The 72,089-nt window shown below is 32.7% G+C and overlaps 3 protein-coding genes across 3 annotated transcripts; 1 reads left to right on the top strand and 2 right to left on the bottom strand.

The window, feature by feature from the left end:
* Positions 1-31,179: 31,179 nt before the first annotated feature.
* Positions 31,180-32,336, top strand: LOC139518577 (acanthoscurrin-1-like). Its single transcript, XM_071310059.1, has 2 exons — positions 31,180-31,769; positions 32,199-32,336. The coding sequence occupies exons 1-2, from the start codon at positions 31,185-31,187 to the stop codon at positions 32,205-32,207; spliced, it is 594 nt and encodes a 197-aa protein (XP_071166160.1). The 5' UTR covers positions 31,180-31,184; the 3' UTR covers positions 32,208-32,336.
* A 6,347-nt stretch (positions 32,337-38,683) lies between these two features.
* On the bottom strand, positions 38,684-50,314 carry LOC139521181 (neuropeptide F receptor-like). Its single transcript, XM_071314500.1, has 2 exons — positions 50,191-50,314; positions 38,684-39,946 (listed from the first exon to the last, which is right to left on the bottom strand). The coding sequence occupies exon 2, from the start codon at positions 39,935-39,937 to the stop codon at positions 38,840-38,842; it is 1,098 nt and encodes a 365-aa protein (XP_071170601.1). The 5' UTR covers positions 39,938-39,946; positions 50,191-50,314; the 3' UTR covers positions 38,684-38,839.
* A 7,783-nt stretch (positions 50,315-58,097) lies between these two features.
* On the bottom strand, positions 58,098-59,127 carry LOC139521635 (uncharacterized). The gene is made up of 2 exons (XM_071315116.1): positions 58,921-59,127; positions 58,098-58,520 (listed from the first exon to the last, which is right to left on the bottom strand). The coding sequence occupies exons 1-2, from the start codon at positions 59,125-59,127 to the stop codon at positions 58,098-58,100; spliced, it is 630 nt and encodes a 209-aa protein (XP_071171217.1).
* Positions 59,128-72,089: the final 12,962 nt, after the last annotated feature.

The following is a 72,089-nucleotide window of genomic DNA, read 5'->3' as shown; positions in this document are numbered from 1 at the left end:
CGGAACTGTTAGACAAGAAACTTTATTAATTTAATCTATCGGCACCAGTTTGCTTAATCGAATCTTCAGACTTGATATATGAATTCACTCAAAAAATCTATATACCAAACTTTATAACGTACATTTCTACTTTCCGTTCACTTTGAGTAGTTTTTTTCCTAAAATCTGACATATGGAGTTAATATAAATTTATTTCCTTTGAAGAACAATTTTTACATTTTAATAAAAACTGTATTTTTATTCGTGTAAATTCTTAAATTCTGCATAGATTTCGATACAAAAAAGGGTCGAAAGATACCAGAGGGACATTGAAATTCTTAAATCAATCGAAAGATAATCTGACAACACCAAAAAAGAAAAAGACAAACAGACAAACAATAGTAGACAAAACACAACATAGAAAAATAAAGACTATGAAACACGAACCCCATCTACAAGTTCTTGAAATATTTTACAAACTTTTACCCCATTTATAGGAAGTATGAATCTATTGATACCAATTTAAATACAAATATCGATACTTTCCTGATAATAATCTGCTTAAAGGGCATACGAAAAAAAATTGTTAGGTTACAGTTATACCAGTACTAACAGAAAGTATGTAATCAAATATCAAAATCTCAAACACATCAAACGACTGTTATATTGTTATATTCCTGACTTGATCTTAAAAAAAGATACATTTAGTGCTTATAAAAAAGAAGATGTGGTATGATTGCCAATGAGACAACTATCCACAAAAGACCAAAATGACACAGACATTAACAACTATAGGTCACCGTACGGCCTTCAACAATGATCAAAGCCCTACCGCATAGTCAGCTATAAAAGGCCCCGATAAGACAATGTAAAACAATTCAAACGAGAAAACTTACGGCCTTATTTATGTAAAAAAATGAACGAAAAACAAATATGTAACACATAAACAAACGACAACCACTGAATATACAGCTTGTTTTGTTTTCTGTCTTAAATACATATCTTTTTATTCTGTTGTTTCATTCATATATAACCTATAAATTTACAAAGGTTATAAAGGAAGTGTTTTACATATGTTAACAAGACAATTAACTGTCACCTTATAGTGAATATGTACACAAACTATATTTGATCTTTCACCTTTATATTATCTCTTGCTCTATGTCATTAAACTTTTTCTTTACAACACGCTACAAAATCTTTAAAATGGTATTAACATATATATTCTAATGAATAATAGTTTTTTTTTGTAACACGATTCCTGTTTAAATTATTTTGATGTGTGTGGTGTATCCTTTTGTGTAGGAAAAGTATATTTATAATATTAAGTTTATGTATTATTTGACCTTTTTGTCAATAATGTCAGTTATAACTTTTTTGTATTGTAAAAGTGACATTGCACATTTCATTTCTTCAATAAAAGTACAGAATAGAATCTTACTTGCTATTTATTGTTTGAAAAAAAGTTGTAGTGGATTTGTTTTTTTTCTCTCATAAAAACAGACAGAATGTTTCAATCAGGAGGCAATTTAAACCTTAAGCCAAAGAAAACACACAAAATATCATTCAAAAGAATAAACGGTGAGGTAACAAAAAAGTTCATCAAATACTACACAGAAAAAACTCATTATTGACCAGCATGAATCTAACCATGCATGCCTACTGGTAAATTCGGGTGATCCGGATGGGTAAGCAGTTTCTGCCACCCTCCCCCTCTCCCGTGTCATTCGTCAAATTGCTCAAAGCAAGCAAATTTTTTAGTGATAAACATGTTACAATGGAGGAAAAAAGGACGGAGTTGTGGCTATAACAATTAGTAAAGTTTAATCGAAAAGTAAATCATGATGCCGTCCGTCTACCTCTGGAAGATAATGTTTTTTTTCATGACAGTTTTGTTTCTATAGGTCTTCAAAGGTTCTTATACATCCTTGGCTTTCGAATATTCGGCTAAGAGAGTTCCTGATGAAGATATATCCAGAAAAGAGTCGCATGCAATTTATAACGGGTTGTTTTTTCTTCATTTTTTAATGCAATAGCTTACTTGTACGCAGCGACATTTCATCAATGAAATTTTGAAAGAAAATGCATGATCTAGAATATTGTTTCAAAATATCAAACTCATTTCAAACTCATACGCAAGCGCTTCTAAAATGTTGCCTCTGAGAAAAGGAAAAGTTACAATTTGCAATTTGAATTCCTTCATTTTTGTCGAAACAGCAAAAATAAAGAAAGGCAAATTGTAGATTAATTTGGTAATACACTGTAGATAAACAAATGTAACAAAAACCAAAAAACTGAATTCGCATTTTGCATCATTATCTATTAATCAAATAAAAAAAAAAACACAATGGCCTTGAAAAACTATTATAGATTTGAAAAAAACCAGTCAGCGTATTGGTTTTTAGAAATGATTACATAGTTTGAATGGCTAAGCATAACCATTTAGTATAATTGAGATGGATAAAAACGAAAAACAAACCAATTAATTTCTTCTTTCATTTTATATGAAATAATCAGTAGTAATTATGACAATGTTTAATAACGCCCAGTAGGATAATACACATTCGTCAAGTAATTACACTATTAACATGACAAACAGTTCATCAATAGAAAAAAGTAATATCACAATAATACTGAACTCAAAACGGAAAGTCCCTAATCAAATGACAAAATCAAAAGTTCAAACACATCAAACGAATGGATAACAACTTATTTTAAGAAGGGATATAGTAACGATACTGTTGCCAGGTCATTAAAGATTGCATATTTTGGCTTTAATATTGATTCACTTATAGGGTTTTTGCATCGGAATTAAACACATTTGTTCTAAACCAGTTGTTGGCATGACACGGGTTATGTTCTTCTCATATATTTCATGATGGTATAATACTAAACCCCTAACAGGAGGGGTTATGCCTGATGTTCATATAATGAAGACATAATCTTTCAATCAGTTTAATTGAGGTCTGGAGCTGGCATGTCAGTAACTGCTAGTAATCATTGTTATTTATGTATTATTGTGATTTTGTTTATTTCTTTTGTTTCATATTCTGACATCGGACTCGGACTTCTCTTAAACTGAGTTTTACTGTGCGTATTGTTGTGCGTTTATTTTTTTCTACATTGGCAAGAGGTATAGGGAGTTGAGATCTAAAAAAATATGTTTAACCCCGCCACAATTTTGCGCCTGTCCCAGGTCAGGAGCCTCTGGTCTTTGTAATCCTTGTATGCTATTTAATTCTAGTTTCTTGTGTACAATTCAGAGTTAAGTATGACGTTCATTATAACTGAACTAGTATACATACTTGTTTAGGGGCCAGCTGAAGTACGCCTCCGGGTGCGGGAGTTTCTCGCTCCAGTAAAGACCCATTGGTGGCCTTCGGCTGGTGTCTGTTTTTATGGTCGGGTTGTTGTCGCTTTGACACATTCCCCATTTCCGTTCTCAATTTTATAATAGATTAACATGTCAAAAATAGCAGTCAACATTGTGTTATAATCTTAATCACTAAAACAAAACATTAAAAATGTAACAAAGAAGCACAACATGACATATAGACAAAGCAACATTATCGACTTTTAAGTATCTTTACAATATGTCAATCTACATAAGAGAAACACTTAGCATTTGACTCAATTTCATAAAGCGTCTCCTTTTGGGCTTAAAAAAATTACTCATTTCATGCGTCCGTAGCGCTTTTATTGATGAACGTTCATCAGAAACGCTCCCACTCAAATATATGAAAGCAAAGGATCACACATTAAAATACAGGAAAGGGTACTTGACACTTCATGTTAATCGATTTGACTCAATTTCAAATTCTCATATTTGATTTATAACAATGTAAAAGGTAAAATAAACGGAAAGTCCCTAATCAAATGGCAAAATCAAAAGCTCAAACACATCAAACGAATGGATAACAACTGTCATATTCCTGACTTGGAATAAGCATTTTCTTACGTAGAAAATGGTGGGTTGAACCTTGTTTTATAGCTAGCTAAACCTCTCACTTGTATGACAGTCGCACCAAATTCCATTATATTGACAACGATGCGTGAACAAGACAAACAGACATAATAGGTAAATAGGTCAAAAATAGGAGAAAAGCATTCAACATTGTAATTATAATCTTAATCAACAAACAACTCATATTAATCAAACAGCATAAAATGTCACTTTGTTTTGTTTAAGTTTTAAAATATTGAGAAAAGCAAAAAACTTTTTTCATATTAACAACTTTTGACTCCGGATTATATAATTTTTCGACAGGTTGCCTCACCTGTTGTTGGACATCCTAGTACTCGGTCAAGTAGGAGTGACCCCAAAAAAGCAAAATTAAACATATAATCTGTGCAATTTTGTGGGAAATTTTACTGTCTTACGATATAATTGTCATGGAATAAAAACATTAAACAATTAATATTCCCCCAAATTGTATTAATTGAAAGCTTGATTTTACTTCATTATGTGATTCTTTCTTTACTGAGTACCGTGATCTCCTACCAAACTGAAGGTAAACTGTCGAAAAAATATAAACTCCGGAATCAAAAGTCGGTAATATAAAAAATATTTTATAATTGCTGTAAATTAATAAAGGATCTCTTTTATTCGAAATATTCATAAGATATTTATTTTTTGTGTCCATTTTAGTTATGATGTTATTTTGTACACTTTTTATAAACGTTTTTCTTCCTTTTTCTAGCAGATAATTACATACGAACTTCGACTTGTTTGATCAATACAGAATTTTGTACTATATTTATTGTGAACCCATTAATACTTTTGCTTCGATGAAGTCTCCGATCTGTTAATTTATATTTATTGTTATATATATAGCAGCTGTAAATTATTGCTCCTGGTATCTTCTTCATTGAAGAGGATATAATATCGATGATGACGAAAGCATCAATCTATTTTCTTCCTTTCTCTCGATTTGATCCAGTTTTCAATTTAGTTCATGATTTTCAAATGCTTAATTTTAACAAGCTAGATATTTACATCAAAATCAGAAACCAGGTCGAAAAGAATACATTTGACAGTAAAAACAAATAATCTCTAACTGCCTATAAGTTCATTTACTTGTGTCATGGCGTCGCATCAATGACATCAATCAATATGAATTATAAAATGATGACATTCGAATTGGCCTTGAAATATCTAATATATACATTGTAGTGACTAATTCATGGAAATATCTCTCCTGAATTCGTTCCCTTACTAAATTCATAAATCATTTATGATTTATAATGAAAAATATCCACTTCAAATTAATGAGATGTAATTTTTCAGTTAGTAGTACAAAGAGATTTATTTAATCAAAATGACCGATGTCAAGTCTCAGTTGCAACGACAAAGTTCACAGTTTGAGTGATTTCACGAGAAGATAAAGAGTCAATTTGATATTCGAATGTCAAAATGTTTGAGTTATCATATAGATGTTTATATTTGAAAAAAAAAGAATTTAACATACAGAAATAAAATATTATGCTACCCTTGACTATAATTTCAACTGTTTTTCTGCAGAAAAAATTCTGTTCAGCAGAATCATACACAGGAGAGAAATTTCATATCGTGACCACTGCCAATAAAGTACTTTGCGTAAAAATACCATTAGCAGTAAGAACATAAAAGCTTTAAGTGAACTGTCTCAATAAAAATTGTTATTGTTTTTCTGTTTTGCTAAAAACAAATATCATGCGGTCATTTTGTAAGCAGTTTATTTTAAAAGTTAGGTTCTCCGGCTATAGTAACTCAAAGAGAGAATATCATCAAAACATTGTGTCCAAGGATAAATGATATTAATTTCACCATTTGCATATGCATATTTTGATAAAGAAAGACGAAAGTTACCACGGGATATTCATAAGTCGAAAAAGTCCAAGATATGTGACGTCATAGAAAACAGAAGACAGAAAAAATACAATCTCTTGAATATAGATCGAACTGGGAGATACATATTCCATATGAAGACGTCGCTGCATAGAAATATAAAATTCACAGTTTAAAAGCGGCAACCATCATTTTCAAATATAGAGTTTTATTCTCAACCGACCCTCATTGTCAATTTCTAGATATATAGGTCAAGACAGACTCGCCTGTATATTTCGTATCCTTTACGTCAAGTTCTATTGTTATTATGAATGATAAGTGAGTATATTTGTTTTGTTTGACCCCTGTAGTTATACTATTTTCATCTTCTGCTATTTCAATAAGTGCATGATAGAATATATGCCGCAAGTAATAGCGGCGGGGACCGTTTCTTACTGAAATAACGATTTGTACGAGAGCATCTGTCTAATCTTTTTTTAAATAATTTCGTGTTCAATTCTAGTTTCAAAAATTAATACTAATTAAATTTTGTGCGAACCAGATATTTACAATCGAAACATAGGAATAATGAAACAACCTACTTAAGGCTATCAGAGTTACGATTTGGTAGACATGAAAACACATACAAATGCCAGGTTTATACACCAGGAACACGTTTTGCTACACAAGACGCATAAGAGGCGCTCGAAACAAAACAATATGAATGACAAACAAAAGCTAACAATTTGATTCGTAAGTGACGATAGTCCTCCCTTTAAGACTCATCATTGAGTTCAAATAAAAACAGGCCGTCAAAATAAATAAAATGAAAATAATAAACAGTAAATGTACGATATAAAGATGTATAGGTAAAGAAAAACAAAATATTTAATAAATTTTTATTGCATTGATATGTCACAAATCTTTATCAATCAATTTGAATATAAAAAAAAATTACATGAGCTTGAATGATCAAATGTATGTAGTAACGCTGACTCGCTGAAAATTGCAATACAAGAATATTTTCGAAATTAGTTCACATACAAAATACATTTATCATTTTTGGTTTATTATGAGCGATAACCTCTTCAAGTTCAAGTTGGTGAAATATTACAATACCTTTCTCCTAGTTACAATATAAACTCGGTGACTATATTGAATACATCTACTGTGGTTTTATTATTAGTAATTGGATACCAATTTGCGATGATTTCGTTTTTTTCAGGGGACCTATGAATTTTAAAGTTCAACAAATTGCAGATTTTGTCAAAACAACGACAACAATTCCAATGAAAATGCAAACTTTCCTCAATCCACGAAAAAAAAATGATTCCACAGAATCACACACACTACAAGATGCAACAGCTGATAGGCTTAGTTTGTCACATCAATTATTGTGATACAGTCACAACCCGACGAATTCCCTTACATAAAGACTGAGAAGCTCAAACTTCATTAAAAAAAAACAGGGGGAAAAGGGGTGCACTCAGTTGCTAAGAAGGGTAAGTAGTTTTGGCTCCTCATATGGCGCTCGTCGTTTTGGTCATGCAAGTGAAATTCCTGTGACTAGTATATATAATTTGATGTCAATCAACTTTCGAAAACTATCCAAAATAAATTTCAACTGCTCAGTTCCTTGACGGAATAAACGCCTTGTAAGCTTCATTAAGGAAATCATAATAGAAAACACAAACTCTGGATTGTCTTATGAACTTAGAGAAATAATATGAAATAACACTTTTTCGAATTTGTCGGATCTTAAGAGCTTAACATTTTCTGGCGTCACCTTAATATGGAAATCTCAAACCCAAACATTCAAAAGCCAGGATTGTACTTAGTTCAATGCTTTAAACATAGCATATTGTTACAGTAAATTTCAATAAATAGTCATGCCTGAAATAAAATAAAATGAGATAATAAACGTAAATTGAACTTTCATTCTTGTTACTTCACTGAAAAACAGATGATATTTCAGAAGTCTAGATTAAACATAAAGATGCAACTGATAATTAAGGTTTCAATTATGTTCTATAATGGCTCCCAAATTATGCATATAGTCTGACAATTTTGTATTTAAGTATGCTCATCTACACATAATTATGTTAAATTGTCTCGTTGTTTTACAATTGATAAGTAATATGCTTTATCTTATTGCGATATAGTCTATGATATAAGCAGTATTTACAAGTTCAGATGGTTCAACAATCTTAGATAACTGTCATGGTGCCTGCAATTTTTATAAATTTTAAAAATGCTATCGAATTCCTCGTTAAAGAGGGTGTGTCTCATGTATGCTTTCATGTACATCTTTATTCTGAAACTGGAAAAGATTACAGAAACAATATGTGTACAGAGGTAGAATAGGTACGGATGTAGTTCAATACATCCTTGTCAATAACGTTTTACTAACGTGTAGTACCTCATCCGTCAAACGGATATTCCTTATTATGCCCGCGTCACACTGTCCCGATTTTTACGCCGATGGCAACATGATAATGGAAATTTTCTAAATCGGTACTGATCGTATCCAGATCGGGCTATTCGTAGTGCCATCTTTAACCATCGTAGATCCATCGGCCACTTTTTCTAGCCTTCGGGGACAACTTCGGGAAGGGTTCTAAATTTTTTAACATGTTAAAAAATCCCCGAAGGTGCGTCCGATGTTGAGGGTTCGTATTGAGTTCGTATCACGATCCTGACAATCGTAATGTCATCGGGAATGCATCTTTTCACATCGTATTGCATTCGTATTTCCATCGTTTTCATCGGGCAGTTTTGACATTACGATGTTTACACGAATGAATCACGAAGATACCCGAAGGTCTTACGATGGCAACACGACTTCGTGAAGACCTCGTAATCCCGTCGTGTTGCCATCGAATAAAAGTACGAAGGCGACAAGATGGAACTACGACGGCAATAAATCCAGCTAAATGTAAGTTAATTTTCGCGCTAAAATACATTTAAAGTGCTATACGCGATATGCACTGGTCAGTCTAATACGACAGTTAAGGAAGACGTTCACAAAACATGGAGCTCATATCATATGATTCTATGAGAACAAGAAAGGCGACAACTTTGTTTCTATAAATTCAAATGGAACAAGAGCAGCTATTACAGGCTCAGGATTTACTTTTACAAGTAAAATATTATTTTTTGTCAATTTTTCATATCAAGTAACATAATGAAAATCATAAACGCGCCTCGTACACCAACACTGCAGGTACACGTATATAGGGAAACCAACTTTTTCTTCATTATTCTGATTTTTTATGTATCGTCTGAGTTGTTGTCGCACGAATGTTTATTCCATAACCATTTTGTTTTCTATATGTCATATTTTGCCGCATTTGTTGCTTTCCCCACATCCTTCCTTTTATCTATATTATTATGATATTCTCCTGGAAAGAGCTCTTTTTGAACGAACCCATTACCTTACCTTAAGATAGATCAGTAAACATGGGCATAATTATGTGTGATTATTCAGACTAGTGCACACATTTTACAGTTCAAACAAGGCAATGCCGAGCGTGGCATCCCCTCGTATGTAACATATTGTATATCACACATGCAGAAAATGGTAAATTGAATATGCATATTTGATACATAAACTATTAGAAATCAACCAAAACATTCAGTAACTGGAAATACCTTTAATATTGTCTTTAGAACCAGCAGGTAAAAAAATGAGCAACCAATATCATGTGTATTATGCTATTTCAAGGAGAAAAAACAAGTCCATCTGCATGACCTTGACCTTTGGCCTTGAACGTAAAAAATGTCAGATCATTACAAGGAGGAACAATATACCAAATGTGGTAAAAATCTTTTGAAGCATATTGGTTTTAGAGTGTCCACAAGGGTGATATTGCCTTGTATTGCAACTGCCACTGTGACCTTGACCTTTGAACTTTAAAGTCAATAGTGCTTAAGATATTCTTAAAGAGTAACACCATACCAAGTTTTGAGCATTTTGGTTCTAGACTGTCCATAACAATTTCATCTACACGCAACTTACATGTAGTAGGTGAGGGGATAATAAACTTAAGTTTTATAAGAATTAGACAAAAAGATCGATTTCCCGCCATCCATGGCAGACTTGTACAGAAACGATATGTTGTCGACATTCTGTCCGTATCTTTGAGACATCGTATGGCCATCGCGCCATCATCGCAATCTATCGTGTAACCTTCGTAATCCATCGTGTAGCCTTCGTGATCCATCGTGTAGGCTTCGGCTGAGATATGAAGCTTAAATACCCGTCTTCGGTTAACCTTCGGATGTCCATCTTTTGCTATCGTATATAATTTCGGCACCATCGTATAGACTTCGTTATTCATCGTACTTGCTTCGATCACTTTTTGGTATTATAACGAGACCGGGACCAACTTCGTACGAACTTACAATTTTCGCATTCGGGTGTCCATCGTATATAAAAATCGGGACAGTGTGACGCGGGCATTATGAAGGTCAATACCAGTAAATGTGAAATATTTAAATTTGAGCGATACCTATTAATCGCATGATCTTTGTATTTAAATCTTGTAACTATTGTTAACTCAAGAAATGAATTTGTAAAATGTGCCTAAATCCGGATATATATGATTCTTAAAAGAAAATTATAAGGCATGTTTTTACATACACATGATCCCTGCATTGTGAAAAGCAGGATACAAAGACCCTTGGTATTGGTAACAACCTAGATTTTGAACCTCCCATGAGTCTGCGTTTCCTGGTTTGCTGATTACAGATTATTTAAGTGAAAGCATATTCAGGACAGAACGAGTCTTATGTGGTCTTAGCTTCCCTTTGGATATTTATTTTCTGGTATTTGCTTGTGTATTTGGTATATAAATCCTACTACAGGTTTGGAAATACTGAAATAGATTTGTTTTAAAAGTCTGTTATATTTGTGGTGTCGTACTTGAAACGACCACACTGGTTGGGTCGGGCTATTTACATTTGGTCCGTCTGTCTGTCTGTCTGCCCTTTTATTATTTGTTTACCTTTAGGTTTATGGGAAATGTTTTAGTTTTACTCCAACCCATACAGATCTATAATATAGAATTAGTGTAGGACGGTACTTCACACTTGAGCAATAAAAATACCTAGACATATTTTTAGAGGTGCAGTATATTACTCGGCTACTACCCTAACTGTAGTGTTAGGACTGATTTCTCTGGTAAACTGATATTGCCAGATCCTATATTTGGTAACAGTCCAGATTGTCATTTCAGTTGTTCACCAAGTTCTACACTAGGATAGCATGACTGCGGTCAAGGTCAAAGGTTAGGATCTGGTTGGCCCTCTGGGTAGCCTAGATCTAATTCTTCCTTGTTTACCTTTGGTAATAGAATCCAGAAGTCACACTTAACTGAGACTTGGAGAGTACTGAACATCAGAGACATCTTGTTCCAGAACACATATTTAAATGAATTATAAACTGGTGGCATAGACCGGTAAAAATTATACCTAATAAAACTCTTTAATATATTCTAGTCGGGCATCACTATAATAGAAGTCCTAGAGCGAAAGCATAGGCCGAACCTACCCTCGAGATAGATTAAATGAAAAGTTGGGTTGCTGTCTAGTTTATAGAAAGTATAGGTTAAGGTCGCATAGACAGTACCCCAGTTTCGTTTCAATACCTTAACAAACAACATATATAATGGTCAAAATGCAGTCTTAAAAAATAGATAGGTGTCTATTATATTCACTATGTCAAGCTCCGAATTGTAACAAGTCTTCAAAATTTAAATGGATTAAACAGGGTTGTCAACAGAAATGCTTCAAATAAAAAATAAAGAATATTTGATTTACAGTACATGTCAAACAACCTCTGACTAGGATTTTGGCCTATGACCATAACGACAGGGACATGAATATGTGGTAGGGTTAGCTAACCTTGTTAATTTATACAAGAGAATAAAATACAGAAATTATGTTGTTTTGTTGCATATATCACACAAAGACTAATTAAAATGAGAAATGAGAATATGATCACATTGGTGATGAAGTAAGATCTTGTTGGTAGACTTTTTGTATCAAAACTTGCTAAGTATATTTTCCAGTTTATTCCAAAATTTCTTTTTTTTTTTGTTTAATGAATCTGTTGACCTAGGCTACATACATTAAAAATACAAGTAGATACAAACATTGTAATGTTACACTATCTGCTAAGTTATAAACGATATTTCATGTTTATCATTTGTGAACAAAAAAGTTTTTATACATTTGTGTTGAAATGCAAACACAAAAAGACGTTTCTTCAAATTTGCGATTTCTTACTCTCACGGAAACTAACTTTTTACCCTATACTTTATAGTGAGTAACAACTTGAAATAGTGTAAAAGAGGGACGAAAGATACCAAAGGGACAGTCAAACTCATAAATCTAAAACAAACTGACAACGCCATGGCTAAAAATAAAAAAGACAAACAGAAAAACAATAGTACACACGACACAACATAGAAAACTAAAGAATAAACAACACGAACCCCACCAAAAACTAGGGGTGATCTCAGGTGCTCCGGAAGGGTAAGCAGATCCTGCTCCACATGTGGCACCCGTCGTGTTGCTTAAGTGATTACAAATCCGGTAAATAGTCTAATTCGGTAGGTCATATTCATGAAAGGGAAGGGGATTGTAGTTACGACGTAAGGAACATATCCGATATCATTTGTGAAACGGTTATTCCATAACATTACAATGTTTATATGTACTTTTATTTTTAATGTATGTAGCCTAGGTCAACAGATTCATTAAACAAACAAAAAAGGAATTTTCAGACTTGGAATAAACTGGAAAATATACTTAGCAAGTTTTGATACATAACTTATGTTTCATATATCATAAAATTTCACCCCCTTTTAATAATAAAATAGTTTTATCATCGGGAAACAATTGTTAATAGCATATGATACTTATATGTAAACTTTTTTCTTATCAAATTTTAACCAGAGAAATGCTTCTCAAAGATTTAATACAAAACATTTATTGTCGAAATTACTACTTAAACCTTTTATTTTAAAAAGCAAAATCACAAAAATACTGAACTCCGAGGAAAATTTAAAACGGAAAAAGCATATTCAAATGGTAACATCGAAAGCTCAAACATTTCATTTTTGAAGTATTAAGGCGTTTCTACCTCGGAAATAGATTACCTTTGGCAAAACTTTAGGAATATTTAGTCCTAAATGCTCTTCAACTTCGTATTTTATTTTGCCTTTTTAACACTTTTTGTTTGAACGTCACTGATGAGTCTGTTATAGACAAAACGAGCAACTGACGCAAAAATAAATTTTCAATCCGGGTATCTATGATGAGTTTATTATCAAACGAATGGATAACAAATATCATATTACTGACATGGTACAGGTAATTTTGTATGTAGAAATCGGTGGATTAAACCTGCTTTTATAGCTAGCTAATCCTCTCACTTTTGTGACATTCATATCAAATTCCATTACTTGTAGTATATTGACAACGATGTGTGAACAAAACAAACAGACATAAAAGGTAAAAATGTCAAAAAGGGGTACAACAGTCAACATTGTATTATAATATTAATCACTATTAAAACAAACAAATATGTAACAAAGAAGCACAAAAAGGCATAAACAAAAACCGAGAGAGTAACAGTGTGCATAAATATTTAGAGAATTTAGAAATCTTGCATGGTTAATGGCAAGACATAAAAGTGTTGACGGAATGACAAACATTGTTAACACTAAAGGAGACCTGGAAACTAGTCAACAGGGCCTTTAAATCCTTGGTGTATTGCAAGTTTTTGACATGAATATTGAGAATGCATACGGTTAAGGGGTGGGTACATGAATAAAGAAAGGCAATAGTAGTTTACTGGTGTTCAATATGCACAAATCGATTTAACTGAAACAATCTTGGTAACACACCAAAATTTAGGGAAACACACCAACTATTTGTTAATCAATTAATTATTTAAAAAAAAAGATCGAAGGCAAATCATCTTATAAGTTATATTAAATTAGATGTTGCTCTCATTTGCCAATCATCAAAATGAAAATCATGTAACAGACAGAAAATGTGAAAAAAAATCAAGTATTTTTACCTATAGGTCAAAGGTTAGTCTTGTAGTAAAAAGTAAAATCACAAAAATACTGAACTCCGAGAAAAATTCAAAACGGAAAGTTTCTAATCAAATAACCTTCACATCAAATGTTATAAACCGGTGTCAAATGATAAAACAAAATTCACTCGGACATGATTGTATAAAATAACTCTCTCTTTCTTTGTCTGAAGCGAGAAAGAATTACACAAATTGATTGATAAGGGATTTTCCGTTTTGAATTTTTCTCGCAGCTTTTTGGTGTTGTTGTTTTACTTTTAAGATAGCGTAAACATATATATATAGGCGTAAAAAAATAATTATCACATGTGCAGATATATAAATTCATTAAATAAAATAATAAAATAAGTATAAAGTTTACAGTTCCATTCTATCGATTTCATCCTTCCATTGGGACTCTTCAGGATAACTGATGTAGTGTCGCTATAGGCGACGTCGTTAAGGAGGTTTATGACGTTCCGTCATTGTTCGTTATTAAAAGTTCTCTGGATTTAATTTTGATCGGAACGTTGTTATGAAATAACGTTCCATCTCTTTTCTATATGCTTCATCCCGTCTACATTTAAAAATAGGCATTATTTGAAAATGCTTTTTACCACAAATGTCAAGATGGGCACTAATTGGCGAATATCTGTATTGTGGGTGTTTTATTTGTTCTTTGTGAACTCGCACCCGTTCACAGAGGCTATTCCCGGTCTGTCCAATATAATTTTCGTTACAACCAGGACATGTGACGCAGTAAATAAGGTTTGTTGTCTTACAAGTCATATTGGCGTTCACATGAAATTTTTTGCCATCTTTAAATGATTTCATTTTACCCGTTTACTAAATATTTCGTATCTTGGCCACAAACACCGCATCTTGAATCTCCGCAAGACTTTATTTCAAAGTCATTAACCCTCGGTTCGAACCGAGCTCTGGTTAAGTGTTTCTTTAAGTTTTTAGTTGTCTTCGGCTGTAGATTAAGTTTTCTTCCGGTATCAATTTTTTTATAGTTTCACTTTCGTGTAGAATCGGAAGGTTTGATTTAATTGTATAAAAAACGTTTGGTAAATACGGGTCATGTGTACTAACAAACGGTATTTTCTTTAAGGTTTCGTCCGTGTCTTTCGTTCGTAATTCTTGAAGTGTCAAGAGTTTAGATTTTCGAATTCCACTTTCGATTAAACCCTCTGGGTATAGCTGTTGTGTTAAATAGCCTTTTAATTCCTTCAAACGTACTTCTCGGATGTTATGGTCAGATACTATAGCACAAATCCGTCTGGCCATACAGTAAGGTATATTTCGTTTTGTATGGGACGGATGACACGAATGAAAATTTAAGTATTGATGGGTGTCTGTGGATTTATAATAAATATCTGTTGTTATATGTCTGCCTGTTTTTAAGATGAGGATATCCAAAAGTGGTAGTTTTGTGTCACTGGTTTCCATGGTGAATTTAATCGACGGATGTAAGGAGTTGATAAGATCTTTAAATTTATATAAATCTTTTTCTGATCTGCTCCAAAATATTATACAGTCATCTAAATATCTTTTCCAAAATTTAATGACATAATCACAGAAGTTTTGATCGAATTGGACAGATATTTGTCGATACATCTGTTGCTCTAAGTATCCCATCACTAAATTTGCGTATGTGGGGGCAACTTTAGTTCCCATGGCTGTACCTTTAATTTGTCTGTATTTTTTTCCGTCGAAATAAAATGTATTTACTTCCGGAACTATTTTGGTAGCTTCTAGTATGACGTTTGTTTCAAATCTACTGTCAATTTCATCCCGTTTTTCTTCGATCCAGTATTTTACGGCTGTAAGACCTAGATCATGGGGAATATTTGTGTATAGACTTGTAACATCAAAGCTTGTTAATAGTGTTTCTTCCGGAACTATGGCAGGAAAGTGATTTAAAAATTCCATATCATCTTCGATATAACTTGGAATTGACGGACATAGATGTTTGATAACAAGGTCGATAAAATGACTTAGTCTTTGAGTTAATGATTCTGGTCCGGCTATAATTGGTCTTAATTTCAAATCGGCGGGACGGAATGTTTCAACGTAAATATTGTTTTGATCTCGAACAGTATTTTGTATTTGTGCACTTTTATGTTCTTTTGGAAGTCCATAAAAATTACTCTCTTTCGGATCAAAGTCACACAAGTACGCTATTTCCTTATCGGTTAAACATTGATTGTAGTCTTTTATCAGTTTCTATATTTTATCAGTCACCTATAGCGACACTACATCAGTTATCCTGAAGAGTCCCAATGGAAGGATGAAATCGATAGAATGGAACTGTAAACTTTTTACTTATTTTATTTTATTATTTTATTTAATGAATATATATATATATATTTATCGCTATTTTGTGCATTTTTCTTTTGATCTTTATTTGTGATAATTTTCATATCATGCTTCTCGCTTGAGATGGAAAAATTATCGCTAGAAACTAAGGAGGCCACGTGGCGTTGCTAACGAAATTGACATGAAATTGACAACGTCCTCATAGGTAAAATAGCGATAAACAGATTATCATTGGTCATCTCAACTCGATTGCTTTTCTCACTTTCGCTGTACCAGCTCAAGCGAGAAAATCAATCTCGTTGAGATGACCAACGATAATCTATAAATATATATATATATATATATGAGTCTGAAAGATATATATATAAACTGAATAATAGCCAACGATCTTCCACATGTCAAGATAAGATTCATTTTACATCTGACTTAAGAAGGATATCTAACATTTGTTAAAAGTCCGTAAAATAGACAAAATATAACAATTTGTATTATCGACGTGTTAGGGATGAGAACAAACGTATAACGGATGGGAACAGTCAATGGTAATATACGTCAGTTAAAAGTAAAATAACAAATATACAGAACTTTAAAACATCCTTTTAGGCATTCGTTATTTAACCCATGCAGTATGAAAAATACATTTTATTTTTGTTCATATTTCATGGTTATTTCTTGGAAGAAAAATGTATATATTCTCGAACAGCGGTATACTACTGTTTCCTTATTTATAGCCATCTTTTCAAAACGAAATAGACGCCATTTTGTTAATTACGATTTAATCGGCTACATAACACTTACCCAGCTTTTGATAATAGAATAAAGAGATTGGTTGTAAAAGTGCACACTTTTTATTCTTTTTCAGACTAAATATTTCATATTCTTGCTCGTCAGAAAACATGAATTTCTTATCACAACAAAAAGTACAGCCATTTTTAAACAACGTCAGAAAAAACGTTTAGATTATGATGGTTTTATGTTCCAGTTTAATCCCATTAAAGTATGAAATAGATGAATTCTTTTTTAGGTCGATTGTATGACAAAAAAGAATATAATAGATCAAGTATTTAAAAAAAAAAAGATCAATGAGACTTTTAGAGAGAACACTATCATTCAATGATATTAATTAAGAGTTTCGTGTGAAAAATACGAAGACACGTTTTATGCTTCAAAGAGACAGAAACTTGAAAGAATAACGTGCGCAACGTCAAAACATCATAACAAATCATAAATACTCATTTTTGCCATAACATAGCTATTGGTATTACAGATGGGCCTAGCTGTGTCATACTCTGTAATGCATAGCAATTCAGTTTTCACCAAACACTCCCTTAATTAATATAGTGTTTCACGATATATTGCTTCTTAGCTAAGTAGTCGATTGTTCGTCGTTAATCTAGACTCATCACGTACACTGTTATACAGTTTTTGATAAAACTTAAAAACTACTAACAAAAATTCGAGGCAAAAAAAGATCTACCCCTGGCAAGGTTTACCATAGCTGAGTTTGGCATAAATGTACGGAATTGTCGGTTTGTCCGAACTTGTCTCTGATCGGATCTTCTCACTGTGTTGATTTGAGGTCCACTGATCAGTCTTTCGTTGACGATTCGCGTATCGGACGTACCAGATTAAAACCAAGTATATTTGATGAATTATTACAACCACTTGGTCGATACTGCTGACGTTTCGTCCCCGGGGTATCACAATCCCAGTAGTCAGCACTTTTTTGATGACATAAAATACCATTGATATGTTTATTTTCCTCTTAGACACACTTAGATTTGTCTAACCCAAGACATAGATTGCTTTAGTGGAGCATGCCACAAATTGTAGAAATGTTCGTGTTTAATTATCGTCAACTTCGTATTCGATTTTGTTAACTTATTGTTTTGATGAGAGCGCCAACAATGAGGAGCAGGTTGACCAAATGCAATTCTGGTATACCGTAGAAAATCATAAGCCTAATATCTTTGACGAGTTATTCCACTGGTAATGATGATGTGATGTAAAAATGTTTATATACCATTTAGTATATATTTATAGTGAATCTAAATCTAAAATTACATACAAAATTAAAATATTTCGTTAGTTTTACTGTCATTTAGTGACATTTTGATTGGCTATGTTTCCAATATTTTAAGTCAAATGTATGAAATATCAAAAGAAACTGTCACAACTAAATTGTTGTTGTTAGAAGATTGATTAAAACAAACGTCTCACTATATCGTCGTGTATGTCTTACTAAATCATCGTTTAAGACTTTTGTTATTCACCAATGATGAATATACGATATCTTTATCTGTTCATTTTTATACATGGCGTTTAAAACAATGGTGGAAAGCAATTTATTAGCATTTATTGAAACTCAAATGTATAATACCATTTATAATTTCCAAGGTTTTATAAATTGCAATCTTACATCTACACATGTAGCTTTAATTAGTAATAACAGTATTGTTTGAATTGACAGGTTTGTGATCGCTTCTGCGCCTATCTCAATTAAGTCTCCGACATGCAAATATGTACATATATTGAAGCTGCATTCTATAGTTGCGGGTATCTTTCTTGTCGACGGAAATTATATCGGTGAATGCGATGGCTTCAGTCCAAAATATTTGGATAGACTCATATTTTTTTTAAACAATTATAAAAGCTTAATCATTCGTCAAACTTAATTTTTACAATCAAGACTTAAAATAAGTTTGGAATAATTTAAATAGTTTTCAGGAAAAAATCATAGAATCTGTTCTTTTAACAGATCTATTATCAATCAATATGAAGTTCTAAAATGATAACCTTTAAATTTCTAAATTAAACATTGTAGCAATAAATGTCTTTCCAATATTCATACACATACTACATTTATATATACTAATCTTTATAATGAACAATAACCTTTACAAAATAATGAGGTGTCAATTATCAATACCAATTATAACCGCATGAATTTCATACAGAAGATCTCTTGAAGTCAATATACCAATGACGCATTAGAAAAATTATCGAATCAGAGCCTCCGCAGAAACAAAGAACAGTTAAAATTAAGCTAGTTAGATTTTTCTCATTTTTAACAGTACGATTTCTTGACGGAATGTGTGTGCTTCTCTTTTCTATCAAGTCTTAGTAAATAATGATGAGTTTTGTCATTCTCTAGGTCAATGTGTCATTTTCTAGGTCAATGTGACTTAGGGACTTTCCGTTTTGAATTTTCTTCGGAGTTCAGAATTTTTGTGATTTTATTTTTATGGTGAACGTTTCGTTTTTAAGGATATAACAATCTCCGACGTATTCATCATGTTTTGCCATGGCGTTGTCAGTTTCTTTTGGTTTATGAATTTGAATATTCCTTTGATATCTTTTTTCTCTCGTTTTGTTTAGCGGATTTTGTTTCGCTTAATCGATTTATGACTATCGAACAGCGGTATACTACTGATGTCTTTATTTAGCAATATCATTCCACAGATATATTCCAAAATAATTGCCAAAATATGTTTGTGTAGTAAATTAGCTATAACAATAACCAAAAAAAAACCCGCATAAACAACAAGTTGAGAATCTGGAATAAAAGTTGTGTAAAAGCCAAATGTTTGATACTTTTAGAAAGAAAATAGACTTTGATTGCATGTACTCTAACGAGTGTATGAAATATATTTGTTGCACCTCCCATCGAGTAGGTAGTTTCATTGTAAAATTACTATACAACTATGTTTACAACAAACATAATTCTAACTACGAAATGTGACTTAAACGGTCACCAATATCTGAATGCGGAGTATATTTGAAAGCATCAGAACTTCACCAAAAAAAAAATCCAATTAATATCAAGCTTTCCCTGTGACATGTATTTCTTACTTGTCAGGGTAACCCACAGTTATATACATTAATTTCCTTTATGGCTTAACTTATCCATAGTTTTGACACATTTATATACATATACGTAGTAGAGATGTCCTTGAATATTAACGTAACAATATTTAGGTCCAATTGATCACAGACTTGGATTGATGTTTGATGTGTTTAAAAGCTTTTGATTTTGCCATTTGATACAGGATTTTCCGGAGCAATTTGTTTTGCTCTTGAATGGGCATTCGTGTCTTATTTATATGCAATGTCATTACGAAACACATATCCTGACAAATCGACGATACATCTAAATAAAACTTGTAACTATTGTTTTTAATTTTATGTAACGGAACACATTAATCCAAAACAATATCGGACCTATTAGATCGTTGGCGAACAGTTATGTTAAAGAGTCGAGGCATGGAAGATAATGTCCAGCTTTTGATAAGTTCTCTAGGGGCTTATAATTTTGAAAATAAGGTTGAGTGTTAACAACTGTTTTGAGCAGCGTAACCTTATACAAAAAGTCTTGAGTTTAGCTATGTTTATTGGTTGAGGGAACTCTTTGTTTATACAATTTGTATCCCTTCTATGATATTTTTTAAAAAATGCGCATTTAAAAAGTCAGAATGCGAATATATATGTTCACTCTTTTAGGTCATATTTTAGTACTAACAAAAAAAGAACTATGTTAATTGAACCTGCTTTGATACTATTTCTGCCCTGGATTTTTTAATAGATTATATATTTGTTCGTTTTGGAAATCTCGTATATCGTAAAGTTATCGGATTTTCAATGGGGAATTACTGTGCATTTTTTATTCCGGACCTGTTTTTGTATTGTTATGAGTTACAATTTATGACTAAAATCATCAAGGACCCATCAAATAAAACATATGATACAAAAATTTAAGAATACTTTTAGATATGTGGTGGATATATTGGCTCTCAATAATGACAACTATGTACACTAAAAAATTGTTATCCTGTTAGTCCATCAGCTAGTTTTCAAAAGCGCTCTAGTTAAGGAGTTTGTGTTACACCCCAGGGTACCGCGATTTTTTTTGATAGAATTCAACTTCATTATCTTATTGATAAAATACAAGGTGTTAGACTAAAAAAAAGTGTCCAAAAGAAGTTTGAAAACGTCCCTTTCAATGGTCCCCTCATTTAGCAATCACGATTAAGTAATTTTGGTTTAAAATTTTTAATATAAAGCGATTAAAAAAAATTAAAGTGTAGGTATAAACAACTAAAACAGATATAAAACTATCCTATTTAATGTAACACTGAAGATTTTTTGTTTAAAAAAAAATGTTTATTTACATTACAAACAATCCGATTTTTTGGGTTAAAATTAATGCATATTTTCTCATTTCATAAGAAATTCGTAATACAATTACCCGAATTCGTGAATAAAACTTTAGAATAGACCAGTATGCAATGTTTAAACTATTTGCAGTATTTATATATCGTCTAAGATATGAATTATTCAATAAAACATATGTACGTCCAAATACTCGTAAAGTACCGGAAATCATAACATTACCGTCTTCGATTCAGTCGACAATATATTCATACCTGAGTGCACACATCAGCACTTCAAGCTTATCAATTTGCAACTGAAAACACACATTAAATTGCCGATTATGTTGTTTTTGTGAGACAAATTATTTTATAAAGTAAATGTATAACAAAAATGTTTATGACAAAATGCAAAAAAAAAGGTTAAATTTTTGCGTTCTGAAAGGGTGCACTCTATCGAACTCAATAAAGGTGTGCTTGTTTACGTTTTGCGTTTTAGCTATGTGGTGATTGAGTTATGATTGTAAAGTCATTCAATCGACAAACATTGCTTTGAACGAAGGTCTAATAGTCAGTTGGGGAATTTGTTCAGACTTTCTACTTTCTTTGGCACAAAAATATGTCGATTTGACATACCATCTGGTTACTATTTTTTTGCTTTTCGTAATGTATTCATTGTTTCTCATTTGATAGTGTTTTTTTCTCATTTTCTTTCCTTCTTACTTGGATTTATTGCTTCACTATTCAATGAATTTAGTCTTGTTTTATAAATTTTGCACATATTGTCAACTGATTTTGTTACTTTGTTTGCATTCAGTTTTTTGCATATCACCGTTAAAACTTTTTCCGATACATGTCAGTCTATTTGCTTCATATGCAAAATCTGCCAAATACCCTTCCTGATGCGCATCAATATCTTTCATCTAGTTGTTTTTTGTGATCAGAGAAGCTCTCATGGATCTTCTAGATCTCCAGTTGACCAAATAATCGAGTAACAATTGAACAGAGATACAAAAACAAGAGGGGCATTGTTGGTTTCAGTTTAAATAAAAGTTGTGTTAATTGTTGGTTGTTAAATGCACATGAAAGAGCTTCAATATCATCAAAATGTCGAGATGTGGCAGGAATAGTTAACCCTGAAACATCCACACACAAAAAACTTGGCAAAACTCAAATGAAGCGAGATAAAACTGACGTTTTGAAATTGGTTCAAATACTGCAAAGCTGGACAAATCCATGTGAGACATCTGAGCAGTTACCAGGCTTGTCCTCGGGTACTGTTGCTTCTTCTGAATTAATGTGCGACCTTCTGAACGCCGCGTATGAAAGGGGTAAGTTGGCATCCGACAATTTCATCAGTGGACGGCTTGTTCAAAAGTCAATCGACATTTTCTAACCAATCAAAAGACAATCATTGCTTACATTTTCAACAAAGGAAAAAAAGGTAAGCAGTTAATGGCCGATAAGGACAATAACACATTGAAAGCAGATAGAAATATTTTTGGTCGCCTGCTTGTAATTTCCCAGACAAGACAGTTGGATATGCGAGAGGTCCTCCAGTTTGAATTAGGTCCTCTTCCATGGTCTCTTGCAAACGTTGATGGTACACCTGTAAATACAAATAAATCTGTCCTGGCTGGTCTTTTAGAAAAGGGCATTGAACAAATGCAAGCTATTCCTGAGGAAAGCATGTGGATATTTGATGGCATGGCAGTCATCAATTCATCACAAGGATACCAAGTACTTTTTCTGATTTGGCAAATGTTGTTTTTGAAACCATCTGTTGTGAATGTGACTTTGTCTTCATGTCCGTAATGTCGCAAAACAGTGTTAACGTTGTTTCCCGTATTATTGACGTTGTGTGATAGTGACGTGGGAGAGGGAGATGGTTGCCGGATGAACAAGATGGCTGAATGTTTGTACTGTCGGAGTGTATGCTGTGTGTTTTGTATTTTATGTAACGTCTGTATATACATATAGTGTGAATAAATCGTGACTGTTATTTTCTACAAAGATGGTGTTAAGTTATAAATTTATGAACGCTCGGAATTCTACGTTTACAACATTGGTGGCAGCGAACAGAAACGGATCTACGCAAACAGATGATTTATATTTTTATACAGACGGAATGCTTTTAAAGAGGGGAGGAAATATGAAATTAAACAATGAATGTACCGTAAACAAGTTTATTTGACAATACGATTGTGACCAAATGTATACATTACAACAGAAGGACGATACGGCACTGGAATACCAAGATTCACCATTTTAAAACTGATATTGGAATTAAAACAGATTCGACCACATAATTCACAGAGAAGATTTAATCGGCAAAAGTGGACGGAAATTAATTAAACATTTTTGTTCGGTGTTATTATCAAGGATTAAATGACAGTCTAAGGTGCAAATTTGAAAGAAATCAACATTGTTACGTTTAGCTATAAATAATTGTTGTTTTATGTATGTCTATAACTTATATTTGTCAGCATTTTGATATATATTAACCATGAGCTGGTGTGACTTACCAGAGTTTGACGGTACTGAACTTTTTGAAGGTTTCTGGTTGAAATTTTCTATCTTTGCTGAACGTTTTAATTGGTCATCTAGTGATATGGCTTCTTATTTGGTTACTTCACTGAGAGGTATAGCTTTAGAATATGTGTCGTATTTACCACACAGAGATCTTTATAATGTATCTGTTTTGTATTCTGCATTGAAATGTCGATTTGGTGATATTGAAACTGCTCAGATTTGTAGAATGAAATTGAGAAATATAACTATGTTTAAAAGTGAAAGCGTCCAAGAGTACGTATGTAGAATTGAGATAAATGTTCGGAAATCGTTCCCTGGTGTGAACGAAAATTTATTAGTGAAGCTGATTACTGAGTATGCTATATATGGATACCCTGATGGTGACATTGGATATAGAGTTCTGACTAAAGAACCGTCAACAGTTAGTGAACTTATCAAAGAAATATTGTGACAGGAACATTGCAGAAAATCTTTAAAGTCCGTAGAAAAATCGCGTTGCACTGCGGACAGTGAATTTGAGAAACATTTTGAAATAGGCACTAAGCGTAATATGAATTTCGCAGAGCATGATATTCGGAGGAATAAAGTTTCCGAAAATACTGACGTTTATATGCAAAACGACATTAGTTTATATACTAGTAACCAGAAATTGGTAAAAGACAATTATACTGTTGGTAAATTAAATGTACGTAATAATTTCGTGTATCCGAGTGAACAGTCTGTTTATTGCATCGCTGAGTCATATCAATTGAAATATGAAGAACTTTGTGACGTTATTGAGGCAACTGAAGTTGAAGTTGCGAAAGTTTTGGACGAAGAGATATCTATCTTGGAACTTCCGCGCGTTGAAAAGCAGTCAGTGGTTACTGGTGGAACAGAGGTTGTTTTCGTTAGAAAGGTTGAATTGAAATATGAGGAACTTAATGAAATTGTTGAGGCAACTGAGCTTGAAGTTGCAAAAGTTGAAAGTCCGAACGTTGAACAACAGACGGTAACCAGTCTCATTGAGGCGTGGGTTCGAATCCCACCGCTGCCACCAATGTTGTAAACGTAGAATTCCGAGCGTTCATAAATTTATAACTTAACACCATCTTTGTAGAAAATAACAGTCACGATTTATTCACACTATATGTATATACAGACGTTACATGAAATACAAAACACACAGCATACACTCCGACAGTACAAACATTCAGCCATCTTGTTCATCCGGCAACCATCTCCCTCTCCCACGTCACTATCACACAACGTCAATAATACGGGAAACAACGTTAACACTGTTTTGCGACATTACGGACATGAAGACAAAGTCACATTCACAACACCATCCTTTCAGTTTCAAAAAGAGCTCCCCGCATTGATTTTGTCACTGGTCAGTATCCCACATTATCCATAAAAAAATTAAAACGGGATCGCAGGTCCTTGGGAGGGCAAATCATAACAATAATTTCGAGACCATCACAATCGTGTCCTCGGCAATGGAAGAACTTTGTGTCAGTTGGTAGAAACAAAGTTGTTCTATTTGAATTCTTTGTGTAAGAATTGAGTAAACAATCCTATAGATTTACACTTGAAGGAATTGATTTATTTGTATCACATGGAAGTATGTGCCACAAAATTTCTGTTGAAAATGAAAAAGTGACAAGTGTAAAATGCACTGAGCTTTAAAGCAAACTGGAAAAAGCCGACAAAAAATTTGGGGAGAATGTTTGTAGAGCACTGCCAGGATTTCACGCTTTTAATGGTTGTGATTCAGTTAGTGCTTTGTCCGGTAAAGGAAAAAGCAAAGCATTCGGCGTATTGACACGTTCTGTGGAGTTTTCAGAAGGTCTATCCCGTCTTGGTGAAACTTTTGAAGAGATAGGCGAAGAACTGTCAAAAACACTCGAGAGGTTTTTGTGTGCTATATATGACTACGTGAATAACAACATCAATGAATTAAGATTCAGTTTTTTTTGCAATGCAAAAAACATTCATTGTCATTTATTGCTCCCAACAAAAGATGCAATGTTAAAGCACATCAAACGAACCAACTTTCAGGCAAAGATTTGGAAATCTGCTCTTCAACACAACACGGTTCCATCGCCAAACAACCATGGTTGGATTGTTAAGAACGATATGATCAGCATCCATTGGCTAGACCAACCGCCAGCGTTCGATGCTATATTGATACTGATAAACTGGTTGTGCCACCAAAAGATGTTCATGTGTTCGACAAGGTTTATCCTGGACAGATGGCTGCAAATGTACGAATGCTTGTAGCAACAAGAAAAATCAAATCGTTGATATGGCTGACGATGACGACGAAGATGATGAAGATGATGGTGATGAAAATTCGCTAGATGGCGTTGACGAAATTGAAGATGATTGATCATTCTATGGATTGACCTTCTTCATGACCTTAAAATGTGGTGATTCTGTTGTTAAAAGAACTTTAATATAGATCTTGAAACCCTCGCAGTTCTTTTATTTTTTTAGTACTATGTGTGTTTTTTAATGACTGTGATGTACATTGCTTATGTTTGTGTTTGTCATTGATTCCATGTTTTTTTCACTATCTTACCTTTGAATTTTGTTCAACTGCCTTTAGTTACTTGATGCTCTATGTTTCAATGTAAAAAATATACCTTTTTTATTCAAGAAAACTAGTATGTATGCTTTGTTTCATTCAAAATCATGGATTTTAGATATAACCCTCCCCCTTTTTTCTATTCTAGTCCTATACGATTTAAAAATTAAGTAAAAATTAGCCTCCGTATTTATAAGATATGATTTGTTCAATTTAATAAGAGAAAAAGTACCAAATACTTGGTTATTTTTTCTTTTTTCTGTATAAATGTGTTAAACAAAATTTTTGATATACTCTTAAATAAGACCCCTTGTAACCCCTTTTGGACACTTTTTCAAAAGGCTAACACCTCTTAAAATATTCTTCAGACATTACTCTTTAGATTTATGCAAAAAAAATGCGGTACCCTGGGGTGTAACACAGAACTGAAATTTTACCTTACCAGCTGATGGACTATGTTGAACTACCTTTAAATCCAGCTATTAATTACAAAGAACACTGCCCTTTCCAGGTTTTTGTTATGTATATTATTAACGGGAAGCTTAATACCAAAATTTATGATAAAAGAGATGATTTTTCATTTCCAATTGGTAATTATCCATTTTAGATGGTGTCACCATGTTATGGTGTTTGTATATCTTAACTTTATCGATTCGCTCGTGTATTTATCAACATATTAGATTTTAAAGAAACAAATCTATGTATTACTGAAAACATATAACACCAGGGTTTTCGATATCACAAACAAGTCAAAACAGTTCCTACATGTTATCATCGGTACATGCAGACATCTTATACGTTCATGTATTTCACATCCTATCTTTTATGGTTATATTCTTTACAAAGCACAAATATGTCGGCATTGACCTCAAAAGCTAACCAAACCTTCAAACAGACTTATTAAGAAGTGATATAGTAACGATACAGGTCATTAAAGATTGCATATTTTGACTCTAATATTGATTGACTTATAGTGTCTTTGCATCGGAAATAAACTCATTTATTTCAAAACCAGTTGTTGGCATGCTACGGGTTATGTTCTTTTCATGTATTTTATGATGGTATGATACTAAGTCCATTACGGGAGGGAATGTGCTTGATATTCATATGATGAAGACATAATCTTTCAATCAGTTTAATTGAGGTTGGAACTGGCGTATTGGTATGTGTTTCTTCATTCTATATTGGCAAGAGGTACATGTATAGGGGAGGGTTGAGATATCACAAAACGTATGAAACCCCGCCGTATATATGTGCATGTCCCAAGTGAGGGGACTCCGGCCTTTGTTATTCTTGCATGATTTTTAATTTTATAAAAAAGAAGATGTGGTATGATTGGTTCATTTATAAATTTTGTTGTTTAGTATGGCGGCCATTATCACTTAACATTTTTGTTAAGAGGCCAGCTGAAGCACGCCTCCAGGGTGCTGGATTTTTCTTGCTGTGTTAAAGACCCATTGGTGGCCTTCGGCTATGTTCAGCTCTTTGGTCGGGTTGTTGTCTCTTTGACACATTCCTCATTTCCATTTTCAATTTTATTTAGTTATTTACCTAAAGTACTAAAGCTTCTTGTAAATGAAATATTGTTATTGTATATGCTTTAATGAATATTTCATGACATCAATAACAATAAAAGATAATACAAAGTGAAGTCAATGATCGGGAAAATTATAAACAAACGAATTAATTTTTCTTGAGAAAAAAAACCCAGTTTTTACGGGAAACATTAATTATGATAAAATGTGAAGAGCTTATTACCAAAAGAAAGAAGGACTATGTTAACGCAATAATTATTCGTATTTCTTTAGAAAAAAAAACGATCGATTGATAAGTTTTGTTTGTGAAATCAAGCCAACGTGACAAAAACGGGGTCTTTTCTTATAAAAGAGATGGTATTTCAATTTTAAGATATTAAACAATGTCAAACACATAATTTTCATGATAGCACTTATCATATTAATGAAGCACACACAATAGGGAATAAACTCATTTTGATGCTATTTTATTCTACAAATGGGACAACCCTCAACCAGAGACTTAATGACATAAATCAGCAATTAAAGGTTGCCGTACGGCCTACAACACTGGGAAAACTGACGAGGCTGGTTTTTAACGACCTTGAATACCCATGAGGGTCTTACATGGTCGGTAAAACCTATAGCACAATGTAAGCTTTACGTTATAACAAGCCCCAAAAAAAATGATGTAAAACAGTTAAAATTATAAAAGAAGCTGCCTAAAAAAACCAATATGAAATTAATTAAGAATAGCTGTGATTTAGTTAATTACAATGTAAGTTATTATATAACAATTTGAATGTACAGTGATCCACAAGTTTTATATATAAATCGTCAACAAATAGACACCGCAGACACCTCTATTCTAACATACCGTACCATTATAAAAGCCCTTACAACGACATAATGTAGATAACAAATCCTATCGTGATACAACATGTTAGCAGTTACTGAAACCATGAAACCATGAAACCATGGATGTATTATATGGACATTGGTATAATACTTCCATGCTGAAACCAGCGTACTTTTAAAACCGGCCGATAAGAAATCATGCTGTCCTATACTTGCCTGATATCGGATGTCGTACTTTTTAGAAAAAATCATATCGGAAATTCATAAACAGTCAAAATCTGTTGCACAGATTGAAGTCGCTGTCAAAACTTTATAAAACCAAAGAGATCGTCAATTTTATGCGACCTCGCTATATAAATTTTCTCTATATTTGATATGAGTTATTTTGTGATTCCCAAAAGATTTTTGTAAGAACCAAAGACATCAAAATTGATTTTTGCAACTTTTCCGACAATAGTAAAAGCACGATACAAGCGTCCCAAAATCTGAATAACATTAGTTCCTGAGCACTGTAATCTCGAGCGTTAGCACGCTAAAAACCTATATCAGCGTGTTGGTATAGCACAAATCAGGGCAAATTCATATTCAATTGATAATTTATGATAGGTTACCAAAGTTTTATTTGGATTCGATAATACATATAAGACGTTACGATTTATTCCGACCACAAAGTCGTAAAAGAATATTTTTAGTTAATTTTTGCAGCGGTTTAAAAATTCATAAGGACAAAGATGGTCAATCTTTGAAGGATAACCCCAAAATTGATTGACACATTTAGTAGATGAAGAGCCATAAACTTACACATTAAATGTAAATAAACGTATAAGTAGTATAAGGTTAATTTTATTTCTTTGTCATGGTTCTAACTTCCTGACAGGGCAATCAGTCATGTTTTTATAGTTATGCAGATTATGGTTTAGGCAGGCTGTATATAAACCCCCAGACCGGCCGAATAGAACAGTACCTATTTTCCTCATCCACTAAGGTAAGTTGCTTAGAATAACCTAGTCTCTAGATTTCTCTCGAAATTTCATAAAGCATTTTAGGGCACTGAAACATTTTATTGTTTCATGTTAAATTTATGCATGCATTCGATCGACTGCATTGTTAACTCTTAATTCTAAACATTATCAAATCGTTTCATGCTTTTGAAATTAAAACATTGTGAGTAAGAAAAAGTCACATTTAGTGTAGCGAGTTTGCGTAGCTCAAATAAAATATCTGTTTCTATAATAAATACAGAGCTAATTCAATTTAAAAGTAATCATAATTACTCACCTTTTTTTACTCAATTTTCACTTCTTTTGTTGATTTTCGCAACTGCTTCTATACGTTTGCTGAACATTTGTATATTTATGAAAGATTCCTTGTTCTATACAGTGGTCTAGAAAGTAGTACCATACATACAGCTGATTTAATAGAAATAATCATTATAACTTAACCAAAGAATGTCTTGGCTTAATTTACATAAGGGATAACCTTTCATTCAGTTTAGTCTTTGGCATCAAAGTTTAAAGAAGTTTGCATTGTTTTAAAATTCAAAGAACAGTCTAAATATGGATTACTGTCCCGTTCACATATCTTCTTTTATGCATATTCATCTAAAATGTTTATATTTCCTTGAGATAAATTTACTCCTTTCAAAAAGCATGAAAAATCCTCCGTACGCCGTATAAGAATATGTAACCCCAAGGTGATATATATATAAACATACTTTTACAGCTAAATATTATTTAAAATACGGTTGTTGTAATATTATCAGAACATGTTTGTCTTTTCGACAATTTTCTTTTTGTTTGCCATGACATTGTCCGTTTATGAGTATTTAATATCATCTTGGTATCTTGCGCTTTTTTTTTCTTTCATTTTAACTATTTCTTAATATTTTAATTTGTGTAAAAAGAGTTAGGACCTATGGTACTATCATAATAAATTTACAATTTAAAAGTCGTGTATGCATTTAGTCTTTGCTGTTCACCATGATATTTAAATAAGTGATAACAAACATGTTTTTTTAAAATTGTTTTGACATCCACTTCTTTTGAACTCTGGTGGATAGATATCTCATTGGCAATCATATCATATCTCCTTAATTCTATATTCAATACATATTACTACATTTTAACCTACTGATTGGTTGAGTGATTGATAGGTTGGTGTCTTCTAGTAGGAAACTGCTATTATTGCAATGTACTTGTTAATTTTAAAAGTAACACGATTGGTTGCAATAGTCCCAAGATTCTAAGCCTGTTCGTATTTTTGCAAAACAGATGATATATCCAATGTTTTATTCCTTTTGCATTAACACATTTGAAACACATGCAAAAATGATATTCTGATTTAAACTTATTATTTTGTTTCTTCAGAAAACATGTTGAAGTTAGTAGTATTAGCCGTCTGTGTAGCAGCAGCCTGTGCCTTTGGCTATGGTGGTGGTTACGGCGGTGGATATGGTAAAGGAGGATGGGGAGGTGGACGAGGAGGCGGTGGATGGGGAGGTGGTGGATTCGGAGGCGGTGGCTACGGAGGTGGATACGGTAAAGGAGGTGGTGGATATGGAGGCCTAGGAGGATGGGGAGGAGGATACGGTGGTGGATATGGAGGATATGGAGGTGGATACGGAGGTGGATACGGTAAAGGTGGTGGATATGGAGGCCTAGGTGGATGGGGAGGAGGATACGGTGGTGGATACGGAGGTGGATATGGAGGTGGATACGGTAAAGGAGGTGGATACGGAGGATATGGTGGTGGAAAAGGCGGATACGGAGGCGGATATGGAGGTCTAGGTGGATGGGGAGGAGGATTCGGAGGTGGATACGGAGGCGGATACGGAGGCGGATACGGAGGTGGATACGGTAAAGGCGGATACGGAGGTGGATATGGTGGATACGGAGGTGGATTCGGAGGTGGATTCGGTGGCGGAAGAGGAGGTGGATACGGAAAAGGTTACAGCAAGGTAAGCTATGAAAGGAAATTAAGTTTTTGCTCTGGTATGAATGTGAAAATGTCAGCTCAAGTTAATTCCTAAATTAAATAAGCCAAACTTTATCATTAAACAGTTTTATGGATACTACAAAAAAGAAAAATAGGGCCCTGAATTTCTTAATTTGGACCTAAAAGTCACACTTTGGAAAACCATGAATAAAAAACGTTATTTACAGTATTAAATATGCAGATAAACGTTCATTTTCTGTCATAATATAGGCCAAAACATTGTCAAAACTATGATGTTCTTGTACATCATAATGATATCATTTTTATTTCTATTTTGTAATCAAAGGTTTATTATTATCATATGTGAAGCTAATCTCATTATATTGACCTTTCGTTTACTAACTTCTTCAGTTCTATGAATATTCATTATTCTTTTATTTTTATTTTGCAGGCCTATTAAACTGTCACGTGACAAAGAATGAACTGGCTATCCGGCTACAAAGTGATCTGTCCCACACAAACATTCGTCTGTTGAAAACCTATATGTTTTTTTATTGGTTGATTAAATTATGATTGAATTTCGTAATAACTGTTTACATTTATTTGCTATTCTAGCATTATTTCTTTAGCTGGTCTTACCATTTTTGACCAAGGAGATATTTAGTTGATTGCCCTTTTTTCTAGGAACTTCATTCAAAAAGCGATTGAATACATAGATATAAGAATATGTGGTATGAGTGCCAATGAGATAACTCTCCAACAAGTCACAATTAGTAAAAGTAAACCATTATAGGTCTTCAACATACATTTAGTTCATAGGAAGTAGTTTTATTTACGTGCAGTGCAAATACAGAGTACGTTGACCTATAGAAGGTGTATCGTTATACGTGGTTGCTGTCTAATTGATATAATGCATATATTCCCATATGACGTTTTGCAAGGTTAAGAAACCAATGGAATGACATGAGATATACTTCAATTATGTAGAATAGTCAAGTTTAAAAAAAAAACGTCCAACCCCTCTATCCTCCTGAATACATGTGAACTTCCAACTTAGCCGTGTGAACCTCTTTGAAAGATTGACAAAGTTTTATCACATAATATACGAAAGCATCATAACAGTCTTATGCAGGCTGTAATTCAGTGGTTGTCGTTTGTTGCTGTGTTAAATATTTGTTTTTCGTTCATTATTTTGTATATTAATTAGTTAGTGTTCTCGTTTGAATTGTAAATACACTTGTCATTTCGGGGTCTTTTATAGCTGACTATGCGGTATGGGCTTTGCTCATTATTGAAGGCCGTAAGATGACCTATAGTTGTTAATGTCTGTGTCTTTCGGTCTGTTGTGAAGAGTTGTCTCATTCACAATCGTAACACATCTTCTTTTTTTTTTTTTTTTTTATATTATATTGATATAGAAAAAAGCGAAATATACCAAAGACACATTCAAACTCAACTGACAATAGCACGACAGATACGAAAAACTATTTAAAGACAAACAATTATATACAAAACACTTTTATCATAATGTTGAAGAATCAATATTGCTTCATAATTTAATGATCTTATAATTTTCTCAAGTTTAAATTACGATATCGGACATAGATGGAATTTGTTATAACAAAGATATCTGTAATTTCATGTTTCAGCCGGCTTCTAAACAAATATGTGTGCTAGTTCATTGATAATGGACGTCATACTAAACTCCAAATACATATAATGAACGAAAATTATGCTTCTGACATAGGACAGGCGCAAAAATACGGCGGGGTTAAATATGTGCATTAAAAAGGGCATAGCTATGTCCATATAAATAAGAACTGAAAGTTTTAATTGTATTTAAATATAAAAAAAAATTATGAATTTTCTTTTTAATAATTTGTCAAAATGATGTATATATTAAAAACTATAATAAAAGGCCACCGAGCTTACTTTCACGCTTCAGGTTGTGCAAATTGTCAGATTTCAGTGTATAAATTATGCATAAAAATCCGAAAAGGTACCTACAACATAGAATTTAAAGATAAAATATGAGAAGAAGCTAGCTGTAACAATATGCTATCATATAGGAAAAAGAGAATCTGGAATCACCGGACTCGTTTTCTTGCTAGCAATAAAATACGTAAATTCACTCCTTCTACTATTACAAAATTTACCTTTTTATCTGAGTTATCTCCCCGTATACCGTATCTAGGTTACCTCCCCTTACGTGGCAAAGTTGAAAAATGTGAATCAAACCAATATTTTTTAAATTTTTTTGGGGTAAAAATACAGACGTAAGTTTGACAAAATGCTTAACTTTCTATATTATAATACGGAAAATCTAACACATGAATTACATACATCTCTAGAAATTTGCACATTTCATTAAAGATCTAGACCAATTGTTATCTTCTTTTTATCAAATTAAAGACAGAGCAAGACATCCTTGTCAACTTGATACCGACCGTGCGAGGACTTTCTAGCCAGTCATTATCGTTTAAAACTTTCATCATCGTCACTTTCACTTCGGTGTCAAGTTGATCTAAAACAAAAACTATGAAAAGCTTTCCCCATAGCTGACCGCAAGATAACGGAGGCAGTTCGATCATACATAAAATCGAAACTGGTATTTAAGTATATGAGTTTTCTTGTCGACAAATTTATCAATGTTTTCGTTTTCTCACATTGCTTTTTTAAGCGCTGTCTTATGTTATTGATTTAAAAAATATATAGATAAATGTGATTCATTAAACATTTACTTTTGTATGTTTTAATTTCTATATATCTCTAGAACAATAAAATATATTTCAGATACAAATGAAAAGAATGTAACCATTAAGGAATATTAATTGATTTTTCTGTTGAACATACATAGGATACACTTTTGTAGGTTTTAATTTTCTAAATAACGATGGCATAATACAATGTGTTTTAGGTATGTTTGAAAAAAATGTATAAACCGTGAAAGAAAATTCGTTATTTTTTTTAATTCATAGTTAACACCAACTAATTTCAATAATACGTATGAAAAGGTAAAATTCTTATGTACAGCTGAAAGTTTTATTTCTAGAAAATAATACGTTTCACGGGGATTTTGATTTTAATTTTAACTCGTCATAATGAGTTTTCTTAGTATGAGAACCAGCTTCTTTACATTTACCCAGACAGTTTAATGTCCTATGTATTATTTGGAATTTAGTGTGAAATGTCAAGGTTTTCCACGTTGAAGATTTTGATTTGCACAATTTAGGACTTACAGTTTCGACATCCCTTGAATATTATATGCGCTTAATTTTAATTACGGGGAGGTCATATCTTGTGTTGTGAACAAACATTTGTCTAATTGGTTATCAAGGGTACCAGGATTATAATTTAATACGCCAGACGCGCGTTTCGTCTACATAAGACTCATCAGAGACGCTCAGATCAAAATAGTTATAAAGCCAAACAAGTACAAAGTTGAAGAGCATTGAGGACCCAAAATTCCAAAATGTTGTGCCAAATACGACTAAGGTGATCTATAATTCCTGGGATAAGAAAATCTTTTTGAAATTATTAAGAAACTAAGGTTTCAACTCCCTCAGCCAAAGTTGACTTAAGATGAATTTGGCTATTTATTTTAGGTATTTTTGTGTTATAGCTCTTCAACGGTTTCGGTACTTATACATCTTCCGGCGTTTTACGTTTCCGCAAATTGGCATTACTTTTCCGGAAAAAAAAGATGACGTTTCCGGAAAAAAAAGTTTACATTTCCGCAAATAAATATCTTACTTTTCCGGAAAAAAAGTAACTATTCCTGAAAAAATAAATTATTGCTGTTCTGCAAATAATTGAGGAATACTGTTGATCGAAAGCAAAGCCATAATTAAAATAAATATTAAGTAAGTCAAAGGTCATCATAACATGCAAGTAAACTTCATCATTTAAATCTATGAAAACGTATGTCCAAAAGTCAGCACTAATCAGAAATATCTTGATATGAGTTCATAAGTCAGTTCTGGCAGAATATTTGTAGCCAACACGCCGCACAAAGTCCACAGAAGTACATTCACCGTTTACAAGTTTTGTATTTTGTTCAAGAACTTAAGGAAGTCCATCTTCTCCTTTTCACATTTCCAAACGGGTGCTTTTACAGTCAGAGTTCTCATCTTTATGTAAAACAAACAAAAAATGTTAGGATGGCTAGCGTAAAACTGCTCGTTCAAGTGGGCATGAAAAGACTCGGCACTATTCGTGTTTTCGTAACAACAGTATGAATTACACATTCAAAGTCATTATGAACTACCTCGGGAAATTATTATTCGGGTAGTGCACACATCAATAAGCCGATCCAACAGTTTCGTGTAACATTCCTCGGATTTAAGTGGAAGTAAAGCAAATACAGGACGAATGTACCATTTTTACATCCATGTATCGAATAAACTGAATTGAAAGTATTTCGGACAGGATTTAAATGTGCCATCTATTAAAATATCAGTCATTTCATTACATAGACATACCAAGTTGGTGAAACATGAAAGTATAACGATTCCCGAATCAAAATCATTGACTAATTAAAAGTTAAAATAAGTTTCAATTTTGTTAATGTTCAAATCTATTTGTCTTAATGTCTCGTGAATTTCTAATCTACATTAAGACAATTTTGGAAACTGCTTTCGCCTGTCTCTGTATAAGGACATAGCAATATTTTTCAAGTCAATATATATTCAATTATTTATAATTTACCAGGTAAATTTCCGGAAAAGTAATAAATGCAAATTGCGGAAACGTATACTTTAAATTTGCGGAAACGTAGCATTGAACTTTGAAAAATTAGCGGAAATGCAATACGCCCACATCTTCGGATTTGAAATGTTGGGCTTTGAGCGTTCCTGATGAAGGTTAATCCAGAAAAGCGCTTAGGACGCATAGAATCTTAAACTTGTTGTTTTCAATTTTTCGCTGCATTAGAAATGTTTAGAACTGAAAATCCGAAAAAGTCTTCCCTTTTTTAACAGAAAATTAAAAAAAAATAACCATAATTATAATTGATATTCATGTTAACACCGAAGTGCTGACTACTGGGCTGGTGATACCCTCGGGAACGAAACGTCCACCAGTTGTGGCATTGACCCTGTGGTGTAAATAGTAAAATGACCTGTACCAAGTCAGGAATATGGCAGTTGAGTTGTTTTCAAATGGTTCGTTCCTATCCATGTTACATTGGCGTTTGTTTTAGTTGCACTTCAGTGTTTATGTTGTTCCGTTTTCCTTTGACAGTTAATGTGTTTCCCTCTGTTTCAGTTTGTAACCCGGATTTGTTTTCTCTCAATCGATTTATGACCTTTTTTGAACAGTGGTATACTACTGTTGCCTTTATTTGTAAAGAAATTCAGGTTACAAGGTCAAGGATTTAGAGGACATGATGAGCCTGGCCTCGACTTGTCAAGGTTAAAAAAATTTGTCAACGGATGGTTAGGTTTCCATGACTAAAATTTAATAGTAATGGTAAGTTTACAAAATAACTTGTTAATGAAACTAGCAAATAATTGCTTAACCTTTAAGTGTTATATGGGTAATGTTTTTGAGAGACAAGTTCCTGTGAGCCGAACAACCTGCTTTATATCCCTTTTTTTTTTTAAACTGACACATTACAATCATACACAACGTCTATATAAAACATATTTTATGGAGATTTGTTGTCGAGATTTTTCATATAGTTTTCTTGTCTTTTCATATTGCCTCTGCCAGCGTTCATTGTTCATATCATTTATTTTTCTTTTGAAAATTAATATCATTTATTTCATTATTTATACATTATGTGTCTTTTTATAACACATTTTATGTTGATTAGCAGCCAATCTCGTGTAGCCTTCATGCATTATCCGTGTCATCTAGGGCGACATAACATTGACGGTTATCACATATTGGAAACAATAAATTGATCGTTCAATTTCATTTTCTTATCTTTTTTTTCATTATGGAGGAAGACACCTTAGAATTCTATGAGAAAACCGATTAGATTGTACTTAGCACTGAAATACACTGGAAGATTGGTAACATTTTATTATGTATAGCATGGATAATTAAACCATTAACAATAACAAAAATACCGAACTCCAAAGAACATTCAAAGATCTTCAAAAAGGAAAGTTCTTTAATACATGGCAAAATCAAAAGCTAAAACACACATAACGAATTGAAAACTTGGTACAGTCTTTTCTTTATGTAGAAAATGGTAAACTAAACACGGTTTTATAGCTAGTTAAAAAATTTACGCTCTAACTAAACTTTACAAGAGAGTTGATTTCAATTTTCAAATCGTTATCATTCTATTTCAGTGTTGTAACATTCTAACAGCGACTGTATACGGATTATTCATGTCCCAGTTGATTGGATATCCAAGAGCTTGTTTGTTCCAATAATGATCTTCTTCATAGAGAGTTGATGCTTACATGGAATATATTAAACAACAGGTGTGAAAGGGTACAATAAAAGCCATCTCTTCGAAATTTCTACAGATGCAATACCAGGCTTCCAATTGACGCCTCGTTTCCTTGATTGTGATATCACCGAATACAACTTATAGGTGAATCATTACACTTACAATGTGTAACAAAACTGGTGCTACTAATAGAGCATGAATTGCTTACCCTTCCGGAGCACCGGAATTCACTCCCTTTTTTTTTTTAGTTTTTAGTCTTGTAATTTGTGTTTATTTCAAATTTTATTTTCCAATATCGGAGTTGTATTTATTGGTCACTTCTTACGTATGTTTATTAGATCGCTTAGCATGTCAAGTAATAAACACTTGAAGGTTATCGTTAATTTCTTCGACTTAACCTTTACAAGATAGGTTTTCGCCTTTGCTCCTCGCTGATTACAAATTATTGTCTGTGTTGGAAAATTGAAATCAAACAGCGGGCATTGTAATTCATTGAAAATCAAATTACTTTTATATTGAATTAAATATTTTGAATTACACATAAGTTTTTATTAAGGTATTAATACATTAAATAACATTGTTATCTAACAAAGAGTATTTGATTACACGCAGTTTATGAGAAATACTTGATTAAAATTAAAAATAAACCCTATGGAAGTACAAAACCATCTCCATTTGGATAAATGTTACGATTTTCTTTCATTCGAAGTCTTGTTGAATGTAACCATTTCTAGTGAGTTTGTCGAATCTTTTCTCCAAAAAAATAACGAGTTTGTGAAGGCATCTCTAAAATTCAGGTTAAACCATCCGTAAAGCACCGGGTTAGCACACGCAGATGACATGGCTATTAAAAGGCAGATTGCATAAATCAAAAGAAACTTTTTATGCAAGAAAATCTCAACGTTTATATCAGCTGTTATGTTTAAAACAGTCCATGGCAGCCAAGTTATTCCGAATGTAATCGCTATAGCAGTAAGCAGAAGCATATTACGCCGGTGACGTTTCACATCGCGAAGCGCACGCTGCATCTCGTTGTCTGTTGTTGGATCTTTTGTGACCCGCATGCGCAAAACGCAACAGATTTTTGAATGAATGATAGATACAATTAACAAAGGCATCAAGTATTGAACAACTGTGACAAACAGTGTATATACAATTTTCAAATAATCAGATGGCCATACTTCCATACATATTTGGAAATCCTCTTGGTTTGCGGTTTCGCCATACACGATGTGAACTTCGTGGAACAGAATCATCGGAATACAACAGAAGAGTGCCAACGCCCAAATAAATATCAGCATATATAATACGGTTCTCATATGGATATTTCTCGACGCATGCACTATTGCCCAGTAACGGTCGAGTGCAATCGCAACAATAGTGAAAGTAGAGACGAAAATATCGATATTTTGAAGAGATGGTACAACCTTACACAAAAACAATCCAAGATGCCAGTTTTTCATGGTCAATTTTACAAGAGAGAAAGGCATACAAAAGGTACACATAATAATATCGCATACTGCTATATTCACAATGAAGATGTTTCGAGGTTTACGCAAGCTGTTATTTTTCCAAACGATGAAGCAAATGACAACATTGCTAAAGGTTCCAATGAAAATAACTGCACAATAAAATATAATAAGGTATGTTTCTGTGGTAGGATCGAACCAATGATCCTCGTTACGAAATTCCTGAAAAATCTTCTCCTTAACACTGTCGTTTATTCTGTTTTCTTTGTCCTGGAATGCATTCTTCAACATGTTTGTGCGTTGCAGCAGAGACATAAAGCCAACCTACAATAAAAAGAAATCGTGATAAAAGTTATCTTAGAATATTTTTTTTTGATTAACGTGTGTCTACTTACATTTTATTTCAATGTCTTAATTCTCAAGATACTAAAATGTACAAGTCAGGCAATACCTCGTTTCGGGTTTTGTTAGTTCAGGCAAAAAATGTATGTGTTGGTCTGAATTCTAAATTCTAATTTGCTGGGTTTTTTTTGTAAAATGGCTGCACTCGTGCTACTAAATGGTTTATTTTAACCAAATTCTGTATGTTACGTTTATTACGTATGTTGCATATATCATCAAGGATACGAAAACAAATACCTCATAATGTCCACAGTTAGCTTTCAATTGTCTGCATACGTCATAAACACGCAGGTTCTCTGTATAGATAAGCGATATATATTATATATATACATGTATACTAGAACACACCCGTATATCGCGGGTCCGTGACTGAATTAAAGTATATAACTATGCGCAAGCCTTATTTTAGTATAAGTATTGTCATCTGATAAAGTCATGCTGATTATAAGATACACAGTTTTCTCTGCTTTCAAATCTTTCTGTTTGAACCCGTCGAACTGGAACTTATCAATTATTGATAATATTAAATATTTGGAAAACAAAAGGTCCTGGAATGGAGTATTTTTTAATCAACAGCATTGTATATAAGTTATAAATTTTGAATTCTTTGATTCGCTGTTTTACGTCATGCCCGCTAACAATTTGAAAACTCTACCCATACGCCTTACTTTAGTCCAGATTTTTAATATTCGTTTTGTTATCTTAGAAAGTCTAACTGATTAAAATACTACAATAGGTAACAATTTGACAATTAAGTAATGTAAACCCTGTGATTATGACCCGTGTAATACTATATAGCATATTAATCCTGAATACACCGTTTGGTTGTGCGCCTGTCAGATGCGGAACGTACAGATAAGGTAATCGGTAACAGGTGAATATACTATTGGTATCGGTATCGGACTCGACCCGGAACTTCTTAATTTTTGGCAATATTAATTACCTGGAAAACAAAAGGGCCTGGAGTGGTGTAATTTTTAATCTACACCTTTGTACTATATTATTTATATATAAAGTTGAATTTTTTATTCGTCGTTTTTACGTGATGACGGCTGACAAATTGGACCTCGTAATTTTAGTATTATATGCCAAATGATATGCAGACATAGAAAGTAACTAAGCAAATTCAAACGAACCTAATTTTGATATGAACATGTATTGCAAATGTATCGTTAGTGCATGTACACAAAAAAAAAAGACCACTGTTCTTAAAATGGTTTTGTTAAATCATTTTCCTTATATTTTCTAAAATCAACAGACATAATTTATCACCTCTATATCGGTATGTTAACACAAAGGCATTCTTTATATTGAAAGTTCACGGGTCATGGCAGTGCCCGAAAACATTGATTTCGAAAATAGATTGTACCATGCTAAGACCTATTGCTGGTCTTCGGCTGTTTTTTACTCTTTAGTCGGGATTTTGTCTCTTTGACACATTCCCCATTTCCATTCTGAATTTTAAGAAATATGTAGAATACTTGAAAAATGATGCATCAAATGAGATATAGTTTTTGTATGTACATAATATTACAAATCTTTTGACAATATGAACCAAACATTTTATGTGTATTTGAAATAACATATTTTAACAGATAAAATTGTGGCCAAGTTTCGAAAAAAAAACACCTTCAGGGTGAGTACCGACGTTTACAAACTTATTATTAAGATCAGACTATTCAGTTCATGAGAAACAACATTAAACAAATTAAACAATATTATTTTATAGTTCTTAGAGTGTTACTCTTGATGTCGATATTCTCAATTTTCATACTTTAAAAGCACTCAACGTTTTTTTTATTTTTTTATTTTGAAAGAAAAAAGTTTAATCCTTCTGATCTTTACAAGAAAGCAAGAAACAATATGATTTTAAGCCTGATACAATAAGCCTTTTGACAATTAATCACACACCCGTTTAAATGTCTGTAGAAAGCTTACCATCACGATTCTTCATCTTTTCTATAGGATATGTATAAGATTTAATGAGGCGAACAGAATCTGTGTGCATAAAGGATGAAAGATTAACATTTATTGTATATAATTATCAGTCTCTGAATATATGGCTTTATACCACTTCTATAGATGTTAATGATGGTTGAACAGTCAAGATTGATAGACTGTAGGTAGTTCTAGATAGTCAATACTTTCTGTTTCAAAACAAAGGTGGAATGATCGCCAAGTAGACAAGGTGAAAAATTACAGGTCATCGTTCGATCGTTAACAATCAGCAAAGGCCATGCATTTTTAAAAGCTTTAACTTTACGATTTTTTGTCAAATTATTAAAAAATGAAAAACTGACGACAAATTGATATAATAGATAACGGTAGCAGGTGTTAAGTTAAAAAGTAAAGATGTTTCCACAGTACATTTGTCAATGCCTGGTTTCACGACCGAACTAAGGCTTAGTCTCTTGTGAAATTATAACAACTTACCAAAGAACATAATGTAATCCGAGAAAGCACAACGAGAACAACTACAGGCAAAAATTATTTACCTATCGAAGCAAATGATTTCATTCTTAATTGATGATGGAGTTAACGATGCAGATAGACGTTTTTCTTTTCGTTTTATTTCTTACGGCAACACGATTGTCCTTTTTAAATTTATGGTTTTGATTGCATTCTTGTTGGAATGGTACCATACTAATGCCATCTGTTTATGAATGACGTTCTCTGGGAACTCTTGGTGTCATATGTGTGGAAAGCCAAATATATTAAACACTTGTGATCATAAATACAAATATCATGATTAAGTAGAAGTCAAGAATGTCATAAAACTATTGTCATTTGTTCTAGCGCAACGTTTAAAAAAGATACTATCAAAAATTATTAATGAAGATCAAACAGGATATATTAAAAACAGATTTATTGGTTTTAATTTGAGGCAAATTCAAGATATTATTGATTATGCGGATGCATATTCGATTGAAGGGGCAATAGTTTTTGTAGATTTAACTAAAGCTTTTGATTCTTTAGAATGGGATTTTATGTTAATCACTTTGAAACATTTTGGTTTCAATGAATCTTTTATAAACTGGGTAAAACATTATATACTGGGTTACAAACGTGTGTTATTAATAATGGATGGATTTCAGAAATATTTCATAACTCAAGAGGAATAAGGCAGGGGTGTCCCTTATCAGCTCTTCTTTTCATTTTATCCGTGGAGATCATGGCTTTAAGACTTCGAAAAAACAGAGATATCAAAGGGTTCGTAGTTAAACTAGATAATAAAAATCATAGAATTAAAATTTCACAATTAGCTGATGATACTACTTTATTTCTCAGTAATAAGAAAGAAATCAAAGCTGCTATGAATGAAATAGAAATTTTTGGATCATTTTCTGGGTTTACTTTGAATAAAAATAAAACAGAGGGTATATGGATAGGAAAACTGAAAAATAGTAAAGATAAGGTAGCTGGGATTAATTGGACAAACAAACCAGTCAAAGCATTGGGAATATATTTTGGTCATAACAGATCTAGAGAAGAATGTGAAAAGATAAACTGGGAGAATAAAATTGAGAAAATGAATAAACTATTTCATTTATGGGGGAAACGTAATTTAACTTTAATCGGGAAAATTCTTATTATAAAAACATTAGTTTTACCACTTTTTACATTTTTGGCAAGTGCCTGTACAGTTCCGGAGAAATTCAGAAAAGACATAGAAAGTAAATGTTATAAATACATCTGGGATGGTAAACCAGATAAGGTTAAAAGAAATACCATGATAAAGTCAAACGAAGATGGGGGGTTACAAATGATCGACATACAAAGTTATTTTATGTCTCTAAAAGCATCTTGGGTAAGTAAACTCATTAGTAATGATATTTCAAACTGGAAGTTGATTCCATTAAAATATCTCAGCGTGGTTGGTATTAATTGGTTAATTTTTAAGATGAATTTTGAAAAGAAGAAAATTCTGGACTATATCAAACATATCCCTGAATTTTATAGAGAAGTATTTAAATGTTGGGTAATATCAGGCGGTGGACAAACAAAAAAACCTACCAACTTCACAGAAGTAAGGAAACAGGTAATTTGGGGGAACAAACAGATTAATTTTAAAAATAAAACTATTATTTTTGAAAATTGGATTAAGAGTAACTTGATATTTGTCAATGATATTATAGACGACACTGGCAATATATCTCAACATTTTATTTTGGATAAATTAGAATGCAAGATTAATTGGATTGCAGAAATAAATATTTAAGAAAAAGCCATTCCAAAAGACTGGCTTCAGATGTTACAGTCTGAGAGTTCTATTAAAAGTATTGTAAATATTCCTAGACAGAAACTAATCTGGAAAGGTAATTACATTGAGGCTTCAAATTTTTCAACAAATATATTATATAAGTCAATTTGTAAAGTTAAAACTAAACCATCAATTGGTGTTAGCAAATGGATGCGTATTTTACAAACTAATGAAAACCTTAGTATTAACCAACTATATGTTTTCATGTTTCATTATTTAGAAGAAAATAAGTTAAAAATATATAGATGGAAACTTTTACAATTCATATTACCAACAAAACAATTATTGTTGAAATGGAAACAGACGAATGACAATCTATGTAATGTATGTAACGAAGAAGAAGATTACAACCACTTTTTTATTTCTTGTCGATTTTTAGAAAAATTTTGGAGAAGTATTCATGAGTTAATGATAAAATCAAATTTAGATTTTAGAGTATCATTAAAGCAATTAGTCTTTGGATATAAGATTTTTGACAAAAATTATTTTGGTCTGAATTATTTCCTAACAATCTTAGGTTTTTCCATACACAAATCATATTATGTATCTAATCAGAAATTGACAAAGGTAAATGTTTATCAAATTTTTGTTCGAGAATACATAAAAAGATACAACGAAAACAGAACAATGAAACTTAATCCATTACTAAAGTCACTAAAAAGAAGTTTAGACGATTGATAGAATAAAACATAATGTATTAAAATGTTGTATAATTGTATTTCAAGAAATTTATACATATTATTATAATATATACATATATACCAGCAGCTGATTGCTAACCTGGGCAATCGGTGGAATATTACAGGATGCATCAAGAAAAGCTTGGTTTCTTGGTGTAACAATGTAACAAGCATATTTGATGAATAAATATATAATGTTGTTAAAAAAAAAAAAAAAAGAATGTCATAAATGAGAGTCTAAATGGCACAGTATGTTCGTAAAATCAAGAGATTTAGAGGCTCTCGCAATAGTGTGTCATATCTATATCGAGTTCAATTCTTGTTATGTCTGTATGGTTTGTTCACAGATCGCTGTCATCATAATTGAATTTGATGCGACTGTAATACAAGTGAGAGGTTTGGCTAGAATTAAAACTAGGTTTAATCCACAATTTTCTACATAAGAAAATGTCTGTACCAAGTCATGAATATGACAGTGGTTATTCTTTTCGTTTGACGTGTTTGAGCTTTTGATTTTGGTATTTGATTTGGGAATTTCCGTTAGTGATCGGTATTTTTGTTATTTTACGTTTTTTTAAAAGAAAGAAAGAAATTTTTCTTTACATAAACATTGCAATTTCTGCAAGACTGGTTTAAGAATTGTCTATTGTAGAATATTAATACAAGGATAATTCATAACATAATTGCAATTTTAAGATAAAGAAATATATTTTAATCTAATAGTCCGGAATGTCAAGTGCAAGAACCTGTCGTATATTACACATATGTTCATTTCATTGATGCTGTATTGTAATTTAAATTACAAATTACAATTCCGTTTCAATTTCTTATTCCAATGCATTTGTAATGTCTAGGGACGAGTTAAAATTTAATTTATAGAAGTAAACTCATCGTTGTTTTTCTAGATTGTTAATGACTTTAAGGAAGGGTGATGTAGGACAACCTCGTTAAGGGTCTTCTGTGCTTTAATATAGAAAAGTAAAATAAGAAAAGATCAAATATATGGTTTACTATACATTATAAACTAGAAACTAGCCATTATATTGCCACTCATTCCTAATGAAACATGAAATTTTGCAGGATCTCTAAACATTCGTGCATGATGTTCTCCTTTGTTGTTGCACAACTGGAGAAAATTGAATGTTGTTCCATTAGAATCAAGAAATGCATTTTGCTATGGTTTTTTTTTATTTAGCTGATAGAGTATTAATATTTTTCTTGCCAAAAGTTTTTAACTGCAATTTTTTGTTCAGATTGATTGCAGAGAATATAAAAGTGTGATTTCACATAGGATAGTATGGCGATCTTTTGACCAGAAATTTACTATAATTTTTCAGAAGTATTTTTTTAAGAATTAACTCAGACAATGGCCGTCAAAGACAATTTAAAATTGTGTTCGTCTGAAATAGCAGCGGAAATATAAAAAAATTAAAATTATTTTGCCTACTGTCTTTCTATTAATGACAATTATTAAATATAGCTTTCTTTAAACGTTTTATGGAACTACATATAAATACATTATCTGTGTGTATCCCTACTTTGATAAAACAAGCGGAGATATAGTGAATATTGATTTTAGCAGCGATAAGAAATTTCAAATAAAATTTTCATGGCTTCGTAATTCAGATCAGAATGTAATGAATATCCGTTAGATGAGATGGCTAATGGCAAAATATTTCCTACTACCAAATGATTAGGATTATTTTAAATATTTATCCATTTCCCAGATAAAATTATCCACCGTCATATGACATCTGCATGGTGCATTAAGACAACAAAAAATCACAAAATTTATTATTTTGTTATTTATAAGCCGTTTTTTTTTCTCTTGATATCTGTCTGCTTTTGACAGTCATCAATGTCGACAGTATGTTATAAAAAATCTAGTAATTAGCAATCTGTTTACACAAGTGTACCCAAACCGAGTACTAAAAGCTAATCAGTTTCACATTTTATTCCTAATTCAGCCAGATGAAATCTTTGGTATTCTCAATTTTAAAATATTTGAACAAATGATTAACTTGTATCTACTTTTTCTTTAAATTTGTATTTTTTCAACTTGACAGCATTCAGAAACCATTAAAGTGGAATGCTGTTCAAGAGCAACTGTGAAAAGAGGATCGTAGCGATAATTAGTAAAAGTATATATTGTATCAATATAATACTTCTGATGAAATTGATATTGGCCATTCCAATACATAAGAACCACTTATCTAACTAGTTCATATATAAAGTATAGCTTTTGTTGGTCAAGTGAGGATATACAAACAAGAAGATGCCTTATAATTTCAAATGAAACAAATATCCACTAATTATACAAAGAAGTAGACGTAAGCAACTATCAAGCAATTACCGTATAGTGGGCTATAGAAGAATTCAGCATAACAAAACGTTACACAATTCGTAAGAGAAAAATCAACAGCCTACAAAGCAGTAAACGAACAAACATTTGACAGACAACAACCAACGACAACTGCATTACAAGTACTGACTTTAGAAAAATAAGGCCGTTAGTTTTCTTGTTTGTATTGTTTTACATTGTCATTTCGGGGCCTTTTTATAGCTGACTATGCGGTATGGGCTTTGCTAATTGTTGAAGGCCGTATGGTGACCAATAGTTATGTCATTGATGTCTCTTGTTGAGAGTTGTCTCATTGGCAATCATACCACATCTTCTTTTTTATATTTGAACATAAAGAATGAAGCTGGGTTCAACATGTTTGCGAGCGTTAATCCCCATGCCTAGTACAGGCTAGCTGGAGGGGATTTATCGATAGTACAGGCTAGCTTGAGGGGTTTTATCGATATTCCGTCGGTTATTTATAGGTTTCAAGTACTAAATGTAGGATAATAGGTGGTTGAAATTCCTTGCAGATCATAGATTTCTTCACTATAAAAGTTAATTGGTGTGGTATTTTTTATTGAGGTATTTTTCAAAACTACAGTACCAGATTTCTTCACTTTAAAAGTTAATTGATGTGGTATTTTTGTATTGAGGTATTTTTCAAAACTGTTATTCCTTATTTTCCTAATAGTTTATAAAAAGCAACCCAAATCGTTGTTTGATTCACATTGAATTAATGCCCTGCGTTTTCATTAGAATATCCCAAAACTAACAAATGCACACTTTAGAATGTTAGAATGAATACAACTTGATACAAATCTCACTTAAGAATGTTAAAATGAATACAACTTGATACAAATCTCATCGTCTTGGTAGAAGGGTTTCTTCTATTTTTTGTTTATTAAAATATCGACTAAACGATGCAGAAACTCTGAGATGAGATAAAGCCTTATTTGTTCTATTTAATTTAGATAATGGAAGCGGTCTTATATAGCAACGTTGATTTTGACAGAAGAATGCTAAACAAACTATTGAAATAAAAAGAAATTTGTTAAACAAGTCTACCTATTTTGTTTCAATTGTCAACAGCGACGATGGTTACTCAAACACGCAGTTACTTGATTCGTTTCTTTTGATAAATAACGATATAAAGTATACCAGGCTTATAACATTGTACGCCAGACGAAAAAGTCTACAAAAGACTCAGTTACGCTAAAAATAGTTTAAAATACTAAATACATACAAAGTTGAAAAGCATTGAAAAGCATTGAAAACCAAATATTTGATACATACAGCTAAGGTATTCAAAATCTGGTTAAAAATCCTCGGTATTTCGAAAAATTTAAAGTTTTGAAAACAGCAAGATTAGGAGGTAATTTTGAAAATAGTAAACCACGGAAAATTTAAAGCAGAAAGTCTTTAATCAAATAGCAAAACCGAAAGCTCTAACACATCAAACGAATGGACAACATCAACATATTCCTGACTTGGTACATGCAGGCATTTTCTTAGGTAGAAAATGGTGGATCTAACCTGGTTTTATAGCTAGCTTAACCCCTCACTTGTAATACAGTCGTATAAAATTCCATTATATTGACAATCATGTGTGAACAAATAGGAAAGCCATGGGGTAGTGGTTAGCGCATCGGACAACTAACACAAAGTTTTCTGATTCGATCTCCGTTTTGGGGAGAACATTTCAGGGACTGAATGTTTTGCTGTCCCTTGACACCATTTACGAGTATGGTCTTGAGAAACGACAAAAGTCCGTCGGAAGGGGACGATAAATCATTGGCTGACCCGTGTTAAAAGAGAGAGAGAGAGAGAGCAATATATTTTGCACGTACAATACACCCTTGTAGATTTCGAAAAAGAGCAGGCTAATGTCGCTACATGGCAGCATTCGCGCCCGCAAAATGGAAATGAATTAACATAAGTTGCAATAACTTGTTTCTAAATCTACTAAAAATAAATATGATTTAACAAAAACAGACATGAAAGGTAAAAGTGTCAAAAATAGGGGTACATTGACTCATTGTATTTCTATCGGTTAAATATACTTTCGTTAGTTTAAAACACGCACGACTGAAAATCCCATTTTTGTTTTCGGCATTGAATTGTAACAAATATACTTTGGCGTTGTACAATATCGTGTTTTTCCTTACTGACGTTGCTGTCTGAAGTGCCATATCGCTGTGGATGTCGCAGAATATAGGGATTTATTTTTTTTAAATCATATTGCATTGTATTGTAATGTAAGAAAAAAAATATATAATAGTATGAAAATATTATTATGAACCTATAAATATAATAAACTACAACATTTAAAGTAATATAGCAGGCCAATATCAAATATTTTAGCGCAACATCTCAAGTTATATGATGTGTTTGCGACTTTTATATAACATATTCAAAATAACAACGTTGCCATACACGAATATCTGATATACAGTATTAAAAAAAAGGTTTTAAATGTGAATTTTAAATTGTATTAAATGACTTATCACTTAACGTTACTTATAAATTAGCAGACTCATTTTATACATTTAGCTCTGTTTGATTAAAATTTCATAGGTACAATGTATTAAGATTACTTGTTTAATTTTCACCGGCTTCATTATGACATGTTACTTTGCTTTTTATTCCTTATGTTGATTTTTGAAATATTACAGAATCTTTTTTAAGCACAATTTGGAACAAATTATCAATGCATAATTATCGAGCACAAAAATTCTTTAATCGCTTATATTTTCAATAGAAAAAAACTAATAACATCAAAAAGGTACTACATAACGAATGTTTAATTTAAATGCTCTGCAAATTGCTGCCAATAAAATTGAAATAATAATAATTAAAAATTAAAAATGCATAAAGCCCTTACCTTAAAGGAAAAATCAAGTAACGACACTATTTAATAAAGATCATCTAAAAAGCTTGGTATTATCCAAGTGGTGAATATTTATAGTTGATGATTTTAAACTCCCACAGCCTTAGCACGGCTGAAGATATTTACTGCTGCACAAACGGACGTAGGAGGATTGGGAAAACATATCATTTAAGATTTCCTCTGTAAAGAACACTTTATCATTGAAGAACACGAGCATTGATTGTTTAGTGTTGGCTTCTCAGAGCATTATACCTTTTAACTTATACAAATATGTTAAATCGATTAAAGATAATGATAAATAATGATAGATAAATGTAACAATTTAAACTCCATAATGACTGATCTCTTTACTCCACTTTAGATGATGTCGTTATATATTTTGTTTGCACTACTTATTATAAACTATTTATGATATTTTGATATGTTCTGATTGCTTCAATAAATGTGCACCTTCCTTCTATAATCATGTTCATTGTCATTAAATGATTTCGTAATTGCTATCATTCAGCCTACTTGAAAATTATTTCAGCATCATAATTCACATGGTATTCAGCACTTAACCTGAAAGTTTACTGCATTAAACTGCAAGGTAAACAACACCTAGCATTAAGCATATATACAGCATTCATACATGCAAGAGGATATTGACAAGTAGGAACGAATACAAAACAGAGGCACACGATTCATCAAAAGGAATTACAAGAGTCGAAAACAGGATCAACAACAAACATGAGACACCAGCTAGAAATGGCCCTGAGATGCTAGAGGAAAGAAGACACAGCCTCCGTCTGATCCTGATATACAAGGTAGTTGAGGGTCTGGTGCCGTCTCTGCAAGCCGATAGTTTTGTCACTCCAGTAAGACCAAGAAGAACAATCAAAGCCAAAACATTTGCCATATAATTGTGAAACAAACAATATAATTGGACGGCACGTAATAAACAACACAAAATGGTTAAAAATGCCAGACAGCAATAAGCCACAAGATAAACACTCATTCTTTGTGGAAACAATCCATTTGAACCAGCTGCCAGATAAGGTAGTGTATGCTGATTCTATAGAGGCATTCAAAAGAACGCTTTACAGGAACACCGCCCACAACAACTGCGTTCTTCTCCACCATGTGAAAAAGCCTATATAGGATTTTACACGTTCCAATACAGATACAGATTCAATTTTGAGATATACAAAACTCAACCTAAAAGTATACAGCACACGACCTCAAACTAATGCTATACATTAATGGACCTAGAGATATAAAACACTCAACCTTAATATATACTGCACTGAATCTCAAGGTATATATCACACAGCCAAGAGGAACAGAGCTCTCTACTTCAGGATATAAAGCACTCAACATCAACGTATACAGCACTCGACCTGAAGGTATACAGAACTCAACCTCAATGTAAATTGCACTGAACCTTAAGGTATACAACGCCCAACATCAAATATAGCACAAGTACTCCTAGTATACAGCACTCAACCTCAAAGTATAAAACACTCAACCTCAATGTAAACATTACTCAACCTCTAGGTATACAGCACTCAACCTCAAAGTATACAGCTCTCAACCTCAAAGTATACTGCACTCGACCTCAAGGTATACAGCACTCAACCTTAAGGTATATAGACCTCAACCTCAAGGTATACAGCACTCTGTACTGCACTCAACCCCAAGGTATACAGCACTCAACCTCTAGGCATACAGCACTCAACCTCAAAGTGTACTGCACTCAACCTCAAAGTATACAGTACTCAACCTCAAAGTGTACTGCACTCAACATCAAGGTATACAGCACTCAACCTCAAAGTGTACTGCACTCAACCCCAAGGTATACAGCACTCAACCTCTAGGTATACAGCACTCAACCTCAAAGTATACTGCACTCAACCTCAAGGTATACAGCAATCAACCTTAAGGTATACAGCACTCAACCTCAAGGTATGCAACTCTTAAAAGCAAAAGCCTTGGGATTGAGTGCTGTATACCTTGAGGTTGAGTGTTGTATACTATGGCAAGCCGTTCTCGTCAAAACTATGTTTAAACCATTTTTCGAAAAAATTACACACTGAGAATTAAAAATTACACACTGAGAATTAAAAATTACAACTGAGAATTAAAAATTACACACTGAGATTTCATACAGACGCACTGAGATTACAAAAATGAAAAACACACACTGAGAATTGAAAATTACACACTGAGAATTGAAAATCACACTGAGATTTCAAAAAGACACACTGAGAATAAATAAACTGAAAACACACACTAAGAATAAATAAACTGAAAACACACACTGAGAATTTGAAATTACACACTGAGAATTCAAAATTACACACTGAGATTTGTGCGCACTCTTTATGCGCACATATCGATTAGCATACTTAATCTGAATCTATTACAAGCTTAAAACAACTAGGGGTCAGAACTCGTTAGTCCTTCGATTTGGTTCCAAATTATTTATAAAAAAAATTTAGAAATACAAGAACAAGAAAAATACACACTTACTCTTATTACAAAATATAACCAAATGGTGAAAAACTTTATTAAAACTATAAGAAAACATTGGAACAATCTGCAAAAAAACCAAAGAATGCAGTGAAAGTTTAACTCTGTATCTGTATGTATACGTTGAAGATACCAATTCTGGCTTTTACTCAACGGTCTCAAGTGTCTATTATAGCATATAAACGTAACAAAAATATAAAAGGTTACCTTGCAAAATCAGGGTAACAGTTGGAATACTTTTGAAAAATCTCGATACACTGGTAGTAATTATCTGAATTATAGGCATCAAAGTTAACTTATGAATATGAGCGATGTTAAGTCTTGAAATTTATTACGAATGTTGGTTGAAGGAATCCCATTTCATAATAATGTCAAGAGTTCTTGAGATCAAGATATTAATCTGTTGAATTATTCATCTCATGAATATTCATTAGTAATTTGCATATTAATCTCAGTGTGTATTTTTGAAATCTCAGTGTGTAATAAACAATTCTCAGTGTGTGTTTTTCAATTTATTTCATCTCAGTGTGTCTTTTTAAAATCTCAGTGTGTAATTTTGAATTCAGAGTGTGTTTTTTAGTTTTTTAAATCTCAGTGTGTAATTTTGATATCTCAGTGTGTTATTTTTGGTTTTTAAATCTGAGTGTGGTTTTTTTTCGAAAAAGGGTTTAAACATAGTTTTGACGAGAACGGCTTGCCATAGTATACAGCACTCAACCTCAAGGCTAACAGCACTCAACCCCAAGTTATACTGCACTCAACCTCAAGGTATACAACACTCAACCTCAAGGTATACAGCACTCAATCCCAAGGTATACAGCACTCAACCTCAAGGTATACAGCACTCAATCCCAAGGTATACAGCACTCAACCTCAAGGTATACAGCACTCAACCTCAAGGTATACAGCACTCAACCCCAAGATATACAGAACTCAACTTCAAGGTATACAGCACTCAACCTCAAGGTATACAGCACTCAACCCCAAGATATACAGAACTCAACTTCAAGGTATACAACACTCAACCTCAAGGTATACAGCACTCAACCCCAAGATATACAGAACTCAACTTCAAGGTATACTGCACACAACCTTAAGGTATACTGCACTGAACATGAAGGTATATAACACTCAACAGTAAGGTATACAGCACTCAACCTCAACATGAAAACGATTTTTCTCGTGAAACTGATAACTCCATATCAATATGAAATATAGTAGTACTTTGCTTGATCCGATCATATTAAGTAATGCTATACAATTTTCTTTTTCTGATGTACTGAATGTACCTGCTAACATCAGTGATCACGATGCCTCTATTATTTTTTTACAATGTCCAAAGTCCGAAACAAAGTCGTTTAAACGGGAAATATGATTATATGAAAAAAACAGATGTTGAAAAATTTTCAAATATGTTGAATGCAATTGAATGGAATGAACTATTTTCCAATGTTGAGGAAGTAGACGAAATGGTCACTATATTCACTGAAAAAATCCTCAGCATTGCAAGAGAGAGCATTCCAACCAAAATAGTAACTATACGTGGTAATGACAAACACTGGTTTAACAGTAATATCAGAAAAAAAAAATCGAATAAGGGATAGCTTACGAAAAAAATCAATTAAATCTAAAAAAGAAACGGATATTAAAAAATATAAGAAACAGAGGAATAAAGTGAATAATGTGAAAAAAGAAGCGAAAGAAAATTTTGAGAAAAACTTGGAAAATATAATATTAGATAACGCTTCAGATTCTAAGACTTATTAGAAAATTATGAAGATGCTGATTAAGCCAAATAGAGGATCTAATAACATACCCCCATTAAAAAATATTCCTTATGATGATCGTTTTGAGGAGTTCGCCGACAGAGACGACGAGAAATGCGACATTCTAAATAAGTATTTTTGTTTCATTTCATCGCTAGCAGATGTTGATGCTCAATTACCCGATTTCGACAAAAAAACTAACAATTTATTGAATGATATAGTGATTAGTACTAGTGAAATTGTTGATATCATAAAAACTATAAATCCAAAAAAAGCGTCAGGCCCGGATGTCATTAGTCATAAGATACTTAAAATTTGTCCCGAAAAAATTGCAATTCCATTATCCTTGCATCAGTGCAAATATCCTTCCTGCTGGAAGATTGTCAATGTTATAGCCTTATTTAAAAAGGGGGATAGTTTATTACCTTCCAATTATAGACCTATATCACTCATAAGTTGCATAGGCAAAGTCATGGAACGTGTTGTATATAAATATGTTTACAACCACTTACAAAGATTTAAATTAATTTACGAGTATCAATCGGGTTTTCTTCCTACATGTTCAATGGTTCACTAACTGTTAGAAATATATAATTGCATATTGAACTCACTTGAAAAGAAAGAGATAAGTTGTTTTGTTTTTTGCGATTTCTCCAGAGCCTTTGATAAAGTTTGGCATGATGGTTTATTACATAAAATGAAGGCTTATGGTATAAATGGAAATCTGTTAAAATGGTTTAGAAGCTACTTAAGTGATAGAAAACAAAGGGTGGTTATCAAGCAATCTTCTTCAAAACTTTGCAGTATTTCAGCTGGAGTTCCTCAAGGGTCGGTCCTTGGACCATTACTTTTTATAATATATATTAATGATATTGCAGAAAGACTTATTTCTCTGTGCAGACTCTTCGCAGATGACACATCGTTCAGCTGTGCGGATCGTGATGCTTTTCAAATAGAAACTGTGATAAACCATAATCTAGAAAAGCTGAACGAATGGTCCAAAAAATGGTTAATGTCTTTTAATCCAGATAAAACAGAAATTATGTTATTTTCTAATGTTGAAACCCCAGAAATGAACTTTATATTCAATGATAAAAATATACCTATTACAAATATTCATAAACATTTAGGGGTTACATTTAGCAATGATGCTAAATGGAATGCCCACGTTGATAATATTATCTTAAGCACGTCTAAACATATAAATATGCTAAGGAAGTTGAAATATAAACTGAGCAGGAAAAATTTAGAAAAACTCTATTTAGTTTTTATAAGACCTTTATTTGAGTATGCAAGTGATGTTTGGGATAATATTGGGGTAGGTTATGTCAATAAACTGGGGCAATTACAGCTCCAAGCTGCTAGGATAGTTACGGGGTTACCTATATTCACAAGCTCAAGGATTATTTATGAAGAACTTGGATGGGAAACATTAGCTGAAAGAAGAGAGAGAAGAAAAATCCAAATGTTTTATAATATTCAAAATAATAATGTTCCAGAATATTTGTCAAATTTAATTCCCCAAAAAATACAAAGTATGACGGTCTATCCTCTACGCAATGTAAATCGGATATCATTATTCCATTCTGCAGACTAGCATTAACTAATGATTCTTTTATTCCATCAACCATACGTCTTAGGAATAATCTTGATGATTCAACTCGTGATGTGGAATCAATTAATAAATTTAAAACTGAACTAAAAAACCGTTATCCTCAGAGTAACATATTTGTACCGAAGCAATATGAATTTGGAAATCGAAAATTGAATATAATTCTCACCCAACTTCGATGTTTTGCATCATCCTTAAACCATGATCTATATAGGGTCAATATTATTTCTGACCCTTCTTGCCGCTGTGGGGTTAATCGTGAAGATTCCTATCATTTCTTTTTTAAATGTATATTATATTCAGACATACGAAATAAAATGTTGGAAAGTTTGCGCTGGCTTCCAAATGATTGTAAAATTAACATAGAACTACTTACCTCGGGTAGTTGTCTTCTTTCTCTAGAGCAAAACCAAACCATTTTCAAAAATGTCTTTGAGTTTATTAAAAGTTCGGAAATATTTCAAATTGTCTAGGTAGCAAACCATGATCGCACACACATCATCATCTAAGTAAAATTTCTTCTCCCTTTTTTTTTGTCCTTTTTATTTTTTCGTTTTTTTTATTTGTTTTTTGTTGTTTTTTTTTTGTGTTTCTGTTTTCTAAATAATGATTTATTTCTTTATCTATTTTTTATTTTTACTATTATTTTTTTCTGTATTATTATTGTTTTCATTTTCTTCAATTTTCCGTCTTTTGATCCATATTTATATATATATTTACTAAATAGATATACCATTCTATACATGCATGCTCATACATATATTTTTGTATTATATTGCTATAAATGTTAAATGGAGAAGACCTCATAAGTCTGTTTGACTTGTGTCTTATCCAATTTGTACTTTAACAAATAAAATATGTTTAAACTAAACTCAACCTCAAGGTATATAACGCTCGACCTTAATGTATACAGAACTCAACCTAGAAGCATACCACACTCAACCTATACAATATGCGAAATATACAGCACTCAACCTACAAATACAAGAACTAAACAGCACGTACTCAACATAGACCGAGGGGATTCATTCATCAGTCCGAATTTTTATAAGATACATAGAGTTTAGTTGGTTAAAACTCCGTGCTTCAAACAAGAGCTGCAGAAGGCATAGTAGAGATGACCAGGATATTGACGAACGAACCTATCTCGACGAACGAACGTATTAGGAGCGGTAATTGTATGTTTACAAACGTACTTTAAACCAAAAGGTGTTGTTATGTTATGGTTAATACGTTTGAATTATATTCGGATGCAATCACGATGATAGAGAGAAATGCATTAAATATACCAGTTTTAAATGGTTTATATGATTTATCGATAAAAGACGTATACTAGTGTTAGTATGTTACGATATCATATAGTTGTTGAACGCATAGTGAAATGTACAACTCGCACAGGAGTATTCGAGTACACCGACAACTTTTACTATACTCATACAGATATGAATGCATAATTTAGATGCTCTGAAACAATATGTAAATGTGATGCTGTGAAATCGTTTCTTTTTAATTGGGTATTCAAGTTTTATATGTAATCTCGTCGATCAGTTTATATATAAAAAAAATGTATCGGGTTTTTTTTTTAACCCGTTCAAAAATGATTTTTTTTTTTAAATATAGGAGGTGGTTGAAAGGGTAGTATGAACAAAAATGTCCTGCATTTTATTTAGTGTAATCTCTGTCCTTTTTATTTTTCACTCTATTCGGTCCTGCCTTTATATATAAGACTCTGTTAAAATTTCTCAGTTCACTATTCGTGCTTGGAACAACATTATTATTTCAAAAAAAATATGAATCTTGATTGTTTTTTTTTATCTCAACAAGCTTATGACAAAAAAATACGTTATAGCCAATGCTCCGTGTTGAAGGCCGTACTTTGGCACATAATGGTTTACTATTTACTAATTGTATGGACATGGATGGAGAGTTATCTAATTGGCACTCATACCACATGCATTACTTGATAGAGAAAAAGAAAACGTAATCAACATATTTTATTTTCTTACAATAATTCAATTTGGGTAATTTTCACCAATATTATCAGCTCTCCGTTTTGACAACGCAGCACATAGCTCTACTATAGAGGCCATTTCCCATCTAGGATGCCTGTAAAGAGATCCAATCACCTTAAATGTCTTCAACTCTTTAATGACATGTTCGACGTACACCCTACGTTTCCTATGCATGCAATTGAATTTCCTTCTCCTTCGGCGTTCCTGCTGTGGTTGTCTCAAGATTTCAAGTGACTTATAAGGAGTCACTAGCGGAATATTATTTGGGTATATACTGTCGGCAAGGATGAAACAGTTGTTTGGAAAATCTAGCTCTAATCCAGGCCCAATGGGCTTAATTTGTTGATATGCAAAGGCGTCATTATCATGTCCTAGAAATCCCCCATGAATGTAACATATATTTTTTTCGTTGTCTATTATAACCTACAAAAAAAATCATAGTAATGGTATTCAAACAGAAACTAACAAGCCAAAAAAACAAAATACATAAAAAAACAAAAAGAAACAAAACGAAAATAAATGAGTTAAAGCGCACCCTTATATTTAAAGGAAGTAAATAATAAATATGTCTATTTGATATTTTAATTTCTTTCAAATATGAGAAGAAAACATACTTTGGATTTCTACAGGTAACATCCACAGTTTGTCAAAGATTCCGCGTTATATTTTTTTTCTCCGAATTGTACATATAATTAACATAGAAACAGAGAAGGTATGCTATTTGATTATAACACTGCACATGGGTGTCTTCGTATAGGTCCGCGTGTTAGATCTACGGAAGTAAAATGTAAGACCGTTCGTGATATATAAATAAAATAGTTACCTGTGTATGGAAACAATGATATTTGCGATGGCCACTGTAAAATTCTTCTTGAGGTTCCGTGCTAGGAATTAATATTTCATGAGATGTACCATCAATAGAAGCTAACACATTTGGCATTTCTGACCATTTTCCTATTTTTTGTTGCCAAGAGTTTACATCAGGCCATACAATCAATGGGCTACATGCTTCCCACAAAATCAGCCACATTGTATTCACAATTGATCCAACTAATGTATTACAAATTCCAAAGATTAGAGAAAGAATTGGATAGGTGGGGTACTGTCTGAGCCATACAAGCGTAAGCAGTAGCCGATTTCTTAAGTTTACATTTCTTTGACCGTTTCGCAATCCTCCAACTCTTGGTAAAATTAACACAAATAGTTCTTCAAACGACTGGACAGTTTCACCAGAAATTCTCCAAAAATCGTACGGACGAGAAATTAATGTACCATAGACATCTTTTATAACCAGTAAATCTTGGTTTTCATTTTCAAGAATTCGTGATCTTATGCTGAAGTTATAAAATGGAAGAGGCATACGAAGTTTTCTACGGTAAAAATCATATTGGGTGACCAAAAGTAAAAATGCAAAGTTTTGTTCATCCAATAAGTATGGTAACGGTGGTGGTGTTTGCATTTTCAAATGCATAAACAACATTATGATCATAGAAAATAACCTCCTTTGTCGCTGATTCATCGTTATAAATCTTAGAATTACATGTACCTTTTTTAATCACAAGGACAAAAAAAAACCACACGATTTTGTACCACGTGAGACTAGTTTGGATTCGCCCATTCCATTTCAGTATTGAATGGGATATATCGCATCAATTTAAATATCAAGTAAAATAAAAATAAAAAAATATATGTCATTATAAAAATAGTGCTCAACTTGCACTCCCCAAACTCAACATACCCCCTCAAAATGTTCACAAATTGCAAATGAATAAATTTTCAGTATGATAAATCATTTGTATCGCACCCCTAAAAAATCTATATACATATACAAATATACCACGTATACGTATACCACGGGCTTCTCACTTTCATTTCACTAACGAAGCGTGTAGGATGGCAGAGAAAACGAGAACTCATGTTGATGTATCCATAACTGAGCAAATTCTAATATTGCAATCATATAGTGCAAATCGGTGCAATTGGCCAGTGGTATTAGCAGATGTAAAAAAGGGGATCGAAATGCTTCCAGAGGCTGCACAAACATTGTACAAAGAAGGGGCATTTCACAAACTAAAAAGAAGGATGTCTGATCAAGTTAAAAAACTGACAAAAGAAGGAGCTTGTGGAGGAAATGAGGAGCTGGTTGGCCTAGCAGAGGAAATAAAGACCAATGACACCAGATATTCACAAAAGCATCATCCGGCCGTGAAAAGACAATTAGCCAAGAAGGTTTGTAAAATAAGCTGTTCTGTCGTAAGGAATTTAATATAAATATCAATATAGCTCCGTGTACATAGGCGGATTAAGGGGGAGAGGGGGCCCGCCCCCCTCTTTTTAAGAAAAAAAAATGATTGCTTATATAGGGAATCATTGAAGCGTGTCTGGGGCAGGCCCCCTCTTATGCAGTCAGTGGACCCTTACTTAAGACAATTTCTAGATCCGCCAGTGTCTTTATAATTAGATTGTTAAATCTAGTTCATACTTTATTATAAGCCCGTAAAACGTTAAACTTTGCATTGTAAATCGAACACGCCGTTATATTTTTGATAACTTGCCTATACAGATTATGGATGTCCAAAGTAAACATGTTTTAAACTTTCATATCTATGTATTTATCCAGTTTACACCGAAGTTATACTAATATTTGTGAACATTTGAGAATATTAGAAAAAAATTTAAACTATATGCATTTACGGGGACGACCATTTGAAAATAAATAAATCATTAAAAAAAAATCCTCTTATCCCCCTTCAAAAATTAAATGTGTGTTCCCTAAGGCGTATTTCAGTATTTTCAAATACCATACGAGTTTTTGTTTTATTTGAAAAAGTAAGTTTTTCAAAAATTTCAAAATTTAACGAAAACCAAGAACAATACACAAGTTAATACAAGCCGATTTTAATGTCAGGCATTTTAAAAAAAAATCTGAAACAAGCGTATTTTGCAAAGTAAGTTAAATTAATATGTTTCATTTTTAAACTATTAAGGTTTGAATTATTTTGCTTGGTTTTGTTAAATTTTGAACTTTTTTTAAAATGCATATATTTTTATTTCATAGGCAGGTGCTGTACAACAGGCAGATGCAGTACAACAGGCAGGTGTTGTACAACATGCTGGTGCAGGACAACAGGCAGATGCAGTACAACAGGCAGCTGCACCACAACAGGCAGCTGCACCACAACAGGCAGATGCAGTACAACAGGCAGCTGCACCACAACAGGCAGCTGCACCACAACAGGCAGGTGCAGTACAACAGGCAGCTGCAGCACAACAGGCAGGTGTACAACTTGCTGACATTGACCATAGACAAAATGCAATTATTGTTAATGTTGATGATGGAGAAGAGGAGGCTATACCACCACCGCCAAAGAAAAAGACATCAGATTTGGCAAGGGAGGCGTACATGCATTATTCAGAAAGCATCAAGAGATCTAAGAAGTTAGAAGAAAAGCTTGATCGCTGTATGGACAAGTTTTTGTCAGATTAAAAAACAATGTACAAAAAAAATGTAATACTCCTAGAAATTGTCTTTTTACTTATTCTTTCACAAGTACAAATAAAATAAGTCCGTTATTTGTAAACTGTTTAAAAGTGTCCTTTAAAATGTTTGCTTGTTTAAAGCGCACACGAGCCGATGTCACCACTGGGCGTCTTTCGTCTGTACGTTTGTTCGTTGTCCGTCCGTCTGTTAATTTTTCACATTTTTATCAAATCATCTGAAGCAATTTAGTCAAACAAATTCAAGCGTTGGTGGAATGGTTCTTGAGGTTTTTCTATGAATTATCCAAATGTTGAATGATCCTGGTCTCGATCTTATATTACAGTCGATTTCATTGAGTGTGTAGGTAAAAATAGTATGTATGGTTAACTTGCTTGCTAGCTGAACTGTGAAGTCATTATTAGGTAAGATAAACTAAAGAGTAGACTTGTCCGACAGATCACCAATCTATCTGTCTGTAGGACTAGGCTACTTCGAAAGGAGGGTAGTAAACCTTAAATAATATTGACTTCATTGTTTAGCTAACAAGCCAGCAAACCAAAGATTCTACCTTTACCTACACACTCAATGCAATCGGCTGTAATTCTGAGTAAAAAAATGAGCGGAAAACAAATATGTAACACAATAACAAACGACAACCACTGAATTACAGGCTCCTGACTTGGGGACAGACAAATACATACATAATGTGCGGGGTTAAACATGTTAGCGGGATCCCAACCCTCCCCTAACCTGGGACAGTGGTATAACAGTACAACATAAGAACGAACTTTTAAATAAATATTTTTAAATAAAATTCAGAATGGAAATGGGGGAATATGTCTAATAGACAACAACCCGACCAAAGAGCAGATAACAGCCACCAAATATCTTCAACTTCGCGAGATATCCCGCCTCAGTTGGCCCCTCTAAAATTATGCACTGGTTCAGTGAAAAAAGGACGTCATGCTAGGCTCCAACACATATAAATGAACTAAAATTAAAAAATGCATACACGACTAACAAAGTCCAGAAACTTGGGACAGGCGCAATCATGCGGCTAAGTTAAACATGTTTTCTGAGATCTCAACCCTACCTTATACCGCTAGCCAATGTAGAAAGTTGGTGGGTGGGTAGATTCTCGTTTACACACCTACATGGAGGAATTATATTGCAGTCCATCAGTTTTCAAAAAGTAACAGGTCTTCACTTAGGAGTTTCGGCGAGAAAAGAAAACAAGATTTCAAATCAAAAATAAATTATATCAATATGGTAAACTTTGATATATATGCTTTCACCCTTTTATACCCCTCCAAAACACTTTCAGGACCTCAAATTTTAAAAATATCGAGTGCACCTTTTTCTATTATAGCAAATATTTAATTATTAATGCTTTGAGTAGGCTAATAAACAGGTAATATTTCTTTAAACTACATGCGGAACCATGCAATTTATTTCACTTCGGAGATTTTATGTTGGATTAATTCATTAATATGTATAAACTACCGCTCCCGCTTCGTACGATTCGTCAAGTTACGCTTTCGTACGTTCGTTCGTCAATATCCTGGTCATCTCTAGTAGAAAGCATTGACCTCGAAGAATATATTTTTTATGTTTTATCTATATTTTATTTTTTTATAAGATAGTGTCTCGACCTCATATGAATAAAAAACGTAAAAAATAACTAAACTACTAAGTAAATGAAAACGGAAATTGGACCGGATCAGAATTGGAGTTGTACTATATATTTGAACCTTCTGATTGGCCTAAGCGACACATTATCCAGAACGAGTTGAATTTATGAATATTTTGGCATAGAAAATAGTGTCACACCTTTAAGATTTGTTTTTTGTTTACATTTTCGTAATACAAAATCAAAACTGTCATTTCGTGCCTACATGAATAGAGAATTGTTAACTCATTAATTTTCGATTGCTTGCTTTTGCTGAGAAGACGGCGGAAGTAGACGACGCTTTACTTCACAAAAAATAAATCCTGGAATACTTAGAAGTAATGATGTATTGCAAGTAACTTCGCTTTTATTGCAGTCCTTTGTCAAGAAAAGTGACGAAAGGTATGTGAAATTAGAACCCATACATAATCAACACGAATTCTATAGCTATTGTCATTATAAGCAATAAACCTCGTTCTGAGATATAACCATCAATAACAACTACGTTACATATTACCCTGAAGTAATCTAATAACACGCGAAGTAGCGGAATTAATTTGACACTTTAATAAAGGAAGATGTGAGCTATATGTCAATAAGACGACAACCCAACAAAACAATAAAACCATATATGACATATCAGTATAATTGAAATGTATCTGATTCGGATAAAAATGTCATGCCGGACAGATCCGGATGCGGTTTTATTCTAAAATTATGATGCAAAAATTTCTTCTGAAATTCGATTTTATCTGTTTTGCATTTTTAGAAATTTAGGCACTCGAAGAAAATTTTAATTCGATTTGATTTTATGAAACTCGTGACATTTATTGCAATACACCGTTGTATACGGAGTAATACACTTATAATGATGTAATAAAACAATTCTTGAACATTTGTTTAGCCTTAATTTGTTAACATGCATGACATGAACTCAAAATATAATCTGATAAAGTATCTAATTGAAAGTTATCAAAACACACCCTATACATGAGTACGTTCTTAAATCATTTAAGTCTCAACAGTGGAATATAATTTTGAGGACTTAATTTGCAGTTCACGGCAGATCTTTTATTGTCTCTGTTTAGTTTATTAAATGCAACTACTGTTCTGAACTCGATTTAGATCTTAAGTTGACATATTGTAGAGACATTTATATTGTAAAACACTTTATGGATTTGATGTTGGGTTGCTGTCCGAGCTCTCATCCATGGAGAAACGGAACATTGTCATTTATTTTTTCTACAAAAGATACACAAATTATATAAAATAACAAGTGTATGCACAAAAAAGAGCGCATGCACAGATAAAGATTAAATGATCAAACAGAGCGCACGCACTAAAAGAAAAGCGAATGCACAGAAATTGATATACCAAATAATGAACACTATAGCGAAGATACATTTTATAATTTTAGAACTCTCACATGTAAAAGAACAAGTTACAACTTCCTATGTCAAGTTTTTATGACCGATTCTGCCACTTATTTGTAAATCTTTATTGCCAAACTTTTGACTGTAATCGTTCATGAAGGTTAATTACAAAAAATACACCAAACTGAAAAAAAAACAACATCGTCTCCATAAATGGTATTTAAAAATCTCAATAAAATACAATTGGGCCATTACCAGACAACTTAATTATAAGACTGGAGTAACATCCGCAAATTAGTTGATGTTTTGAATTCATGCCATGCTTTTATAATATACATTTTCAGAAATTCCAAGCGGATACATTTAATGTATCCTGAAAAATTACGGTAGCTACTAAGCGTTCTGGATTGAAAATGTAAATTATCGTTTTCAAATAAAAAAAAATTGCTTCGCTTTACATTTTATATGTAAGGTGTAAGAAAAAAAGGAACTTTAAGTTAAGATGGGTTTTAATATATTCACAAGAACAAGTTAGAACAAGTTAGAACAAGTTGGCGGAGCATAGTTAGCATAGTAGTGATGTTCTGTTTGAAAACATTATTGTAAATGACTTCCTCAGGCATAAACAAAATAGTTTCAAGCAGATGGAATAAATAGACCAATGGCCAGAAAATGAACCTGCTTGATTGATATTTATATACTTAGATGTTATTTAGAAGACATATTTATGTGTTTCCCTTCTTGATTGATGTCATATTAATTTGTTGTTTAGAATATGTAGATATGTTTGTGCACTCTTTGATATGTTTCTCATAGAGTACAGTTCAAATGATTAAATCTCCATGTATGGAAAAAAGATAATCATTCGTAGCTAATACCTTAACAAAATTCATAACATTTAAATTAAGTTTTCAGTTTACGACCTGGGGTGGGTGTTCTCGAAAGTATCTAAGATTCGTCCTAAGACACATTCTAAGACCAATTTTAGGATGGACTTATGCTCATCTTATTACACTCTTTAAGTTGTGTCTCGAAGCTATCTCAGATGCATCCTATTATGTTGGAACGTCCTAAAGATATCCTATATTTAACACTACATTATGACTTTTGATACTGTTGATGTCACCTATAGTAATATGTACGCAATACTGTAATTTGGACAGCTTTTACAAAAGTTACTTTATTTTGATTTTTGACCATCCTGACAGTTATAAAGTGCTAAATAATCAACATAATGGATACAAGGTTAACTCAACCATTGAAGAGGCGAAAAGTGGCTCAACCTCAAACTAATTGCAACAGAAACAATGTACATCAATTTCATTGGATACCTGGTTGTGACATATTAAAAATCGGCGTTTCACAGACCACTGAAAATTTGTGTTTTTGGGGTAAAATGGGGATTTTTATGTAAAAATCGCTAAAAACTGGAAAAATTAAAAGGAAATGACTGTACCATGACCGTAATGCCAGTAAGTAATAAAATTGAGAATGGAAATGGGGAATGTGTCAAAGAGACAACAACCCGACCAAATAAAAAACAACAGCAGAGGGTCACCAACAGGTCTTCAATGTAGCGAGAAATTCCCGCACCCGGAGGCGTCCTTCAGCTGGCCCCTAAACAAATATATACTAGTCCAGTGATAATGAACGCCATACTAATTTCCAAATTGTACACAAGAAACTAAAATTAAAATAATACAAGACTAACAAAGGTCAGAGGCTCCTGACTTGGGACAGGCGCAAAAATGCGGCGGGGTTAAACATGTTTGTGAGATCTCAACCCTCCCCCTATACCTCTAACCAATGTAGTAAAGTAAACGCATAACAATACGCACATTAAAATTCAGTTCAAGAGAAATCCGAGTCTGATGTCAGAAGATGTAACCAAAGAAAATAAACAAAATGACAATAATACATAAATAACAACAGACTACTAGCAGTTAACTGACATGCCAGCTCCAGACTTCAATTAAACTGACTGAAAGATTATGATTTCATCATATGAACATCAGGCACAATCCTTCCCGTTAGGAGTTTAGTATCATACCATCATAACATATATGAGAACATAACCCGTGTCATGCCAACAACTGTTTTTTAGAAATAAATGTGTCCAGCTCCGACGCAAAGACCCCATCAGTGACTCAATACCAACGCCAAAACACGCAATCCCCAACAACCCGACAACAGCATCGCAACCCCATCCCCTCTCAACAAGTCCACTCAAAGGCCCCGCAAGCCCCCGAGGCGAACACCGACACCCCTGTGCCCCATAAAGAACATCACCATAAAAAAATGGATGTGAAATACCTGAACGCACCAGAAGTCTGCACGTTGAGCTACATCTACGAATGATGTCCCCATACCGATGACAAAATTTAACAAATGTCTTGACCAGTCTGTGATATCGAAAACCCTGGTGTAACAATTTCTCAGCAACACACAAACCTCTCTCGTTAAAATCGAAAACACCGTTACACACACGAGCGAATCGTACAAGCCGAGACATACAAATACCGTAAGATGGTGACAAGGGAACGTCACCATCTAAAAACGGATAATTAACGATAGGAAATGAAAAATCATCCCCTCTATCATAAATTCCAGCACTCAGCTTTCCATTAGTGATATAGACACCAAGATCGAGAAAAGGGCAGCGGTCACTGTCAGCATCAGCTCTATCCAAAGCAAGCTCAACAGGACAAATTTCATTAACATACACACCGAAGTCGTCACCACTGAGAGCCAAAATATCATCCAAATATCCAAAAGTATTATTAAATTTGTTTACCAGACGTTGTTTCGATGGGTCTTTGCTTACCTTTGTCACAAATTGTAACTCATAACAATACAAAAACAGGTCCGCAATAAGTGGTGCACAGCTAGTCCCCATTGGAATTCCGATAATCTGACGATATACGGAATCTCCAAAGCGAACAAAAATGTTATCTAGTAAAAATTCAAGGGCATATATAGTATCAAAGCATGTCCAATTAACATAGTTTTTTTGTTTATTGCTACTAAAAAATGACCTTAAAGAGTTTGAACATATATATTCACATTCTGATTTTTTGAATGCCCATTTAATTAGGTGTGTGAATTTTTTCTTAATGAGAATGTGAGGCAATGTGGTATACAGGGTAGAAAAATCAAAACTTTGAACAGATTCAAAATCACCAATATAAGCATGCAATTTATCAAGTACTTCCAACGAGTTCTTGACACTCCAAAAGTAATTTATTCCACTATTTTCGAAGGCCTTATTTGAACAATTTATTATCAGGTTTTTAATTGTACCAAGACTTTCGGTTCTCCTTTTCACAGCAAGCTGCTAGCCAAAGATGAATGCTGAAAGCGAGAGTGACAAACACAGACACAACAACACACATAAAGGTGCGAAACACACAGTCATTTGACAGACAGGGGTGTAATAATACAAGTTTTGGTTACAATTTGTGAATGAACCTATGATTTTATAGTTTACGATGAAAACATTCTTGAGAGTATCGAGATCAATCGTGATCAAATATTTTTCTGTATATTTTCATTCTTTCTTTATTTGGCTTTTTTTATTCATGCGGTACTGTTGAGTCAAACGAGCGTTTGGTGTACATAAGCCTGGTATAAGTAATGAGTTTATTCTACAGGGAGTGCTTTTAAAAGTTCAGTCGTACTGGTATAAATAGATAATTGTTTATCAAATAGTTGTTTATCAAATAGTTTACACATGTCACCGTGATGTAAATCACATTTATAGCATGTTATTCTCATTTTGAAAAGTAAACAAATATCTATTGCGTTCTGTTCATATCTAATAAAAAAAAATCAGAAAAGCTAATACCGGTAGCTTATTTATTACCAGATTATTTGACGGGAAGCAAAATCTAATTTTCATCCTATATACAGCACTTAAAAAAATGAAATCAGATGAACACGAGTTTTACTGCGTAATCGATATCGCTTCGGTAACTGCATACTAAAAGTTGAAATTAGTAAAATCCTATTATAAAAGAATATTTGTTATGATTTTAAAAGGTTACCATCATGATTTTGTATTATAAAATGATTACAGAACATTGCACCTGGCAGAATTGTCATAGATAAAAAAAAAAAAAAAAAAAAAAAAAAAAAACATATGAAAAAATAACATCACACAACTAATAAAACAGGAAAATTCATAACGGAAAGTTCCTAATCAAATGGCAAAATCAAGAGCTCTAGCACATAAATGGACAACAACTGTCATGTTACAAACTTGGTACAGACTTTTTCTGGTGTGGAAAATGGTGAACTTAACCTGGTTTTATAGCTAGCTAAACCTCTCTCTTGAATGACAGTCGCATCAAATTCCTCAATATCATCAACGATATGTGAACAAAACAAACAGACATAATAAGTGAAAATGTCAAAAATACAGCAGTCAACAATCACTAATCTAAGTACTGAAGTACTTAACATCGGATGACCGCAAGTTCTTATGGATGGTCAAAAGCACATGTTACAGAAACAGAACACATCTCTATACCTGAAACTGAGGTTAATGTACAGAATTATATTTTTTCTGATACAAGTTCGTGCTCGGATGAGGAATAAAGGAAATTCAACCCACCGTAAATTTATAACTACTAGTATTAAATTGTAGTGATGTAAATTAGTATACCTACTATAATAATAGTCCCAGAGTATATACTGGTTTATTGTTATATATTATATTAATATTACAGTTGCATGTATAAATGATTTTCATCCATTTGTTTATCGTTCTATTCTACTATTCTAATTGTAGTGCAGTGCAAATGCATGGTGGACACTCTTCAGTAAAAAAATCGATTTTTCTAAAATATTGGATATGAGAAGCAATTCATATTTTCCCGCAAAAACAATTACAGAGTTACCGGACCTTGCCGGGAGTGTCGCAAAACGTTCTTGATCGAGATATTCTTCCACAAGCTTTAACACAATTTTTCGGTCATGTGCATAGATATCATCAATGAATTTTAACTTTTCTCTCTATATATATATATATCCAACGATAACACTTTTTCATATTATTAATTTGTGTTTTAATGAAAATATGTATAGGAGTATCCATTGAAAAATGAATTTGAAATAAGCGATAAGTAATGTTTTTTTGCACTATATAATGACCGCGGATCTAAAATTTTGATAGATCGGTTGAAAACCCAAAACTAATTTGCATAATGGAAATTTAGGCGATAGCAATACATCCCATTGACCTCACGGTCATCTCGATGTAAAAAGCAAACAAATATGTAACAAAGAAGCACAAAATTGCATATTGACCAAGCACAGCAGCAAAAAATGAAGACAAGAATACACAAATTTACCATAACACAATGACGGGATGTATAAGTACAACGCCACGTCATAAACAGCGTTTTTAAGTTTCATGCATCAGATGCGCTTTTCTTTATTAAAATAATAGCCAAAAATACTTAGATCTTAATAATCTTAAGTCATGTTTTTCTTTCGTGTGTTTTGTAATTTCTTCTTTACTTTTCGGCTTTACACAAATGTTTCGGAAGTTCCCTTAAATGTTAAGTGTAAAATGGGAAGGTGGCACTAGGGCTTGGAAGTTGATATAACTATATATAGAAATCTTTTTATCATTGTTTTCCTTATCAAGAATGTTCGTCTGCTAGAGAATCTCTGGAGTAACATAACAGATGTGACCTCCGTAAGCATGTTTCCTAGGTTATTTTTATTTCGATTTGTAGAAAATGGACGGAAGTATATACAATTAAAGCCACCTCATCTGTTTATTCAAGACAACCCGCAGCCGTTCCTCTCCGTAAAAAATGTCAATATTTACAAAGTGCAACTTGATCGGTTAATTCACTGTTTTATTATCTTGTTATGATTACTAAATCATTAGTCAAGTATATCATGATATAATCCTTTGTAAATTGTTGTTTCCAATTTGTTTCTTATTAATTAAGCTACCACGCATCATGGTAAAAGAGGTAGGGCCAATATCAATTGAATTTATTTCCCACCAGGGCCATTTTCAAAATTAAATTTTGTCTTAATTTTTTTTATCTTGTGTTAAAAAAAACTGCGCTGAAGTACGTTCATAGTACAAAAAGTCTGAATCATAGCACAATTACAGGATGAAATGTGTTAAGAATTGAATGCTTCTTTTTGTAAATTTTGTAAACCGAAGTTCATTTTGTATGAAGCGCTACATTCGAAAAAAAAGTGCACACGGTCAACGCTTGTACAACCCTATAAAATAACTAAGGAATCTGATGTTCAGTAATTATCGTTTGTGGATGTGGTTCATAAGTGTTTCTGATTTGCACTTCATTTATGGAACCTCGTGTTATTACGATTGACTTTGTTACAATTCATCTAATGAATAGATAAATTTCTATCAAAAATAAGGCTCAAAGAACTTTTTATATTTTTTATATTACAACGTACACACATGTTGGCGTATTTATAAATACACAACGTCAGAGTGGGCGTGTCGCCATAAAAATTGACAATATTGAAAATAAAACTAAAACTTTTAACCAATCAGAAGACAGTAAATACTGTAATGAATGTTAATTTCAGAATGACGCGAAATTGCCTTCAGCCAGTCAACATAACGTATGGTAATGAACCATAAATATTATGTAATTATTACAATATGAATTGTTGTTTTTATCATTTGAAAAATAATTAGATTAACATTACAATCTGTGTTCCCATTTGTTCAGGCATCTGCCTATTTGAACTTTGCAACTAATTTGAACAAAATAGAAAGAAATATCATCTTGTTCCAGGCAATAAGTACACAACTAGTAGCAGCGGATATAGAAATAAAGATATTTTTCTTTCTTGTCATCTAAAACAAATTAAATCATTTTTTGATGACTGCATCAAGTATTTTTGTTCATAAGCACTAAAATTACTTTATTTGCACCAAAATTACTTCATGAGCACTAAACTAGAATCCAACCTACCATTTTGTCAATCATCATTTCACAAAAAATATGTAGACTTCGTCTTCATTAGCATCACAAAATTAAAGACGTTGATTAACTTTTTTAGGATGTAAACAGTAACTAAAATTCCTCGTTGAAAGATCTCGTCTTATTAAGTAGACATTTTAGCGTTGGCGAAGCAATTACCAGAAACTATTATTCGACAAAATTGAATGAAGCTAGAAAAGAAACCATAAAAGCACGATCTCGACATGCCTATTAAGTCGCTGTTTGTCAAGGCATAGACGAGGATGTATTCTACGACAGATTCATAATAATGTTAAAATCTTTTCATTAACTGAAAGCTAGTTTAATTTCATTAAGGTACATGTATAGCACGTAAAGTTAGAACTAATTAACAAGACGAGACGTGGCTCCCTTTGCAGATATTGAAATCGTAAAAAATGCTTACCAAAGATAATTTAGTTCATATTTTTAAGGATAAAGGGAATCGAAAGACGTTATTGAATATGC

The sequence above is a fragment of the Mytilus edulis genome, chromosome 4, assembly GCF_963676685.1.
Source record: "Mytilus edulis chromosome 4, xbMytEdul2.2, whole genome shotgun sequence".
NCBI classification, from domain to species: domain Eukaryota; kingdom Metazoa; phylum Mollusca; class Bivalvia; order Mytilida; family Mytilidae; genus Mytilus; species Mytilus edulis.
This window is presented reverse-complemented; position numbering and strand designations above follow the sequence as displayed.

Excerpts from the sequence above, each read along its gene's own strand:
- LOC139518577 (XM_071310059.1), top strand. The coding sequence starts at position 31,185 with ATGTTGAAGTTAGTAGTATTAGCCGTCTGTGTAGCAGCAGCCTGTGCC.
- LOC139521181 (XM_071314500.1), bottom strand. The coding sequence starts at position 39,937 with ATGTCTCTGCTGCAACGCACAAACATGTTGAAGAATGCATTCCAGGAC.
- LOC139521635 (XM_071315116.1), bottom strand. The coding sequence starts at position 59,127 with ATGTGGCTGATTTTGTGGGAAGCATGTAGCCCATTGATTGTATGGCCT. Across the intron at positions 58,521-58,920 it reads ATCATTGTTTCCATACACAG|GTTATAATAGACAACGAAAA; the intron begins GTAACTATTTTA and ends TTTTTTTTGTAG.